Source organism: Camellia sinensis, chromosome 5 (genome assembly GCF_055761805.1).
Source record: "Camellia sinensis isolate YWXY chromosome 5, ASM5576180v1, whole genome shotgun sequence".
NCBI lineage: Eukaryota > Viridiplantae > Streptophyta > Magnoliopsida > Ericales > Theaceae > Camellia > Camellia sinensis.
Window position 1 is genome coordinate 217062835 of NC_138965.1, and position 60948 is coordinate 217123782.

The 60948-nt window shown below is 36.5% G+C and overlaps 4 protein-coding genes across 9 annotated transcripts; 2 read left to right on the forward strand and 2 right to left on the reverse strand.

The window, feature by feature from the left end:
* Positions 1-7241: 7241 nt before the first annotated feature.
* On the forward strand, positions 7242-9464 carry LOC114293961 (chlorophyll a-b binding protein, chloroplastic-like). 2 transcript variants are annotated; one of them, XM_082871473.1, is made up of 6 exons: positions 7242-7400; positions 7956-8144; positions 8269-8306; positions 8412-8702; positions 8781-9004; positions 9223-9464. In XM_082871473.1, exons 1-6 carry the CDS (start codon positions 7342-7344, stop codon positions 9238-9240), a joined length of 819 nt encoding a protein of 272 aa, XP_082727599.1. In that variant the 5' UTR covers positions 7242-7341; the 3' UTR covers positions 9241-9464. The 2 variants fall into 2 exon arrangements, with proteins under 2 accessions (XP_082727599.1, XP_082727600.1); XM_082871474.1 differs by having other exon boundaries at positions 8424-8702.
* A 28295-nt stretch (positions 9465-37759) lies between these two features.
* Positions 37760-40663, reverse strand: LOC114293512 (oxidoreductase, 2OG-Fe(II) oxygenase family protein). Its single transcript, XM_028237590.2, has 7 exons — positions 40308-40663; positions 40056-40207; positions 39182-39540; positions 38654-38792; positions 38398-38464; positions 38170-38291; positions 37760-37993 (listed from the first exon to the last, which is right to left on the reverse strand). Exons 1-7 carry the CDS (start codon positions 40415-40417, stop codon positions 37854-37856), a joined length of 1089 nt encoding a protein of 362 aa, XP_028093391.2. The 5' UTR covers positions 40418-40663; the 3' UTR covers positions 37760-37853.
* Positions 40664-43049: 2386 nt separating this feature from the next.
* Positions 43050-50974, forward strand: LOC114293942 (phosphoribosylformylglycinamidine synthase). 5 transcript variants are annotated; one of them, XR_014331073.1, is made up of 6 exons: positions 43136-43552; positions 44272-44372; positions 44660-44773; positions 45184-45327; positions 50149-50232; positions 50700-50974. XR_014331073.1 is itself a non-coding variant. In XM_028238063.2 (5 exons), exons 2-5 carry the CDS (start codon positions 44259-44261, stop codon positions 50754-50756), a joined length of 369 nt encoding a protein of 122 aa, XP_028093864.2. In that variant the 5' UTR covers positions 43050-43552; positions 44206-44258; the 3' UTR covers positions 50757-50974. The 5 variants fall into 5 exon arrangements, 3 of the variants coding, with proteins under 3 accessions (XP_028093864.2, XP_028093842.2, XP_028093853.2); XR_003640303.2 differs by having other exon boundaries at positions 43137-43552; positions 44269-44372; XM_028238063.2 differs by lacking the exon at positions 45184-45327 and having other exon boundaries at positions 43050-43552; positions 44206-44372.
* Positions 50975-53843: 2869 nt separating this feature from the next.
* LOC114293931 (non-specific lipid transfer protein GPI-anchored 1) lies at positions 53844-60673 on the reverse strand. Its single transcript, XM_028238023.2, has 2 exons — positions 60120-60673; positions 53844-54459 (listed from the first exon to the last, which is right to left on the reverse strand). The coding sequence occupies exons 1-2, from the start codon at positions 60466-60468 to the stop codon at positions 54230-54232; spliced, it is 579 nt and encodes a 192-aa protein (XP_028093824.1). The 5' UTR covers positions 60469-60673; the 3' UTR covers positions 53844-54229.
* Positions 60674-60948: the final 275 nt, after the last annotated feature.

The window sequence follows — 60948 nt, forward strand, 5'->3', positions numbered from 1 at the left end:
GTCGTTTTACTTCCTGAAAACACAAATGTAAGCTAGCCGGCGAGTGTGTGCCAGATACTTCTCCGATGCCTAAGTTAGCAAAATAGACAATAGATAGAATCTCTGTGTATTCAAGAATCAAAGTTGTGATACTTGTACAGAGGTCTGGTCATGAGCTTTTATGGATTCTATTTGGCACAGTCCTAGTAGGATTCCAACTCTCCTTATCGGAATTCTTCTAGGAATCACACACCCTACTCATTACCAACCAAGTGAAATGGTTTGCACAATCCTAGTAGGACTCTACTCTCCTTAGCAGAGCCCTCCTAGGAATCAGAAAGGTAAGGCTTATCTTGTTACACCATTCCCACTGCTTATCCAATGGAGATGGTCTTACCACGGTAGTACGATAAAATAATCGAGCTATCTCTGGCCTTTGGACACACTCAGCTCGGCACATTCATGATTAACACCTAGCTCGGTCCAAAATACTTAAACTGAGCTAACAGCAACCATTCTTGGCCGAGCTAATAGGGTCCGGCCTCGAAACCTATTTACCTCGGCCCACAGCTCGGCCCAATCTCTACCCGGTCATAGCTCGGCCCACACTCCACACAAATTACCCTCTCAGAAAGTATTGTTTCAAAACAAATAACTTATAAAATTGGCTTTTATTTACAAAATTATATGACCATAAATGAGTAGAGTAACGGGTTGCTTAAGATTGATGTGAAAAATTAACAATTTCAAAATATTTTCAAATTTGATTTGTTTACTTTTTAAAACTAATTTCAAATGAATTTTAATCAAACTGATTATAAACTAAAGTTGATTAGCTTGAATTTTTTATTGTATATGTAAGTTTATTGAATCGAGTTTAAGCGAAGCCAAAACTTTAATAAGTTTCTATTGCACCATAAATAAATAATTTTATTATTAGTTATTATCTATATAATTGGAGGATATATGGTAGTCTGCTACTCCTTTGGAGGTTATTAGAAGTTATGAATCATTAAACACATGTGAAAAGATGATGGAGGACAAAGTGGAGAACATGGAGCATAAATTGGAAGTTAAAAAAAGTTATGAAGACATAGAGATGAAGTGGAAGATCATAGAATGTGAAATATGGGAGATGGAAGGATATGATAGTTTTTTCTTACAAATGTTTGCCTATAAATAGCCATTCATAGCTACATTGTAAAGAACATTCAACTCAAATTAAAGACAATTGATTTCTATTTTATTTTTTTGTCATTTATATTTTCTTCACTTTACTTTCAACACTTCTTTTTCGAAGTACAGGAGTAGGGGTAATTTTATACACTTCTTTTTCAAAGCATAGGAGTAAACGTAATTAATTATTACTTTGATTGTTCACTCAATCACCCCGATTATTCACTCAATCATCTTTCTCCGTTTCCCTCCTTCTTCTTTTAATTTTTCTTTTCTCTATACTTGCCAATTTTGAAGTCTTTTTCATTGAGACAAAAGAATCATCAACACAATCACTTGATAATTTGCTTGAATTAAATCTGTAAGGATTTTTTAATTTTTATTAGTACGCTCGCATTTATGCTATTTTTTTTTCCGTAAGAAAAATAAACTAATAGTTTCAAAACATATTCAAACTTACTATGTTTAGTTTTTAAAAAGTTGAACCTAAGTGGAAATTAAATATTTTGGCTTGTTTTATAATCCTACTACCACATTATGTGCAAAGTGGGTGTGTATAAGGCCATGGCCGAATGGAAAGCTTTTGATTTTTATTTATTTTTTTCCAATTATGAAAAATATTAGATCAAATTTAATAATTAAAATCTAACCATAATTAATTTGTAAAAAGCCATCAATCGTGTAGTAAGCAAATGAATAAGTAAACTATGGGCCGTGAACGGAAACTACGCATAGCCAGTCCTTTTTAAATTCAACTTTTTCTTTCATTCATTCACAATAAGCCCAGTCCACTAAGCCTGTTTCGTTGGGCCTCAATTACAAATATTTATTTATTTATGGGGGTAAAATACGGAACTCACAAGCTTAGAAATGGTTGATCCTTAAAATAAAAAATAAAAAATGATATTTTATGTCTCTCAAAAAGATATTATTGAAATTTTCATTCTCCATTTTGAACATCCAAACATGGTCTTGTGTTTTGGAAACAAAATTAACAAATTTTGCAGACTAAAATGACTCAAAATACATATTTTAGAGGGATAAAGTATTTTTTAATATCATTATCTTAATGATTTAAGTGACCTATTTAAAATTTGACCAATCTAACTTAAATTAAAAGAATTTAAGAATAAAATTAATAAAATTAAAAATTAAAAATTAAATATAACTTAGTAGAGTTAAATATAAATAGAGTGACACGAAACGCATTGTATCCAAAACAAAAATAGTCGAAGCATATATATTAGATATTCCATAATTCGTCAAAAGACAAAACTCCACCTGTGAATGTAGTGCAACTACTTGTTCAAAGTAATAATAATAATAATAATAATAATAGTAATAATAATAATAATAATAATAATGTAGTGCAACTTACTCTCTCACATTGATCAAGAAAGAGTTTGAAGGTGACAGTAGAGAATATGCAGCAATAGAGGCATACAATTGTGAACCACCAGATTCTGATTTTTACAGTTGAGCAAGAGAAAGGTGGGAGGTGGAGGCTTGATAACAAGATTTTTGCATGCCACGTGGCAACTCAGAAGCCAATGTGACATCCAATCACCTATCCTTTCAGATAAGCCTTTTCATAGAGATTAACATGTTTGCCAATATTATCCTTACTTGTCACACTACTAAAAAAAGTACTTTTTGCGATCGCTACAAACTGTCACAAATAATAAAAAAATAATCGCAAAAGACTTTTTGCGACGGCCCATGCGACGGCAAATGAGGGTCGCGAATATGGGGGTGGCAAATACTTTTTGCGACCGCAAAATAGCAGTCGCAAACTATTTGCGACCGTCTAACCTGCTTATAGTGACTGATATTTTGCTGTCGCAAAAGAGTTTAAAAAAGGCCTACAATGTATTAGCGACCATCTTCTTACTGTCGCAAAAAAAAAAAAAAAAAAAAAAAAACCTACAATCATATATATATTCAAATATTATATACAATAAACGTAAAGATATATTTGCAAAAATCTCAACATTCATGCATTATTTTCCATTTCTTCCCTCAATAAAATTCTCTTCAAAAAAAAAAAAGTATGCAACAATAACAAGGAGTTTTTGAAAGAATCCTACAAAGGTTTTTCATCTCTTGCAATTACAAAGAACATTTGAGGTTACAGTAGTTCTGATTCTAAGAATCCTTCATAGTCTTGTTACAGAGTCGGAAGAAGAGCAGCAACTCTTGAGATTATAGACATCTTCTGATTTCGTCATCTGCTTTAAGAGAAATCTGCTTTAAGAGAGAGAGAGAGAGCAAAGTAGCTCAAGTATTAACCCGGGAAACAATGGAGCTCAAGAATTCTTTAAAATAGCAACAACAATCTATATAATATCTATAAATTCATTTTAAATTTTGACAGATGATAGTTAGGCTAAATAGTTAAAATTCACAAGCTCAAGAATACAAAGCAGATTCATTAGATTGAGATGATAGACAGTAAGAACAGATGTCTTAAGCAAATCACATCACTCAAGTTTGTAATATATGTGCAGTAGTAACTACTGGTTTTATTAGTACTTAACAGCCGGAAGAGAGCCAGGAAAATACTTGACTGACAAGAACAATCTGTTGATCACGGAGCTGCAAAACAATCATATTGCAAACTGTTGTTTTTCCAGATGCAGTCCCACCAGCAACACCTTTAATTTCAACAAATCACAAACATTCTCTTAGCATTATGCCTGTATTGAATGACAAAGGATAGAAAAACTAATACTAATTATTGGAACACCAGCATAAAGAAAATATCCTAGAAATTTAATAGTAGGAAGGTATTTAAATATTTTCCCTTTCCTATGGCAAAGGTCTAAGTTAATTTGGTGTTGCTTTCTAGTACAATTGTTAATACAACTTCCCAAAATTAGGTCACTCACTCTAAAGATAATCTGCATGGATATTAGCTTTCAAATAATAGCATCCACATTCATTTCTTAAACCTTCTAGCTAATTAACAAAACAATGAACATTAAAAAAATAAAAAATAAAATTTAAAAATTAATCTAAATTGGAAGGATCTGAAACAACTAACATATTTCATAATAGGCCACTTGTCTCTTTCCTCATGACATTAAAAAAACAACTCCAAGTTACCTTCCCCTTTTAAAAATTTGCATAAGTAAGAGTTTAAATGCATCACTTTGACTAGAAATCTGCATGGATATTAGCTCTCGAATAGGTTAAATATGGACAAACGATTAAAAGATCTTTTTACACATCATTTCCCCTTCTATATGACACAGTTCAATTTCTATTTGAATTATAAATATAAAAATGTGTGTCAGAGCATGTTCTTTAAAAAAATAAAGAGGCACAAACACATTTTGCACCTCATTTTCATAACTACAGAGGTATGATTAAATCCATCAAATAAAACTATCAAACATGTGAACAAAGTCAAATGAACAAAGGAGAGCTTTGAAGCACCCTGTTTTTTGGTACCTTCATCAACAACAGCATGTCTAGGAGTCCTTTTTTTAAAAAAAAGGTCTTTATTTAGTAATGCTCAGAACTGGTAAACATTTCAAAAATAGGCATTCACAGTACCAACACTAAGCAATATATTAGCAACATTCCATCTGGAGAAATTAGCAACGACTGAGGATGCTAACAGTTTTCTGGTATCCTTGTGTTCAATAAAATTAGATTGGCCATATCATGAACTTACCTCAAAAGCAAATGTACATATTATTGAAGCAGGGCTAGCAAGCACTCCAAATGAAAAAACTGTGACCCTAAAAGAGGACAGGAAGTGTGCTAAGGTAAACATGACTGCAACAATTTAATTAAGATTTACCAGACATTAAAATACATAACTTCATCATTTCACAGTAGCATTGAAAATTACATAGTTAAAAAAATTATATATCGAAAATTACATAAATTGTGTCCTAACAACTATTCAACATTTTTGCAGTCTTCATTACCTAGTAAACAACATACTAGAACAATCCCAACTAGATCATCTGACATTCCCATTGCAGTAGTTTTAACAATACAGTAGAAAGAATGAAAGACAAAAATACTACCACAAGGATGTCTACTAATATTGCCGATCAAAAAAAAAAAATGTCTACTCATATTGTATGGCTCTCTATCCATTTCAACTTTAGTAACAGGACACTAGGAAATAATATATACTACAATTGTTGGTCAGAAATTGTAGCAATACATACTGTTCTGATGATTACTAGAAGCTTGAACTGACTTTTTTGATAATGAAGATCAAATAAGAATGCTAATAATGATGGTCTTACACTGGTTGATCAGATGCCTTTGCTCCAGCCCTTGTAAGGCAGCAGCTGACTCCACCAGTTATTGATGAAAATAAACCAACCAATACAGCATAAATGTGATAGCTTCCATGAACATATGAATCACTTGTTTCTGCTGCTTTAGCTAGCCATCCTGCAGGAAGTCTCAATCACAAGGGATGCAGAATTTCAGAAACAGATCATGCAAAAAATAATAAATAAATAAAAATGGACTGCTATTTTCATTGAAGCACATGAAAAGGCTTTCTAGTTGTCGATCGTGTTCTCTCAAGTCTTAACACCTATCGTGTTCTATATTTCCTGTAATAATATCAGGTTATGTATTAAGGTTCATATTGCATACCACTTGGAATACATTTTAGTGATAAGTAGGACTTAACATTAAACTGCTTAGTAAATTATGTGACACTGATGACTATGCATTAATCTATAAATGTATGCATTAAACTACCTATCACCAATATTTGTAAGTTTCTACAAAAACTTAAACATGTATAGGTGTTTGAGCTGTTTTTCTTGATACTTGAGTTTTGCACATAAAGATTTGATATCAGTATACAAAAACTCCTCCATCTCTATTTTTCATCACAACTAGAGAGAGAGAGAGAGAGAGAGAGAGAAGGTGGGGAGCTGTTTTTCTTGATACTTGAGCTTTAGAACAGTGACTAATTTTCTAATTTAGCAAAGCTCTTACACTAGAAGAAGAATATGAACATATGCTGGTATTATGTCAAAATATTTTGCATTTGTTACACTACTAAATATCAAATTAAGCATCTAATTGATTGGGTGCAACATTCTTGACACATATCTAGCAACGCTATTTGTCTGTTGTGTTTTTGTCAGTAAATATGCTTGCAATGGTCCATCTGCAGTACTAGCCAGATAGCTCAATCCCTGTTCAGTTCAGTTCCCTATAGCAATGTCTAATAGTTTTATCTTTATGATCCAATTAAAAAACTGATGAACAAATTAAGTTTTTTTAGAAGATTTGTGTATTTGTTAGTAAAAGTGAGCATATATTTTTTAATTTATTCTTATTCTTCTCATATCTGTCTTATTTTATTTCAACACTAGGACATTTTATCTTCCAATTTCAAATTTACCAGTTCTTGCCTCAACAAATTCAAACTTGCTGATAATCAATGAAACAGCAAATTTGAAACAAATCTATGAATCAAAACTTCTCATTCAATCACAAATGCTATATATTGAACTCACAAAACAACAAAATTCACCAAATGCAGCAATAATTCACACTCAAACAAAAAAAACTACAAACAAATACATGAATCTTGTACATATATATATATATATATATATAGAGAGAGAGAGAGAGAGGGAAATACGAAGAAGTGATTGAATTACAACAAGTTTAGATGATAAGAATCAAGAGATCGAAGTACAGAGACGAAGAAGTTGAAATACGAATGAATGATTCGAAGAGAAACTGAGACGAGAGAGAGAGAGTTCATACCGTTGGAGGTCTCTTCTTCATACGACCATGGCGATCTATCAAGTAGGAAACAGAGAGCGAAATCGAGAGAGGGAAATCAGATTCTCTTGATTGAGCGAAATCAGATTCGGGAAATGAGAGTCTAGGGCAAGTTTTACGCAATCCTTGAGATGGTAGCTTTTTATCTTGGGTAAGGAATATCCTCTATCATAGGTTTAAGTAAAAAGGAAAATAAATAAAAGAAAATGGGAAACATAAATTGGGCAAAACAATTTTGCTATCCCTAATTTGCTTCAGTTGATTTGCCATTGCAAATAATTTTTTTTTGCGACGGCTAAGTAATCAGTCGCAAAAAAACAGACACAAAAAACAATTTTTCTAGTAGTGTCATACACGTTACACATACCAATCAAACTCACCACATTCAAAGTAAAATCTGCCAACATGGCCTCATCTGTTTGTGCTTCTTCAGCTTTTGCAGCTGTTGGCCTCTCTTCCACAAGGTATGTTCTCACAACATCCATTATGCATACATACATATATAGAGACATAGTCATACTATAATAATAATAATAATAATAATAATAATAATAATAATAATAATAATAATAATAATTACACAGCTTCTCTCCAATTAACTCATGTCAAGTTGTCAAAGGAGCCATGAGTTATGTTGTAAGAGGAGTCAAAATTTAGTTAACTAGAGAGAAGTCAAACCCTTTTACGAAATCTCGTCTTTAGTAACTATTAACATAATTGATAATTTAGCATTGTATCAGAATTCATGTTTTAAGAGATTTTGGATTCAAATCTTCTCAATCCTTTCTTGCGCTCATTGTACATTTGATTTTGCATGTCTTTGTACACCTTATTCCCTCAATCTATTTGTTGAGCTCATCTCTTTAACAACTTATAAACTTTTGACTAAAATTCAACATTATTTGGTAACTATGATTATTAGTGAAGTGGGATAAACATACATACATTGCACAATGCTTGTCAAATGTGCATATTTGGCAAGAAATCAAATAAATCAGGTTCAAATGTAATGATTACAGTTCCCAGAAGAGTGGATCAATTGTGGGAGCAACAAAGGCTTCTTTTACAGGAGGGAGGAAACTGAGACTCAGAAAGAATGCAGCACCGGCTGGAACACCATCAGGATCGGTTACCGTCTGTGTCGCAGCGGATCCTGATAGGCCACTCTGGTTCCCCGGCAACACCCCTCCTCCCTGGCTTGACGGCAGGTTCTCTCTCTCTCTCTCTCTCTCTCTCTCTCTCTCTCTCTCTCTCTCTCTCTGTATATGTATATGTATATATATGTAGGAAGTTGTTATGTTACTGAAGTTGTAGCTGAACCTTGTGATGCAGCCTCCCTGGAGACTTTGGATTTGATCCACTTGGTCTTGGTAAGTCTCTAAAGCTAAATTAATGGCTTTGAACCTTGAATTGTCAAAGGCTTAATTTTGATATTTAATATGAGATCTCTAAAAGCTTTGAGCCACTACTAACAGGATCTGATCCAGAGACATTGAGATGGAATGTACAAGCAGAGCTAGTGCACTGCAGATGGGCAATGCTGGGCGCTGCTGGCATCTTCATCCCAGAATTCCTCACAAAGCTCGGCATTCTAAACACCCCTTCATGGTACACTGTTGGCGAGCAAGAGTACTTCACTGACACCACCACTCTCTTCATCATCGAGCTCATTTTCATTGGCTGGGCGGAGGGAAGGCGGTGGGCTGACATCCTCAAGCCGGGCTGTGTAAACACCGATCCCATCTTCCCCAACAAGAAGCTTACAGGTATAGTTATCAAAATCCTGATCTGAATCGTAGGATTTTATGATTGTATGATCTAAGTTTGACCAAACGATTTTGCAGGTACTGATGTTGGATACCCGGGTGGGCTATGGTTTGACCCACTCGGGTGGGGAAGCAGTTCACCGGAAAAGATCAGGGAGTTGAGGACAAAAGAGATCAAGAATGGGAGGTTGGCTATGTTGGATGTGATGGGTGCTTGGTTCCAAGCCATTTACACAGGGACTGGACCTATTGACAACCTCTTTGCACACCTTGCTGATCCTGGTCATTCCACCATTTTTGCTGTAAGTCCATCCAGACCTCACTGTTCTACCAATTGCTATGACTGAACCTGAATTTCTCACCTATATATACTTGATTTCTTATACATGCACACAAGAGACGAGTAATTATTCAGTAATTGGGATTACCAACTCAGCATATTAACAAGACAAATACTATAATGAAAGCAGAACTAATCAATAGTGTGTGTTTTAACTTCTTTCATGGTTGTGTTTTTCAGGCCTTCACCCCCAAGTGATAGGAGCAAGTGAACAAGCATGCTAACTGTGATTTATGTGCTGGAGAAAACAGTACCGTGCAAACATGTTTGTGCAATGAAGGGGCTTTTTTTAAACTTAGAAGTGTGTTTTTCCCAGTGATGTTTGTCTGAGTAGAAAATTTCATTGCCTCCGTTCATGTCTGCTATAGAAAGATCATGCAGTGTACAAACACTTGAAAAATCATATACAGTATTGTTGATCAGGGCTTAATTTTCATATATATAATACATGGCTTTGAACTCCCAACCAAAAACGAAAAAAAAAAAAAAGATTTACAGTTTAGAAGGGAACTATATTGCATTCCATGTTCATGCAGTAAATACAATTGGTAAACATTACACTCTGGTTTTGAGGAAAAAGAAACAGCATCCAAGACCTATAGCTCACAACAGACTCACCATATATTATGAGTATCATATAGTAGAACATTTACAATTACCAAAATGTTGCAAACCAGCCCATTTTGATGAGCTTAAGCTCTCATGCTATCAGCTAACTGATTAACCTAACTTCATCGGTCAAGTGATATCTAGTTGGTTTCTCAACTTTGATGCCAAGAGCTCAAGTCTCCCTATTGTTTTGAAAACAAAAAATGGCAACTGGTTAAAATTTTGACAAGAAGCTTTCCTCTGGTAAATTGAAGCAAGCATTAGAAGGATAAGAACTACCAATATGGAGGATATAGAACTAGCTAGCATTTATCACTTGATTACACTATTTCTTTTGTCAAGGTGTGAGATTTTTTGTTGGCAAGTTTCAACTCGTAACCTAGTTTAAAATTCTACCCTTGCAATTCTTTTTCGTGTTACTTAGACAATGAAATGAGGATCACTATATATCTAGAGATTCCCACACGGCTTGGAATTCCCTCTTCAAACAAAGCATCACCACCCAATGTTATGGAAGTCAATTGAATTGACTTTCATAACATTGGCCATAATAGTTTTTTATTATTATTATTATTTGGGCAAATTACATATACCCCCTTCGAGATTTAGCAAAATTACAGATATTCTCTGAGGTTTGAAAAATTACTGATACTCCCTGAAGGTATTATTTGCCTAACAAATTAGGGGACAAATTGTTATGAAAATATAAACCTCAGGAGGTAATTTGTTATGAAAATATAAATCTCACGGAGTATCTGTAATTTTCGAAAGCTCAGGGATATGTGTAATTTAGCTAAACCTCGAGTGACGTATATGTAATTTGTCCTAATTATTTCTTGTCAAGTTAATAATGAGTATATATTAGTTTAAAACTGTAGCAATTTTTTTAAACAATTTGCAATCTTTGAAGTTATCAAACAGATGCAAATATTGGCATTGATAAATATTATGCCTCCTGGCCAATACTCGTGGTTTAGTGGCATTTGATTGGAAGTATTACTTTAAAAGTATCACTACGCCGGTGGTGAGGCATGGAGTTTGACTCTCTTAGGATTGGATGATGTTGATTTTCTTGACAAAGTTTCGACTTTATCAAATCGATTGATAACTAAGAAGTATGGAGACGGATACGTAATACGATACAGATACATCAACACGTTAATTTTTAAAAAATGCAGGACATGATACGTGAGGGACACGCATGAAATATATAATTTTATATATTTATTATATTATACATATATATCATTAAAAGATAATAAAGACATTTGTAATATGACTCTAATTGTTATAAATATGACTCTAATTGTACGGGAAAGAAATAAACCTTCTCGTATAATCTTGTTGATCAAGTCCGCGTTCCTCCAAACGTCGTCGCTTTACTCCCTGAAAACACAAATGTGAGCTAGCCGACGGGTGTGTACCGGAAACCCCTCCGATGCTTAAGTCAGCAAAATAGACAAGTAGACAAAAGCTCTGTGTATTCAGGAATCAAAGTTGTATGTTACCTCTCCATAGGTGATGTTGGTGAGCTTTTATAGGTTCCGTGTGGCACAATCCAAGTAGGACTCTTACTGTAACGCCCTCAAAATAACTACATTAAACCCATCAAATAAATATGCATTGATATATAAAAGTCCCACAACCTTACATTCATCAGAGTTTCATTACAAAAGTATTACATGTTAACAACAAAAGCAAAATGCCCTACGGGCTTACAGCTTTCCAAGTTAACACTTTACAACAAAAGAGTACTAACTCAATTACATATTTAGCCCTTGGCTTGAATTTAGATGTAATACATCCAAAATAAAACGACAAAAGTATGTCCGCCTCTAGCCTCCCAAGCTATGTCCTTGGAGGTGGCATGCTACCTGTACCTGAAAATGATATTCCCATATAGGGTGAGCCACAGCCCAGTAGAAATACACTAAACCAACCATGAACAATGACTAAAAGATTAGCAATTGATAGATGGCCAACACTGATACATTCACATAAATCATATATTTATGTCATACGACTTATAAGTCCAAGTTGCTTTTCATTTTTCCTAACATCCTCTCAACAGATATGTATAAAAACTATATCCCACATTCACAGATAAGCATATAAGCTATATCCACATTCTCAACAGATATGTATAACAACAATATCCCACATTCACAGATAAGCATATAAGCTATATCCACACTTCACAAAAATAAGCATATAAGCTCTATCTTCATTTCTCTAGACAAGCATATGAGTTGTATCTACGGAGTTCATCTACGGAGTTCATCCCCTATCTCCTCCCAACACTATCCGGTTTAGAGGTACATCCCCCATCTTCCCCTAAACCGCGGAGTACATCCCCCATCTCCTCCTCTACACATAACGTATACAAACACATTGGTTCTATATACAATCACTCAATACATACAGTTAATGTATTCTATCAACCGTCAAATCCCATGACACATTCCATTGATTAGTTTCCGTTTGCCTAATCATCATGCATTGTCTACAACAATCACGACTATCCTCCACCGGTAGCTCAAAGCAATTATTTCTAAACAGAAAATAAATACACAAATGGATATTCAATCAACATTTCAATTCGGTGAGTGATAAATAATTCAACTACACCCATTTTTCCCATACATTCCCAATCTCAACAATTCCATTTCATTTCCTCATTTCTCACAATTAATTATCTCAATTAATCAAACAATGTAATTAGGTCATTTTCCATAATTACCAACCCAACCCTTAGGTCCCATTTTCATCAATGATTCAACATTTATTCCATTTCTCTATACCAAACATGCTTCTAGGTTTATTATAAATAAAACCTCAACTTTTGTAAAATAACACAAAAGCCCCAAACTTTCACAAAATTACCAAACCAACCCCAACATCTCAAAATACCAAAATTTAAAGACAAAATCCATAGAGAGGAGTAGGATATCCCTACCTCAAAGTTTGAGCTCCAAAGGAGATGAAGACCAAAATCAAAATGCTCCAAAGACCAAGATTTTCGGATGAAAACAACGCCCTCGACGATCAACACGACTTTTACAAAGGCCGAAGGTGAGGAACTCACCCTAGCTAGATCAAAATCTAGAGAGAAGACAAGATTTTAGAGAGAGGAGCTCTCAAAATGGCTTTTAGAAAAAATAGGAGAGAGAAAGAAAAGCAAAAAGTGATTTGAAATCACCCAGCGGATGACTCATATACGCATGACCTGCTCGAGCGGAGAACACGACGCTCGAGCGCCAAGAACAAAAATCTGGACACGCTGGAGCGTAATAAGGCCCGCTCGAGCGCCAAGACACAAGAATAAAGCACTTCCGCTCGAGCGCAAAAACCAGTCCGCTCGAGCGTGGATTTTCCCCTCCCAGAACTTATACTCTGGAAGTACTACCCGCTCGAGCGCCCACCGACCCGCTCGAGCGCCACCGCTCGAGCGTAAACAAACCCGCTCGAGCGCAAAAATCTCATCTGCAGAAGTTTTGCAGAGACACGAAATACTGGAAGTGTGTAATCCCCGCTCGAGCGCAAGAAGACCCGCTCGAGCGGACAGGCAAAAATCTAGGCAACTAGTTTTGGTTTCTAAACTCAACCAACCCATAACAAACCTGCCCAACACATCCTATAACTCAAATACGAAGTAAAAAGGATGTAAACAAGATAATAATCAACTACCAACATCCACGGACACATGTCCGGATCACTGTTCAACAAGGGTAAACCCGGGATCGCTATACTTACTCCTCCATGTAGAGTCCTCCTAAGATTCATACTCCTGAAAGATAATGTTTATCCTTCAACACCCCCCTCACTGTTTAAACCAAGTGAGACGGTTTTACCATGGTCGGACTCCAATGTGGCTGAGGTACGCATGGCTATGCTTAGCCGTAGAACAGACCGAACTATCCTTAGTTCGGTTCGTCCTTTTACTGCCCTTACTTCAGTTCCTCCTGTACAAACCGTGGTAGGTCTAAACCGAGCTAACTTTTAGCAAGGTTTAGACCGAGCTAACCATACTGTGCCATAACCAGTATAAGTTTTAGTATGGTGACCGAGCTAACCTCCTTGGGACCGGAGTAACTTTACACCTCTCTTGGGCCGAAGTAACTTCATGGCCTTTTTACTCAGCCCTTCGCACTGTGGCCCATAACGGCCTATTACCCAGCTCGGCCCAATTTTCATATAAATTACCCTCTCAATTGCCCCTTAATTCCATCTGCACAGCATGATAGGGATTACCAGTACCCAGCCGAGCTAAAAAAGTTTCTGCCTTTTCAGCCGAACTAAACCCCTTTAGTCCTTCCAGCCAAGTTAAAAACTCTTAAGCTCTTCAGCCGAACTAAATTCCATACCGGGCTCAGCTTGTCCGGTCAAAACGTCCCTTCAATCACAACAACTGAATCGATTCTCATTTCAATGACACGTGGCACGCTCTAATTAGCTAAAGGCAGCTGTCACGCCGCCCTCGTACCTCGCGTAATTTGAACAATTCCCGCCTTTGTCCCATTGTATCAAAACAAAAACTCTTCATTTGGATCAAGCACTGCACTTATTCACTTCCTCTTCTCTCCATCTCATTCCTGAGCTTCTGAGCTTGCTGAGTTCTTCGATCTGTTTTCGAAGAAGCTTCATGGTGGTACTATCGTTTTTCTCATCTTTTCTTGTCCTGATAAGCTTACTCAAACCTACCTTGTTTTTGTTGTTTGTCGTATTTGCTTTCACAATACATGTATTTTGTGTGTTTTTTCAAAACCTATTCCCTTTTTTTGTGTAATAAAACTTCTGGCTTGTCAAGAATAAACTGAAAAATACTGATTTTGATCCAAAATCATAATATAACCGAACTAAAAAGTTGTTTGTAGTTGATATTAGTCTAGCCGGACCAACCGACCGAGCTAATTTGCTATACTTGTAGTTCTAACAAGTCAAGCCTTGAAAATCGTAACTACGCCCAAGCTGAATCTAGGGGTTAAACCAGCCTTCCAAGTTCAGACCGAACTGAGAAAGCTGCCCCTTGAGGCTCAACCGGGCTATCAAACACCTTCCTGGAACCAAGATAATAAATCCCCTTGAACACACCGAACTATTGAGTACCTTGCCTAAACCGGGATAACAAAGCACTTTGCACAAACCGAGCTAAGACATGTAGCGTTTCACATAGCCGGGCTACGACTTGATGTATTTTTGCCTTTATTTCTCTTTAGCACGGTGCAATGGTCTATGCTTAACACCTTTATTCTCTCTTTTTTCCACTTTTGCAGACTTAGGTTGCCCAGGCACTCCTTTAAGCGCTCAACCGAGCTACTCAGCACAAATCTTCGACCGATCTAACACTTGGTTTTAATTTATTTATAACTTAAGACATAAATGGGGAAGTATAGATTCTTAGTAGAGACATCTGGTGGTTTGGCCGAATTCCGAAGAGAGTACAATATCCTTGACGATGTCCACCTCACTTTAGCCAAGCAAGATATTACTCCATGGGGGAACCAAGGTTTTGTACCCTTCACCCTTCTGTCCATAGTAGAAACCGGACTAAGATTTCTTGTTCAACCCTTGCTTTGTGAATTCCTTAGGCAAACCAGAATTTGCTCAACCCAGCTTTCCACAAACTCATACCGTATAAAAATGGTATAGCCGAACTAAACCGCCGTGTTGGTATTAACCTCGGTCTAGCCGAGATCTTCCATCAGTACTCCATAGGCTCGAAAGAAGATGGCTGGGTTTATTATCTTAGAATACGTCGCTGCCGAGAGAAAATAAAAAAGGACGCACCGGATAAAGACTTAAACGACGACGACTTCTTCTGGGTATCTCGGAATTTTGAAGATCACCAAGCCCAGATCCCTGGCCGTAGTATAAATTGGAAGAAAGAAACCCCCGGTATAATTACCTCGGCTTCTTTGACTGCTTCTTTTTTATTTCGATTTTCTATTTCTGAACCGAGCTAACAGTTGTTTTCTTTATGCAGACTCAGCCCACCTCAAATCATTATACAGTTACCCTAACCTAGACACACTTCGCGCCGCACTACGATACCCTGAAAGAAGTTGTGCCAAGCTTCTAGATTTTGAGCTGACATACCGATATAGCAGCCGACGCAAAGCCAGAGTAACAGACTTTTTGCTAGAGGACGCCCCTGAATCGGACCCCACTTTGCCCCAGATCAATCTTGTCCGTTTGACTGCCGAACAAGAGATGGCCAAAGGGAACAGAGTAAGGGCCCTTCTTACCGAAACAAACAGAGCCGAGGTACCACCACCGAACCAAATTCAGGAAACCGTGGTGGCCCTCCCATCTCAACAACCCTCTTCATCACACCCCAGCAAGCGCGCCCGGACTACCCAAACCGAGCAACGCCTTGCTGATGAAGATGAAACCATCCTTCCACCAAGCCCTCCACCAAGTCTGCAACCGGAGTGTGGCGACCGAGCTAGCTCCTTCAAATGGTCTCCCAAAATCACTTTTCAAAACCGAGCTATTCAGGACACTGACTCGGTGGTCGCTGAAAAAGATCACATGATGGCATTCAACCTTGCCAGGAATGTTTGCCTCCCAGCAGATATGGAGCATCACAAAAATCTAACCAAACTAAAAGCCATTCGTTCGGCCACGAAATCCATGGTGCTTGTAAGTAGATTTTTCTGTTGACCTTTCTAATTTGCACTACTTTCATCTCGGTTTGATCACGAGTCTTTCCTTCTTTTGCAGGACATGCAGAAGAGCCACATTGCCCATAAGCGTGTGCTGGAGCTTCGCAAAACAGCAAGGCAAGCCATGGCCGAAGTTGAAGAGAAAACCACCGAGCTAAAAGAATCCAAACAGAAGACAGCCGAGCTAGAGGCCTAGGTAGCTCGTCTAACCGGACTAGTTACCTCGGCTAATGCTGATAAACAGAAGGCACTGACCGTGATGAAGGATAAGTACCTTCGCGAGCTAGTCAAGCTCGAAGGAAAGAAAAATGCAGAGATTGCTGAGCTATCGAAGAAGGTGAATGATGCAAATACTGAAGGCTTCAAGGAGGGAGAGGCCCTCTACATGCGACAATGTGAGGCCGCTAAAGATCTCTTCTTTAAATGCGGTTGGAGGGCAGCCGCAGTGCAGCTCGGTTGTGGACCTGAGACCGAGGTCTACAATCCTCCTCAGTACTTCATACCGAGCTCACTGGCAGAGTATGCTGCATCCGTCCAACAATAGTTTCTTGAGGGTTCAGATGATGATGAAGACACCGAGACCAATAATACCCCGGTCGTCAATGATCAGGCCAACGATCAATCAGCTCTGTTGGAGCCAATGGTTGAAGACCTGACGGCTGAAACCGTGCTTCCAATAGACACCGAGCTACCAACCGCGACCGATCTACCACCCGAAACCGGTCTTCGTGTTGACATTGATGCTGATCTTGATGATCTGTTCAACTGATTCTGTACTTTCTTTTCTTATTTGCTTGTTTTCAGTATTTTCTTCTTTCTTTTTGGTCTTGTAACCAGGCTGAGGCCCCTCCTTTGTATTTTGTTTTGAATTTGATCAATGAAAATCATCTTTTGTATTCAACACTTATTCCGGTTTTGATCTGTATGCTTGCACTTGTAATGAGTTTTTCAATGAATTCTTTTGCTCCAACTGTTATCTCGATTTACTTTCATGTTTGTGTTTGCTTTCTAACTGCAACTTGAACAAAACACAATATTTTTCGGCCGAGATACTTTATTCCGGTCTCAGCTGAGCAATCTGACTGAGCTTACTAGCCAACCACTCTTTAGCCGATATCCTTACTTCGGTTGAAGAGTAATAAAGGTTTAATCCAGCCAACCTCTAAGTTAGTTTTTTCCAGCCAACTACTCTTTAGCCGATGTCCTTACTTCGGCTAAAGAGTACTAAGAGTTAGTTTAATCCAGCCAACCACTCTTTAGCCGATGTCCTTACTTTGGCTAAAGAGTACATGGAGTTGGTTTAGTCCAGCCAACCACTCTTTAACCGAGGTCCTTTACTTCGGCTAAAGAGTACAAGAGTTAGTTTAATCCAGCCAACCACTCTTTAGCCGATGTCCTTACTTCGGCTAAAGAGTACTAAGAGTTGGTTTAATCCAGCCAACCACTCTTTAGGCGATGTCCTTACTTCGGCTAAAGAGTACAAGAGTTGGTTTAATCCAGCCAACCACTCTTTAGCTGATGTCCTTACTTCGGCTAAAGAGTACTAAGAGTTGGTTTAGTCCAGCCAACCTCTAAATTGGTTATTCCTGCCAAGTTAGAATAAAATGTTTGGTTATTCCGACCAAACGTCATGCGGCCTGGATCCTTATCCTGGGCTTAGGAGGGGTGTTGGTTTTTCCAGCCAACCTTTAGATTGGTTTTTCCAGCCAACCTAAAGTAAAGTGTTTGGTTTATTCCAACCAAACGTCCTGCAGCCTGGATCCTTATCCTAGGCTTAGGAGGGGTGTTGGTTTTTTCAGCCAACCTTTAGATTGGTTTTTCCAGCCAACCTAAAGTAAAGTGTTTGGTTATTCCGACCAAACGTCCTGCAGCCTGGATCCTTATCTTGGGCTTAGGAGGAGTGTTAGTTTTTCCAGCCAACTTTTAGATTGATTTTTCCAGCCAACCTAAAGTAAAGTGTTTGGTTATTCCGACCAAACGTCCTGCAGCCTGGATCCTTATTCTGGGCTTAGGAAGAGTGTTGGTTCTTCCAGCCAACCATGTTTTCAATATCCCTAACTTACTAAAATAATTTTTACAGAATAAAACTTCTTATGTTGAAAAGAAAACTACTTGTTTTATTGAGGAAAAAAAAGAAAATTACAAGTATTTTGAAGAAAAGCTAAAAATAAAATAGTTTGAGATTGGCAGTGTTCCATGGCCTAGGAATGGTTTTGTCGTCCTTGTCTTTCAGGTGGTATGCCCCTTTGCCAGCTAACCCGACCACTTTGTAAGGTCCTTCCCAATTAGGCCCTAACTTGCCATCTCCTGGTACTAAGGTGTTTTCCATCACTTTGCGCAGTACCCAATCTTCGATCTTGAATTGTCTTGGATGTACTGTTTTGTTGTATTTCCTAGATAACTCTTGTTGGTATGAGGCAATGTGAACCAGTGCTCGTTCTCTTCTTTCTTCGGAGAGGTCGAGCTCCAATGTTATGGCTTCTCCATTTAAATCTGGATCAAAATTTTCGCTACAAATTGTGGGGAGGCCAACTTCCAGTGGGATTACTGCTTCCATGCCGTAGGCTAAGGAGAATGGTGTTTCTCCTGTTGATCGTCGAGGTGTGGTGCAGTAAGCCCATAAAACATGAGGAAGTTCCTCTACCCATTTGCCTTTTGCCTTTTCTAACCTTTTCTTCAGTCCATCCAAGACAACCTTGTTTGATGCTTCTGCTTGGCCATTTGCTTGAGGATATGCTGGTGTAGAATTGTAGAACTCTATCTTGTATTCTTCACAAAAGCCTCTAAAGATTCTGCCATCAAACTGGGTGCCGTTGTCTGATATTAGGGCTTTAGGTATGCCGAATCGAGTAATGATATTCTGCCAGACGAACTTCTTCACATCTTTTTCCTTGATTGATGCCAATGCTTCTGCTTCCACCCACTTTGTGAAGTAGTCTGTTGCTGCGAGGAAGAACTTCCTGTTTTCGGGCGCTGTTGGAAGTGGTCCTACTATGTCCAAGCCCCACATTGCAAAGGGCCATGGGCTGGACAATGGTAGGAGTTCTCTGGCCAGCTGATGAATTTGGTGTGCGAACTTTTGACATTTCTCGCACTTCTTCACATACTTTTCCGAGTCTGCCTGCAAGTATGGCCACCAGTATCCTTGTGAAATGGTTCTGTAGGCTAACAATCTTCCTCCTTGGTGGCTTCCGCACACCCCTTCGTGTATTTCGAACAAGAATGCTTCTACTTTGCTGGGGTGGACACACTTTAGATAAGGTCCTGAGAATGACTTTTTGTATAATGCCATAGATGGGGAGAGCCAAAATTGCTGCGATTTTGCTCGAATTTTGTTGGCTTCTTTCTCGTCTTCCGGTAAGACGCCGTCTTTTAAGAACAGTATAATGGGATCCATCTATAAGGGGCCTAATTCGGCGCAACACACCTCTTCTACTTCAGGATCCTCAATGCTTGGTCTTGGTAAGTAGTCAATTAGTAGTGGGTGAGGGATGGATGTATCTGCCATTGACGCAAAGCCTACTAGTTCGTCTGCTCTGCTGTTTTCTTCCCTGCCAATCTGTTCTACCCTTATTACTTCAAATTTCTTGATCTCTGTTCTGACCAATTTTTGGTACTTGGTCATCCTGTCATCCTTTGTTTCATAGTCGCCAGAAATTTGGTTTACCACCAACTGTGAGTCGCTGTAGATCATTAGTTCGGTAGCCTTCATGTAGAATGCTGATTTGAGTCCTGCAAGAAGTGCTTCATACTCCGCTTCGTTGTTTGATGCTGGGAAGCCAAGGTTGATTGCTTGCTCCACAACCAGGCCATCTGGTGAAATGAGGACTATGCCAAGTCCTGCACCATGCCGGTTGGATGCTCCATCCACAAAGAGCTTCCACGTCTCTCCAACGAACAACTTCCAGCAAGTGGAGGGGTCAGATGATGTCGTGGGATCAAGAATGTTGCTGATATTTTCTTCAAGGTCCATGCTTGCTGTCTGCCCTTCGCTATCTGATTGTACCAAGTTTTTATTTGTTGGTGATTCTTGGCTTGGTATAGCATGGTTTTCTTCTTCCTTGCTGTCTTTACTCTGGTCTGCCATGGAGTCTGACTGAGTATACTGTATCAGGGGTTACGCTATTCCGGCGTCAACTTCTGTCCCCAGTTCGGTTGTGTCAGTCAAGTCGACTGGGCAGATATGATGACTTCCTGGGGTAAATTCTGCGACAAAGTCTGCCAAAGCTTGGGCCTTTATCGCGGTTCTGGGTTGGAACTTGATGTCAAATTGTCCTAACTCTACTGTCCACTTCAAGATTCTCCCAGAAAAGTTCGCTCTTTCAAACAGGGCTTTCAATGGGAAAGCTGTGAGGATAACTATGGTGTGGGCGTGAAAATAGTGCGACAACTTCCTTGATGCCATCATTAAGGCTAAGGACAGTTTTTCTAGTGGCAAATATCTTGTTTCGGCACCCAGTAATGTCTTGCTGACATAATAAATAGGCAGATGTTGGATTCCTTCCACACGGACCAACACTGTGCTAATCGCGTGCTGAGAGACCGCCAGGTACAGGAAGAGTTCTTCTCCAGGTATTGGGGTGACCAGTAGTGGTGGAGAAGACATGTATTCTTTCAAGCTTTCCAAAGCGCGGTCGCATTCTTCGTCCCACTCGAACTTGGCTTTTAACGCTTGAAAAAATGGTCGTAGTTTGTCTGACGATCGGCTAATGAATCGGTTGAGTGCAGCAGCCATGCCGGTGAGATATTGTACTTCTTTTACTGAGTTAGGTCTCTCCAGATCCTGAATAGCTTTGATCTGGGAGGGGTCTGCCTCAATACCCCGGTTGGTCACTAGGAAGCCCAGGAATTTGCCAGATCCTACACCGAACGCGCACTTGGATGCATTAAGGCGCAACTTGTGCTTCTTCAGAATCTAGAACATCTCACCTAAGTCCCTTAGATGGTCATTCTTATCCTTGCTCTTGACCACCATGTCGTCAATGTAAGCTTCCATTGTTTTGCCTAACAATGGCTCAAACATCTTGGTGACCATCCGTTGGAATGTTACCCCTGCATTTTTTAGGCCAAAGGGCATGACCTTCTAGCAATACAGTCCTCTTGGAGTTGTAAAGGACGTGACCTCCTGGTCTGGTTCGTACATGGCGATCTGATGGTAACCTCTGTACGCATCAAGAAAGCTAAGTCGGTTGTGCCCCGCCGTTAGGTCTACCAATTGATCTATCCGTGGTAGGGGAAAGTTGTCCTTTGGGCATGCTTTGTTGACTGTCTTCTAGTCGACACAGACACACCATTTACCATTCTTTTTTGGTACCACGACTGTGTTGGAAATCCATCTGGGGTAATGTACCTCTCTGATTGCTCCTGCCTCCAGCAGGTTTCCCACTTCTTCTGCCACTATTTCGAAGTGGTGGAGTGCTGACCTGCGAGTGCCCTGAATGATTGGTCTGGCGGATAGGTGGACATTGAGTTGGTGACAGATGAAGTTTGGATCGATGCCTGGCATGTCGTATGGTGTCCAGGCAAACACTTCGATGTTAGAGGTCAGGAATTCCAAGACCTATAATCTCTCAGTGCTGGACAACGACGAACCGAGCAAAAAGAACTTATCCGGGTTCTTATCATCTATCTCTACCTTTACCAAGTCTTCCACCGCTTTTTGGTCAGCTGCTTTGCCGACATTTGCGAACAGTTCATTACTTTCAAGTTCTTCCACCGAATGAACATATCCCTTGGCAGCGCGGGTGTCATTAACCGTGACGAAGCACTGTTTGGACATAATTTGGTCTCTAAAGACCTCTTCAATTACACCGACTTCGTTGGGGAACCGCATTACTTGATGGTAGGATGACGCTACAGATCGCATGGCATGCAGTGATGTTCTTCCCAAGATTATGTTGTAAGTGAAAGGGACTTTTAACACCCAAAACTCCACTTGTTTTGTCACGCTTCCTGCCCTGACTGGAAGAATGATTTTGCCGACTGGCCATTCTGGCATTGAGTTGAATCCGATCAGGGGGGATACAGCCGGTGCCAGGTCTTTGTCCTCCAATTTCAGTTGTTTGAAGGTGTCGTAGTACATTATCTCACACGAGCTACCTTGGTCTATCAGAATTCGCTTGACGTCATAGTCCTTGATGCGGAGGGTGACGACCAGTACATCGTTGTGAGGGCAATATATTCTCTCCAAGTCCTTGTCTGAAAAAGACATGACGTTTGTGGCCTCTGTTCTCCCCTTTTTGATGATAGGTTGGGTACTTAGTACCTCCCTTAAGTGCTCAGCCTTCTTGATCGATCCTCTGAGCTCGCATACACGCTCAGGTTCAAATACCCCATGTATCACATTGATCACACCTTGAGGTGGGGCGTCAATTGGCATTCCATTGGGGTTATTGTGGTCCTGGGGGGCTGGTTGCGTCCCTCCTTCAATGTATTTATCCAAGTGACCGGCTACCACCAACTCCTCCAGATGTTGTCTCAATGGCATACAATTTTCAGTGCGGTGCCCCTTTTCTTTGTGGAAGGTGCATCGCGACCTTTCGTCGTAGTCTTTCTGTGCGTCTCCTAGCTTAGCTGGCCATCTAACGAAAGGCTCATCGCGTATTTCACTCAGAATCCGGTAGATCAGTTTCCTAAATATCGTGGTTATGGCAGTGCGGACTCTCAACCATCTTTTATCCTAGTCCTCTCCGTTGTCTCGCCTGCCTCGTCCGTTTTTGTTCGGACGTTCTACCACGTTGATCTTTGTTGTGGTCTTCTTATCTGGTACTGTGGTCGTGCCAAATTTTATTTTAGCACGGGCGCCATCCTCTTCCACCCTGATGTGCTGATGCACTCTTTCCATCAAGGCTTCCATGGTGAGGGGTGGTGTCATGGTGATTAAGTCCCTCAGTCTGTTTCCGACTAGAAGGCCTCTTTTGTACTGTGCAATGGCGAGATTGGTGGGGCAGTCCCCAATCTGGTTGAATGTCTCCCAGTAGCGACCATTGTAGGACCTTAGTGTTTCCTTTTCACCCATGTCGATGGAGAGTAACTGGTCAATCTCCACCGGGATTTTGGTGTTTGTTCTGAACCTCGTGACGAACGCCTCCGCCAATTGTGCCCAGGAGGCTATGTTGCCTTCTGGAAGTTTTTCAAACCAAGTCAAGCCTAGGTCACCAAGGCTTGATGGGAAGAGGATGCACATCAAAGCCTCATTTCGCCGATATACCGCCGTAACCTGGCGGAAGTGGCTTAGGTGTATGTAGGGGTCCGTCTTCCCCTCGTACATGGTGAATTTGGGTTGAAGGAAACCTGAAGGAAGGGGCACGTTTTCAATTGCCGGAACGAACGGTGATGTCTGCAGCCTTGCTAATGCTTTGTCCGTTGGTTCGTAGGCAGGGCGTGGCAACGGCATTCCAACCTTGACGCTTCCATGCGCCCGAGGAGCCAACCGCTGAAGGGCAGATACCCTGCGAGGGTTGCGTGCCCTAGTATCCTCCTTCCATCGTGCCTTTTCTTCCAACATGTTCCGCAAATCGAATGATCTTGGTAACTCTGTTTGCCTGGATGATGTCTGGTGCGAGCGCGAGGGTCGATAGGTACTTCCCTCCATGTAAGACCTCGATGATCTCGTTCTCTCAGACCTGGAGAAACGAGTTCTTGAGGTTCTAGATTGAGTATCGCCTGTCCTGAGGCTTCTACTCTCTACTTGTGATGGTGTGGAATACCTTCCACGGTCTTCTGAACGGTGATGGGGCGTCTTGCTTTTGCGCCCCTCTCCTGTCGCCACTCCTTTTCCCTTCATCTGGCGCTTCATAGCCTCCATGCCCGCCGCCATCTTCCTTATTAATTCATCTTGCTCCTTAACGCGGTCCTCCAGAACTTGAGGATCAATCCTCCGCCTTTGTCTGTCAGGACTTCGTGAACGAGAGTGACGGGGGCTGTTAGTCCACCTCCTTCCCCTTGTATCCCTCCTGGGATTTTGTCACTGTGGCTCTAAGTCCGCCATGGGAGGGATAGAAGGTAGGCCTTCGCGTCTTGCACCCCCCTCTGGTGTTTGTCCGTTGATGGCGGACTACGGCAAATCTTCGTTGTGTGCCATTGCTTCTAAAGAGGAAAAGCTTGATCAAGAGGTTTTGTTCTTGTCTGAATTCCTACAGACGGCGCCAATTGTACGGGAAAGAAATAAACCTTCTCGTATAATCCTGTTGATCAAGTCCGCGTTCCTCCAAACGTCGTTGCTTTACTCCCTGAAAACACAAACGTGAGCTAGCCGGCAGGTGTGCACCGAAAACCCCTCCAATGCCTAAGTCAGCAAAATAGACAAGTAGACAAAAGCTCTGTGTATTCAGGAATCAAAGTTGTGTGTTACCTCTCCATAGGTGATGTTGGTGAGCTTTTATAGGTTCCGTGTGGCACAATCCAAGTAGAACTCTTACTCCTCCATGTAGAGTCCTCCTAAGATTCATACTCCTGAAAGATAATGCCTATCCTTCAACACCCCCTCACTGTTTAAACCAAGTGAGACGGTTTTACCATAGTCGGACTCCAATGTGGCCGAGGTACGCATGGCTATGCTTAGCCGTAGAACAGACCGAACTATCCTTAGTTCGGTTCGTCCTTTTACTGCCCTTACCTCAGTTCCTCCTGTACAAACCGTGGTAGGTCTAAACCGAGCTAACTTTTAGCAAGGTTTAGACCGAGCTAACCATACTGCGCCATAACCGGTATAAGTTTTAGTATGGTGACCGACCTAACCTCCTTGGGACCGGAGTAACTTTACACCTCTCTTGGGCCGGAGTAACTTCATGGCCTTTTTACTCAGCCTTTCGCACTGTGGCCCATACCGGCCCATTACCCAGCTGGGCCCAATTTTCATATAAATTACCCTCTCGATACATATATATATCATTAAAAGATAATAAAAAAATGTAATATGACTCTAATTTTTATAAATTTATATGAGTTTTGTTTTATTATTATATCGTAGGTTGTTTTATTCAAACTTATAATTAGTTTCACATGTATCTAATCGATAGACACGTGTGTTTAAGCAATTAACACATGTGTCTTCCAAATGTCCAAAGAGTGTTCGGGTTTTTAAAAAAAATTTAAAAATAGAACACGTTTTAAAGAGTGTCGGATATATGTTTTAAGAGTGTTCAAATAGTGTTGGTGCGATATCCGACACGGATAAGACACAGATATACCACCTTCTTAGATTTGTTCGTATTTCTTAGATTGATAAAGTCTCGTAATATTTATAAATTATTTTCTACCAATTCACCCCAAAAAATGATACCTCCTCCAATAGAATCTTTGATCATCTTTCCTCTCCCCTTCGATTCTGTAGTCACCACTTGACCTTCTCTAATTCAAATAAAAAATAAGTGACTTAACAAGCCGGTTTGATGCCAAGTGGCAACACGTAAAATCTAAAGAGTGCGTGCTTAAATTTTCATCTTAGCAAATGTGTTCCATGCCCAAATCGCTTTTATTTTGAATTCAAAATTTGATTAACTAGCTTCGATAATCAAGCTTCATCACTTTCACATCAAATTACAAAGTTTCTTTCTTTTTTGGTGAAATTGTAATTCCTACATTAGCCTAGCCTAAAGAGAATGGGAAGGGGATGCTGGGGATCAACCCCGCCACAGGACAACTCATCGTGAGTACTTTGTGAGCCTCTAAGCTCTAACTAACATAAATGAAAAATCAGCAACTAATTTAGCTACGGCCGAATTAAAATTAAGGGTCGACTAGACAACAGCATTATGTTTGAACAGAACCAGAGAATTTCATACAGCCAGCTAGTTTCCAAGTTAGACTAATCCAGAATGTGACATTCCGGTTCCAGAGCCACAAAAGGAAGACAGTCTCCTCTTTTTGGAGGAATATTATTCAAATATAACATCACTCTCATCTCCTACACTACATTAAACTAGTCTAAGACCGTGTTTGGTAGGGCTTATTTCCAGCTTATTTCAGCTTTTAACTTAATTTAAGCTATTTTGATGTGTTTGGTTCAGCTTAACAATACAGCTTATAGCTTTTTGTAAGTCAAAAATCAACTTATTTTTTGAGTGGAGAAGGAGAAGCTTAATTTATAAATTAAAAATCAATTTATATTCACAACTATAAGGTATAAGCCGTTAGGTTATAAGTTATAATCACTTTTCCACAACTCTACCAAATGAGGCCTAATGCCAATCAATAACCAGAACAGCTTAAGGTGATGTGCACCTCTAAGCATCAAAATTCAACACCAAATCTTTTGTATTTGCGTGCAAATTCATAACTAAAAAGCTCAACTGAGTTTCTAAATATGACCAGTGTCGGTGGACGGTAATTGTTCGGCGAGCAGAACCCAAAAACTCATTAGAACATGCAACAAGTATCAAGTTATAGACTAGCATAAAGCATGGTAAGAAGTTCTAAACCCAATTCATCTAAACAAATGGTAAAAAAATCAAAGAATAGAACACATATAGATTCTATGTTTCAATTGCATTATAAATCCAATATCAAATTGATAAAGTGAATGGAGTTCACGTTTGATACACGGTGAAAGTAACAAAAGTGTTTACATAAATCACCTAAATATATATATATATATATATATAAGAAGTGATTGGTAGCTCGAATTTGAGCTCCCAAATCCCCCCGAATTCAAAAATGACGTCGTTTTCGTCGTTTTTGATTTTTTTTTTTTTTTCAAAAGAAGAAAATCAGAAGAAGAGAAGGAAGAAGGAGAAAGAAGAGAAGGAGGAAGAAGAAGAAGAACTAGACTGGAGGGGCCATCAAAATCAGGCAGGAGGCGGAGGCGGGGCAGAGGCAGGGGCGGAGGCGGAAGCGACGGCGGGGCTGCGACGAGCTGCTGCGATGAGGCGACGGCGGGCGGAGGGACTGCCATCTCTTCCTCCTCTTCCCCTCTCTTCTCTTTCTCTCTTCTCTTCTATCTGATTCGGGGGATTCAAGGGCTCAAATTCACGGAAAAAAATATTTACCTATATATATATATATGTCATCTATGAATGAAAATCAGATGAATTGTAGAATAACTATCCTTACTGATTTTTCATTCTTGTTGAACTTCTTTCAAGAATTAAAAGTACGAGTTTGATTGAGAATTAATCGCTCACCATTTCGAGGAATCTGATTAGCATGTCGATGAGTAAACTCAAAAAACATTTTTTATCTAACTACATGAAAACATTGAATTTGATGCTGCTAAACTTTCCATATATACTCTCCAAAATTATGTGTATCCATAAATACCTTAAACACCGAACATCTAATTTCAAACATTTTAGAACACAAGTTTTAAACTTTCAGATAAGTTGGGAAAGAATGAATACTTCCTTAATGGAACAAGTAAGCGCTCAATCGAAGCGGATTAACATTTTTCTATACAAACATATATATACATACCTTGCACTATGAAAAACAAATAACAGTCTAATACTTAAGTATCGTTCCAAAAAAAAAAATCTAATAATTAAGAGTACTATATTATATATTACACATTTTCAATCATTGTTATTGCTTAACAGAACCAACTCAATCACTACTTCAATCCAACTAGTATTAATCTAATAATTTCATGTCATGAATAAATAAATAAAAATTCAAAAGAAAAAAAAATTTTAAAAAGAATTCCAGTTTACACGCAAAACAAATAATATAAAAATCAACAAAATATGATTTTAAGTTGTAGAGCCATTCCATTGTATGAAGTGATCAAATCGATCAATGTAATTGGTAATTACAATTAATAATATCTCATCTCTCTCTCTCTCTCTCTAAATATTAACATATATTACATAATTCAATAATAAAAACAAAAACCACATAAAATTCAAAGAGAGGTGAGCTGAAGAACCATCTAGAAGTATAGACCGGCTTCACGACGAACCGTTCGGAGGAGGAGGAGGACGAACCGAGATCTGAACCGGGATGGGCCGCCCTGTACCGGTTCCTCCGCAACTACCACAAGCTCTGCGACCCGACCCGGAACAAGTCCGGCAACCAACATCTCCATCGGACCATCGGTAACAGAGGCAAGCGACCCGGCCCGTGCCGTTGCAACTGGGGCACCGAGGGGATTGGGTTGGACCCATCATGGGGTTCTGGTCCATCACCGACTTAACGAGAGCCGCCCCGGCCAACACGCTCAGGCCCGTCGCCAGCTGAGTCAACACAATCGGACCCATCTTCGATTTCTCAAAATCAACAAACAGAGTTTTGCCTCAAGTTGAAAAGGATGATGAGAGAGAGAGAGAGAGAGAGAGATTTTGGGAGGGATTATTTTAATTGATTTTTGTTTGGGTAGTGAGAAAGTTTAATAAGGAAGAAGGAAAGGAAGTGGTGATGGGTCTGAACACGTAGATGCGTGTAGGATTGATGATTTTTTGTGGGGGGAAGAAAGAGAGTTTGGAGGGTAGTGAAGATGTTTTTGGACCAATTGCTGGGGTGTTGCCTTGTTTTCTTGTGTGGTGGGGTGGTGGACCGGTGCTGCTCTTGCGTTGTTGCTTCTCTCTCACTCTCTCATCCTCTTATTTTGGACTGTTTTGCATCTTGCTCTCTTCTCTGCTTTGCTTCCCTTGTACTCCTGGAAATCTCTGGATATTATTATTGTTATTATTATTTTATTTTGACTTGGTCGGCATCCATGACTAGACCGTCTATTTCGGACCGTGGTGATCGAAATTGATTATGTTATAATAATAATAAATTAAAATATTATTTATACTTTTACCTTGTTTAGGGTTGGTTGGGGATGTCCTAAAAAAAAATTTTAATTGGCTTAGCATAACCAGCCCTTAGTATAACCTGTTTTAGCCTCTGTTTAGGAAGTGGATTGACTTTTTAATTTTTTGATTTTTTTAGTTATTTTAGTCTAAGTTAAAAAGTTTTGTTTGGAAAAGAATTTTTTGACTTTTTTTGTGAGAGAATAGTGTAATAATTATGGGTTGAATACGATATTTTGTTTATTGTAGCTAAAATAGCTTATTTTGTCTTTTGTGGCTATTTTAACCACAAACCAACTTGCCAAACACCACTTGCTTTTTATCTTTTATCTTTTTTAGGTCACATCAATAAACATCTTCTCTCTACTTTTTTTTATATCTTTTTATAAAAATTTAAAATGTGCACTTATTTAGAAAATCTCAAACCACTTCTAAATCCCGATTTAACATTCATGTTGAAGCTAAATAATTAAAAAATAATAAAATTGACTATAAAAGTCGATAACACAAAATATTATTTTTTACTTGTAATCATTATACTTTTTTTCTCACAAAAATTAAAAAAAAAAAGTTTTAAAATAAAAATCAAACCAGGCTAAAAAAACTAAGCTAAAAAAATCTCAATACAAAAAAATTGACTATATTAACCAATGTCAAACGAGCTCTAAGTCTTCGTTTGGTATTGATTTTTTTAGTTGATTTTTTTGATTGAGTCTTTTTTAGCCTTGTTTAGTTTAAATTTTTTGTTTTTTTTTATTTTTGTGAGAGAAAAAGTATAATGATTATAGTTTGAATGTGACATTTTATGTTATTGACTTATGTAGCCAATTTTGTCTTTTTATGCTTTTTTTTAGCCAAAAATCTAAAACCAAACAAAGCTTAAAAATTAAATTGATTGAATTTTAATAAATATTTTATTGAATTATATTTGTCTAAAAAATAATTAACAAATAATATAATTTTAAAAATAATTCGGATTGTTTTGGGGAAATAGTTAAAAGTTGGCTTTTTAAATTTTTTTGACTTTTTTTTAAAAAACTTGTAAAAAATAGGAGAGATGATATGATAATGGATTTAAAGTTGAAAGATAACTTTTAATCATATTTCCAAAATGGATTCATCTATGTATGATGAAGTTAATTTTTAAAATAAATAATCTTTTTAAAAAGATTTTTATTTGAATCATCAAAATAGATAAAATATGAATCGAATTGGAGCAATAAACAAGTGAGACAATCCAATCCCATTAGATTAATGGTTTGATAAATTATGGATTATTCTCTTTCTTCTTTTCACCATATCATGGGTAAATACGGGCCTTAGCAAGCTAGTAAAAAGTTAGGTTGTGTGAGGTAGAATTTTGTAAATATGATTTGAGAGTATGAGTTGTATTTTAAATTTGTGAGTTGTGAAATTATGATTTGAGTGTAGAAAATTTGTTTAATTATGGTTTTTGAATGGAGTTTTGAATTGTATGTGGAATTGAGTTTTGAAAGTTTGATTTGACATATGAAGTAAGAAAATTTGTTTGGTTATGAGTTTTGGAAAGAGTTTTCAAAACTTAATTCAAATTATTATAACTCATAACAAAACACACTACTTTCACACTATTGAAAATTCTTATCAACAATCGTAACCAAACTCTTTTTAAAATTCAATTAAAAAAATTTATTATTAACAGAAAATAACATTAATCAATTTTTTAATTCAAAATACTATAAAGGAAATAATTTTTTTTCAAAATAAATATTCAAAAAATTTAAATCATAAATATTTAAATAATTTAAATAATGTAAAAAATTTAATAAGTAAAAAATTTAAATAATTTAAAATTTTAGTATTTTAAATTTAAAAACAACTCTACATTCAAATCGTAACCAAATACATAAAACAAAATTCAATTAAAAAATTATTTTTAAAACTCATAACCAAACACATAACTCGAAACTCCATACTACTTTCACAGCTCTACACTCAAATCATAACCAAATACATAACAAAAAAATTAAAATATTTAAAAATATTTTTATAAAATGGAGTTTGAATTTATTTTTATAAAATATTTTAAAATTTAAAAAATTAAAATTGTAATATTTAAAAATTAAAATATTCAAAAAATTTAAAAAAATTGTAACATATTTAAATATTAAAGTATTTAAAATCTTAACAAAATTAAAAAAAATTTAAAATATTTAATATTTAAAAAATTAAAATATTGATTTGAATTGAGTTTTGAATTATATGTTTGGTTATGAGTTTTGAAAAGTAATAATTATGTTTTGAATTGAGTTTTGAGAAATTGATGTAGAATTATAATTTGAAAGCTCAAAACAAACACCACACTCAAATCAATGGGTAAACTATAATTTGAGAGACTTACCAAACGGAGCCTTAATTTTTAGTTTTTTTAGTTAAAAAAATTAACTTTTTTACCCAAGTCACTACCTAAAACGTTAACTTTTTTAACTAAAAAAATCAAAAATTAACTTTTTACCAACTTTTCAAACATTCATTTATCAAAAGGTTAGATGTTAGTTATTGCTATATTCAATAATAAATTAGCAGGCGACATACGTGATACATGTGTAATTTAAATATTTAATGATAAAAATAAATAATAAATAATTTAATATTATAATATTTATATTACTTAAGTGATAAGTATGTTTTTAATGAAATCTAAAGTCTTGGATTCAAAACTTGCTTACGCAATTTAGACTTTCACTTAATAATAGTATAGATAGTATTAAAATGTTATATTTTGGTAATGCAATAACTTCAATGGAAGATAAGTCAGACTGATCTACGCTTCCAACGGGTCTACTGGCTTTGGTGTCCTCGAAGCATGCCTGCAAAAAGATCAAAGGGGGAGATAGACCTCCGACGAACACTCCAACGATCAAGTCAGGTCAGGATAGATTGATTTTGAGGAGAGAGAGAGAGAGAGAGAAAAGCAAGGGGGTGAAGACTTTACCTCTAACGTATCTCGAAAGTTTCCTTATATCCTTTGCTCATCATTTCCATATCTATTCTAAGTTGTCTTGTTGGCCGAAAGTCTATAGCCTAATTAACATCATTCATGGTGATTCTGCATACTCCGGCATGAGGGGTATTGTCGTATTTAATGCTATAGTGACCTCATTAAATAGATGATGTGTGGATACAACAACTTTACAAGATCTTTGTCTGTTTTACGTGGCTGATTCCCTGCTTGACAAGTGTTTGAATGCAATTGGTCTTGAGCCAGCATTGGTTTCTCAAAGTTATTGGGCATTAACACCTGGACTGTGAGCTAGGCCCTGAGCCGTAGGCTGGGCCCCCTTGGGTGCCCATCAGTATCAGTAGTCCCTCATTCTCAAGTGCAGCTTTAAACCAACGAAGACAATAAGAAATAAGAGAGGAATTCCCCAAGACGTTGAAAAGAGGACCAAAGGGGAAAGAATTGAGGGATGGCGGGCGATTGGGAGCAGTCACAGTCGGTGGACAATTGAGGATGTGACCGACCATCGAGGAGGGAGTCCGACCAGTGTGGTGGTCGACCAACCTATGTGTTGGCCGATCATGGAGGAAAACGGCCAACCGGCGTGGGGGTCGATCGCTGAAGGGATCGACCGTTGAGGGAGGTGATCGACCTACGTGGTAACTGACCTACATGGTGGTGGACCTTGAAAGAGATCGACCGTTGAGGAAGGCATTTATGGTGCACGAGGCTCGAGGGATAGAAAAGCGCGTGATGATGTGAAGTGGAATGGACGGGGGATCAAGGCTGTACACGTGGGGCAATCTAGGCCACTGGTTAAGGATATGAAGCGGTAGTAGGAAGTGAAAGGGTTGTATAGAAGTTGACGTAGGAAAGGCAAGGATTTTAACTTGCTGAAATTTTTCTAAATGGAAAATTTTAACCGTAATCCTTGGAACACAAGCAAACCCTGGGCATTCAGACTGGTGTGATTTACTTACCTTATTGCGAAAAATCATTGTATTCCAGACTTTAGCTCTTTCACTTTGGTGGATTCTCTCATTTTTCACATCGCAAACTTCCTCGCCCTCGTAACCGAAGTAATATACAAAAACACAAAGGAGATGGCACAAGACAAAGCACCAGCCATGACATCGGATGCATTAAGAAAGGATGACGGAGAGGCATTAACAGAACAATATAGAGTGGAAAGGCTTACGAAAAGGGGGCAAGGAGCGGCCCCTACTGGAGACAATCATCTCGGTGGCCCAGCCAATTAGCCAAGTGGCGCCTGATCACTAGCATACCAAGGCAGAGAAATGCATGCTAACAGCAGAGGATCTGGAGGAGTTGCGGAGTAGATACCAAATTCTGGCAGATGTAGAGTTGAGATTGCCAGCAGTGAAGGTGAGGGCGTTGGATGCACAGCCGATGAAGTTCTCATTGTACGTAGAAGAGCTGCGGAGGGGTCTGAAGCTACCCCTCCCCCAGCTAGTGGTCAACGTGCTGAATCGTTTGGAGGTGGCCCCAGGACAACTAATGCCGAACCCGTGGAAGATTATCTTTGCCTGTGCGATCGCGTGGCCACAGGCAACTGGAGAAGAAACGATGACGGTGGATGAATTTTTTTCATGCTACAAGGCTTCAGGGCAACAAAAGACATGGGTGACCTTGCAAGCAGTAGCTGGGAAGAGATTGGTGGTACCATCGAAGGTGTCAATCAATGGCATTTTGAATTTAGAGGGTAGAGCTTTATCTCTAATACAAGCGATAAGAGGGGAATTGGCGGTGGAAGAAAGTTTATGCTGCATATCCTGCAAGACCCCTTGTAACTGAAGCTTCATGGCCCGTAATTCTTCGTCCTAAACAGGAGCATTATCTCCACAGGCATGAGTTGAGGGTTGAACACTGCTTGCCTAGCCTTCATGGATGGTGGTGTAGTGCAGTGACGGGTGGTTATGAAACAACGGTGGCCCTTCCTGATGGAGCTGCGAGCCTGGAGAAGGGGCGCGTAGATCATCGAGGTTTGACGGTTGAAGCTGTGGAACAAAGGGAGGGAATATTCCTTGGGACACATGTGAAGGGAATTGGTGATGATTGTGGGTTTGTTCCGGGTTAGGGGGGACTATTTGCGGTGGTGGATAAGGGATAAGTAAGTGGTGCTGGAGCAAAGTGTTGATCATGGCTTGGTTTTGTTCGATCAACCAATTGATGCTATTAGTGAGTTCTGCGAAATATAGAGATGGGTAATTTGGGTTGGAGGACTCGGCTTCCAGGTTACCAGCATTATGTTGTAAAGCCATGGACCTGGTCGTGACCATCTACCCTAATGTAGGAAATGGGTGTTAACGGGGTTCCCACTGATGACAATGAACACAATTGTCGACCAGAGGAGATTTCTCACAAACGGCACCAATTGATAATGCAATAGCTTCAATGGAAGATGGGTTGGACTGATCCACGCTTCCAACGGGTATGCTGGCCTTGGTGTCCTCGAAGCGTGCCTGCAAAAAGGTTCAAAGGGGAAGATAGACCTTCGACGGACACTCTGACAATCAAGTTAGGTCAGGATAGATTGATTTTGAAAAGAGAGAGAAAGAGAAGCGAATGGGTGAAGACTTAACCTCTAACGCATCTCGAAAGTTTCCTTATATCCTTTACTCATCATTTCCTTGTCCATTTTAAGATGTCTTGTTGGCCGAAAGTCTATGGTCTAGTTTTTATCGTTCATGGTGATTCTACATACTTCGACGTGAGGGGTCTTGCCGCATTTAATGCTACAGTGACCTCATTAAATGACTGATGTGTGGGTGCAATAACTTTGCAGGATCTTTGTCTGCTTTACATGGTTGATTCCCTGTCTAACAAGTGTTTGGATGCTATTGGTCTTGAGTGAGCATTGATTTCTTAAACTTATTGGACGTTAACACCTAGGCCGTAAGCTGGGTCCTGAGCCAGCTGAGCCTTCTTGGGTGCCCATCAGTATCATATTTTAATAGTGTTGCTACAAATATTATTTTTTCTATTTTTCTCATATATTATCAAATAAAAATGCTATATGTGAGGGATCCCATCATGAGAATGTTTAAAAGAAAATTATCAAAATTTAGATATAGCTATGCTAAAATATAACTCATGATTTAGCTAACCATTAAAAAAGTTAAGGGTCTATTTGGTAACCATTTCGTTTTCAGTTTTCGATTTATATTTACAAAAATTTTAAAGCTGTTATAAAAACTTGTTTGATAATTTTTTTAGTTTATAAGTGATTGTCTCAATTTATAAATTTGAGAAAAAAATGTAAACTCAAGAAATGAGTTTACGTTTTCAATTTTCAATTTTTTTTTTAAATAATTTTTTTTCAATTAATTATTTTTTTTTCAAATAATTTTTTTTAATTAATTTTTTTTTCAAATAATTTTTTTTCCCAATTAATTTTTTTTCAATTATTTTTTTAATTAACTTTTTTTCCAATTAATTTTTTTAATTAACTTTTTTTCAATTATAATTTGTGTGATCCCATTGTCAAAAATAATAAAAATAAATATAAATATTTTAGGTCTGAACAAGCATATTTTTTAGTTTATGTTTTTAAAAAAATTTAAACATTTTATTCAAACTAAACGCGTTTATAATTTATGTTTTTCTAAAAATAAACAAAAACTAATTTATAAAATTTTTATAAACATAAATAAAAAAACGTAAACGTTACCGACCTAAAAAAGTAAGTTTATGTTTTTTGTTTTTGGTGTGCGTAGACAATAACAAGACTTTTACTGGACCATTGGAGAAGCTCTAGTACAGTAATTAGTACAATTTAGCATTGAACCCTTCTCAATAAATTGGAATTCTAAACCTTTGTTAAAAATTTGAGCAATGGTAGAGAGCCACAAAAACAGTGGCTTAAATGGCTTAAAACTGTCAAAACGACGTCGTTTTGTGATCAAAACCTGCCAAAACGACGTCGTTTTGACAATTTTGAGTCATTTAAGCCACTATTTTTATAACCCTCAAACATTTTTCTAAAAATTTAGAGGTGCAAGTACCCTTAAGTCACATTCAAGCTAGCAATTTTTACCCAACCTAGCAATTTTTTCCCAACTGTAATGATCACAATATAAAAATAGCATTTCTAACTTGATAATCATTTTTTAAAACTTATTTAAGTTATTTCACTTTAGAAAATATAAACACAAATTATACTAAATACTTTAACATAAATTTTTTTAAAAAAATATTTGTAAGAAACTTTGATGAGTTACAATTAAATTAAGGTGTCTAGGTTATTTGGGCATGAAATAAAAGCACTTATTTAGATCACATTATTTTTAAGATTTTTTATCTATTTTTTTATTTATAAAAAGTGAAAAAAATACTAAGGAGTTGTTTGGGATGATCTAAATAAGTATACTTTTTGACTTTTTATGAAATATGGGTTGGGTTTGAGTTGGGTTTGAAGTGATGTATTAGAGAGGTAATGTAACTTAAATAAGATGATGTGATTTAAATAGAATAGTGATTTTTTGACTTTTTATTTTTTTTTTAAGTATGTCACACTTGACCTAAATATGCAAATCCCAAACATTTAAGGTGAAAAATATGAGTTTTTAATGTGATTATTACAAAGTTGTTGTTTGTATGTTATGAGTGGTGATGATTGAGTTGAGAGAGGAAAAGGTGTTTGATCCAATGGTGAGAGATGAAGTGAAATTTGGGTTCTGATTCATATTTGAGCCCATCGAAATTTAGAAAATTCAAGTTGGGGCTAGAAAAGATGGTCTAAGAATTTGACTATTTTGCACAGCAAAAGCACGCGGATCGCCGCCCCAAACAAAGCCGCCTTTCAACTTCACCGACGACGACGGTCTAAATCTCTTAATATATCATATAAATACGAATTATAAAGAAAATAATATAATTTTATATTTTTTTAATTATAATTAAAAATATAAAAAACTTATAACTAAACATAAAAAAATTATAATTAAAATTTATAAAGAATATCATAATTAAAAAAAAAGTAGTCTTAACTAAATAAAAAATTTAACATAACTAAAGATACATATAATATAAGGCGTATATAATAAAATTCTTTTATAAATCCGGTTCAATTCGTTGTAATTTCACATTAAATTTTTTTTTTTAAAAAAAAAGAAAAAGCTACAAATAATTTTTTTTTATTAGAGTGAAATAATAGTGATATTTTAAAACAAATATTAAAAGGAATCATTAAAGTATTGTTTAAAAAAAAAAAAACTGTCTTGAAAATTTGTGAAAACATTAAAATGTGTATTAATTTCAATAAAAAATGCATTAATAGTGTTTTATGATCTACTTTTTTGTCATTTTCTTACACCAAATACACACAAATCTTTTACATAATTATGTTCAAATTTTTATATGTCTATTCCGTCACATGTTGGTCATTTAGAATGTGAATAAAATAGGGTACCCTGATGTTCAAAGTGAGTAGGAGTGGACTTTTCTCTGGTGTTTAGCAATTGTCTTATTGATTGGTCAAAAATTGAAGGAAAAAAAAGTGTTGAATATTACCCTACTATTTTTGGCATGTGAACAATACATTTAACAAGACAATATAGCACAAGGATTGAATTTCTCAACCTAATATAAAAAATATTCTGTAAGACTCCTTCTATGTTTAAAAAATAGTGGGACCCACCAGCCCTCTTGAAAAATAACAGCAACAGAAATTACAGTGAAGCCCAAGCAAGATATGTCCTGGAGTCTGGAGATAATAAGAATGAACATTATCTTTATTAACTTCTTATATTTTTTTTTTAAGAATACAAAATCAAATTTCAAAATTTGGATGAGAAAGAAATACAACTAAAAAACTTGTCTGACATTGATGTTAATCCTTGAAGTTCTAATGTATTCCAATAAACAAAGATCATTTTGCTGTGAGAATTGCAGCTCAAGAGGGTTGATTTCGGCTTTTTCTTCATCCGTGAAGATCCTGGGCACACCTGCAAAATTAACGAACCAAGCAGACGGATCAGTTGGTTTGGAAAGAATACTGGTCTGTACAAAATCATTGGATTCACTGAATGGCAAAATGTTGAAGGCATAGATCACAAAATAGATCATACATAAAAACTGTGACTTGCTTACACAAAACAGAGACTATGATTATAAAACTGACCATGAAAGCATTCCCTCGCTTCTCCAGCCATTAGCACAATATCACCACTTCGAAGGAACATTGCCACTGGCGGATCCTGCCTAGACTTCCCTCCAAGAAGGAAAACAGCTTTACAGCCCAAACTGAAAGAAAATAGAAATTTCAGAGCCCAATATAATGTCTTTAGCTCCGTCTATTGGAAGTGTGTGCATGTGTGTGAATGTGAGCGTATAATGAATAGCATGATACCTGATGCTAACAATAGGTTTAGTCCAATCTGCTTCCATGTCATCAAGGTGGCCCCCAAGTGTATCACCTGGCATGAGCAGTGCACAAACATTTTTTACTAAATAATTAGGCTTGTTGAGTTTATGAGCTATTTCCTTCTGACATCTCAATAACTAAATTCTCAGGAAAAAAAATTAACTACACACACACACAAATTCTCATAATCTACTTTAAAACCAAACACAACATTCAAACGATAGCTATGACTGAAGAGTACCTAACCCGAAGTAATTCACTATTGCAGCTTCTGGGCGAAATTCTTCCCCACCTGGCATTGCAGGTGCTGCCATCTTTTTAGCCAATTGGCAAAGAGCATCGGGGATCTTGTTGTGTGGAAGACATACATTGTAATTCCGCTGTACAAACATGTAAGAAAGTTACTTCAGATATTACTGACGAGTGTATCTCACAGAACTACAATGAAACAATGTTCAAAATAAATTGATGACCGTTGTTCAGGCCAATTAAACAAAGATGTGCAATATGACATATGTATTAGAATTGTAATTCAAGCCAATTGATGAAAAAACTTACACGGGACACAGGTCAAAACAGATAGTTGGTGCAAATATCTTATGAAAGTTCAATAGACATCAAACGATATAGAAATTCACAGTGGTGACCTCATAGCTTGAAGCAATACCAATCATGGTCCAAATGGGTTGCTAGTATTGAAAGAAATAAAGGCCATAGTACTCAATTTGAGATAAAAACTGAAAAAGAACAATATGAAATTAGCAATCACCTTGGACCAGTCAAATTGCAGTCCAAGAGTACTCCACCGTAACTTCTGCAGCAAACCAGATGCTGGTATCGATTTCAACATATTTCCTGTTGATGATACACCAGGTTCCTTACAAAATTTCCATCTAGGACCATCAACATGACTGACAAAAGAATTAAACTCAGAACCCTCATCTGTGTAGGAACTATCCTCCTCAACTAAAATTTTTCTTTCTCTAGCTGCAATAAATAAGTCATTTATAGGCCCGTAAATTGCATTATGGTTCGTTCTATTAGGAGGCTGTGGGAAACTTGTTAAGCTCTCCCGTATCCAGTGGCATTGCTCCTCAATACCAATTGCCCCAGGAATGAAATAAAACCCTGCATTGGATCAGAACAACATAACTAAGTTCGTAAAACCAAATTGAGAAGCTAGTTGTAAAAACAGTGAAATTTTTGGCAATGGAAAGGGAACTTCGTAAGATTGGACTCTGCTGAATAAATCTATCAAATTTAACTATTGGGTGCAAAGTTTGAAACCTAATTGACGTAATGTTAAAATCTGATAAACAACAAAGTAATGTTAAATTGTTCAACTAAAACCCGATGTATAAATTTCAAATTATGCAACACGAGTTCAGAGTTCCAGAAAAGCATAGCAAAATCAATCTACATTCCTAAAATCCCACTATATATGACAATAACATAACAACACTCCAATTTTTTTAATTCGATCACAGTTCCATTTAGCTCATACCAAGAGTGTACCAACAATCAACACAAAACAAATTGCTTTCGTTACATTCGCAACAGTTCATCTTCATGCATATGATTAAAATAAAAATATCAAACAAAACAAAATTGAAAATCAGCAAAACCATAAATGCACACAATACCTGGGCGACTTTGCAAGCAAAAAATGGGCCGATCAAAATCACATGGAAACAATAATGTTCCTGGAGGAAGGTCCTCCTTTCGATTGAATGAGTCTTCGATGGATTTGAAATCAACAACCTCAGATAAATCTACTGCTCTGGGTTGTTTTTTCCTAAATATAAACACAACAACACATACATGGATTATTTGCAATGTATATATGTAGAATCACACAAAATTAAGATGAAAAAAAAGGGGCTAAAAATCTTTACTTTTTTGAAGATTTGAAGTTGTGATCGTAATAGAGCTTGTATTTCTTCTCTGCCTTCCTGAAAGCGGTTCTCTCTGAATCATCGGCTGTGGCTACTTCAGATCCGTACATTTTCAAGAATTAATTGAGGATTTGAAGGGATGAGCTGACGATGATCAAATTAGGGTTTTTGCTAGGGTTTCGGTGTCGTCGTTCCATATGAGCAAAGTTTGCAGTGACGGTAATCAGGTGCTCGTCAGATCACCAAATATAGTAGTCTGACCATTGGAACGGTGTCGTATGGGTGAATTTCTGGAAGTTCTGGTTTCAAAATATGATCTGAATGGACTAGACTACCAATCTTTTATGACTGAAGTTGCAGCAGAACTACCCTGAGAAAGGTGTTATTGACCCTCCTCCCTTTCGCCCTGCCGATTTTCGTAAAGTTACAATATTACCCACGAGAGCTAGGTTTTTTTTTTTTTTAATATTCTAAAAAAAAATCAATTTAGAGAATTGACCATTTTTTCAAACTATTTAAGAAATTAACTTATTTTTTGAAATCCTATTTTGAAAATGCTTGTTTGTTTGTTTTTTTTTTCTTTTTTTTTAATTATGGAGAGAAATTAATGTCTTTCTAGCAAATCAAAATTTTATATTTTAGTAAGATTACCATCACACACTCTTTTATAATATTTCTTACTACCTACTTGCAATAAAAGTAAATCACATGTCAGGTGATGATGTGGGGTCTATATTTATTGTGAGTAAGAATAAAAAATGTGTATGGCTAACTATTTATATTTTGTGTTATATAAATTGCATATTCAGAGATTTTACAATTTTTTTAAGTTAAAACAAAATTATTGAAGAAATACTATTACTAGTTATATTCTTGATAATCTAATACTAATATCAAGTCCAAATTACGACATGTAACAATTATATTGATTCCAATTTCAAAAGAAAATCTAAAAAACTTATTTACTTTTTTTTTTCCATCAATTCTTATGGATGGAAAATACTTATATTGATAGATCTTCACAAATATCCTGTATAAGAATCAAATCACTACTTATCTTTAAAAAAAAAAAAAAAAAAAAAAAAAAAAAAAAAAAAAAAAAAAAAAAGGAATCAAATCAGTAGAGTCTACTCAGGAGATAAACATTGATGACTAAGTTAAAAGGAGCTCGAATGACCTGAATTTATTGGCAGGCTATCTCACCTTCGTGAGTCACGCCTATGGCCTTTTCTCTCTCCTCTCTATTTCTCTTTTTCTCTGACTCCAAAACCATTCATGTTTTGGCAAAGCAAAGAAAAATACAAAAGAAGTGCTCTATTAGTTTCAACAATGAGGCATTCATGTTTTGGCAAAGTAAAGGAAAATACAAAATAAGTGCTCTGTTGTGTTAGAAAAATGATTTGAAGACAAATAAGTTTCAACAATGAAGCATCAACAAAACAGTTAACAACAACAACGAAGCATCAACAACAATGAAGAATCAACCAAAAAAAAAGAAAAGAAAAGAAAAAAAATAGAGCAACCCAGTACAACAATAAAAAAACAGAGCAACGTAATCAGAAATCCTCCAAGAAGATTGTGAGATTCTAAGCAACCAACCGAAGAAAAGAATCAAGAAAAATAGAAATGGGTATCAAACATTTTTTTTGTGTTGATCTCTCTCTTTTCTTTTTCTGAAAAAAGCTTTGTCTTCTTTCTCTCTCTATTATCTTTCTCTATTCCGTTTCTTCATGACAGACCATCGTTGACAACCATCAAGTTCCCAAATTTTTAATCAAAACTATCTCATAAAAATCAACAATCCCAAATTCATAAATAAAAAAAGAAGAAGAAGAAGAAGAAGAAGAGGAAATCTATGTTCAGTCCCAAATCAAAATATTTACAACTGATTCAAGCAAAAAATTAAAATATTTTCAACTAATTCAAGCAAAATCTATCTTCTTGGTTCGTGTTTACTCTCGCCTGCGATCAGTGATTTGAGAAAGAGATCGTTTCTTTTCATCGGTGCGCGAGGGAGATCGTCGACGGTGAGTAAGAGAGAGAGAGAACATCAGCGGCGTTGAGTGAAAGATCGTCATCGGTTGGTTGTGCTGAGCGAGAGATTGTCAGCGGTCAGCGGTTTGAGAGAGAGAGAGAGAGAGCAGAACTGTGAGGTATTTCAAAAATATAGAAGAGAGATGAACGTGGTTTCACTCAAGTCTAGGCAATTGGGCAAAAATATTCGAGCCGCTCGGGGGCTTCCAATTCAAGTTACATAGCGCGATTACAAATAGTTTTACAACTGATCATCAAATAAGTGTTCATTGCTCCCTTTCTAGTGGGGATAGGCCACATGGCTTGTGAAGACATGGATCATCACTTGTGGGCTACTTGATAACGTCAAATCCTTTTGATTCACTTGAGAAAGACACTTGGCAATTGGTCAGTTAATTACACGATAGCATGACAAACACTTACTCGACTTCATAGTTTGAACTACAATTGTAGTGCGATGGTATTATCTTCTTATTACTTCCCTATTGCACTTTTCATATAAACGGAGAGATAAGACATTTCATAATCAACCCATTAATTTAACATTTTTGTATAAAAATCTTTATTATTATGAAAAAACTCATAATTAAGTTCAATTTTTAGAAATTGTGACTATTTTTTAGAATTGAAAACAGAAACAACAACGATCTCATTATAAGAAAAAACAAAACAAAAACAAAAACTATGATCTCATTATTGTTGCAAAATATGAAGGGTAACTTGGTCTTTACAAGCTATTGAGAACAGTATGCCCTTCTTGCTCATAGAAATAAGTGGTGTGCCCATATCACTGGAAATGTGAAAAAGAAAAACGGGCCAAAATTTTCCTCCTTTTTCCGGGGAAAAGTTTAATCCAAGAGATGGATGTGATTGTTATTTCATTTGTATGCAATATATGAGTTGAACACGAGTCAGAAAAATCAAAGGATCAGAAAGAATGGCGTGCAGGACTGTATTCAGAACGGTGTTCTTGACGGAGCCGTGGCGACCTTTGCCTTGTAATCGTCCATCCTTTTCTTGTATACCATTCATTACCCACAAATCCTCAATACCCACCTTGAATTGTGGTTGTAGAATTGGTAGGGTTCGAGATTTCCAATTTGCTCGACAAACCCAACGTCTCAATTGCTCTCACAACGAAACCCAATCGTCATCTCCAGAAGACCATGACCAAGGTCCCCCTCAAGAAGCTGTTCTCAAGGCCATTTCAGGTCTGTATTTCTAATTCTGTCCTTTGAATTTTCATGAATTCATGATATGCCTATGTAAACACTTGTGTAGCATCAAATTTTTGTATTCTGTTCCTAAATTATCTATGAAATTTAGTTTGGTATGTGTGTGTATGCAGTGCATGTATAATTTGCACAACTTGCAAAGATTAAAACAGCCAATTGTCCCAAAATGTTAGTGTTGAATGTTGGGTGGTTTGATGGCACTGCCGAATTCTCTGTATTTTTCTCTGATAGTATGTATGAAGGGTCCATTTGAATTACTCTCTGTGGAACTAGTGTTAAAGCAAATCTAATGAGTGCCCTTGGGGGTGTTGTTTAGTATTGGGATTAGGGTGAAAAATGTCTTGGAAATAGGCGAAAAAATGTTTTGCATTCTGTAAAAAGTATTTTGATATCAATAAAATGTGTCTCATAGGTATTTGTTAGCAAGGCCCAATTAAAATTGGCATAGGGGTTTGTAAATCCATTAAGTATTGATGAGCTGCCAGGGTTCAGGGAATTTAAGGCTTTTTCTAATCTTTCACAATTCGTCACAATTTTTTTTTGGTCTTTTGTCACCTGAAGAGCAGTGGACCATGATTTTTAGCTATATCACTTTAGTATTATGTGATTGTTAATTTTATTGATTATAGGTTGCTGTTTGTAGAACAAAGTATTTATTCATCAGTGTAGACTTACTATTGATATGGATTCAGAAGTATCAAAGACAGAGGGACGGGTTGGACAAACGACAAATGTTGTTATTGGAGGTACAGTGACTGATGATTCTACAAATGAATGGCTTGCACTGGATCAAAAGGTATAGTGTCGTGTAGTGTCATATGCTTTACTAATTTCCACTGCCTTATCAGAAATTGCTTATGTGCCTTTTTAGCATTGGAATTGCATTTTCTTCTTTGAAGATTACACCTTTGTGCCAGTCCGTACAATTTTATTTATTATGGTTTTGACCTATGGCACGTGCATCTAATTGCATCCAGGTGTTTGTAAATATCAAACCATAAATAGAAGTATATTTATCAGATATTGGGTTTGGACTACATGATATCAATAATGCCTGTTCAATGTCTAATTTTGACTATTCAGGTGAACTCTTACCCAACAGTGAGAGGGTTTACGGCGATTGGAACTGGAGGTGATGATTTTGTGCAAGCTATGGTTGTTGCTGTTGAATCTGTGCTTCAGCAGCCAATCCCACAGGTAAGTATCCCTTTTGTTTGCTGAAATCAATTCATAACTAGAGTTGTTTATGGGTTGACGGATTGATACATGAAAGGCAAATTAATTAAAGATTGGCTATGGAAATTTTGTGGCTCTCATAGTTTGGTTTTAGCTACACACTGTAATGTACTATTTTGTTTTTCATTCATAATTTTACTCTCAATGTTGGATTAGAAGTATCTTGTTGGCAGAGGCTGAAACCCATAAAAAATTGTAAGATGGACGGACGGATTAGAATATTAAATAGGATACCATTATTTGGGAGAGTGAATAGGATATAACACAGAATATTAAACAGGGACATATGAATGATAATTAACCTATATTTTTTTCTTTTAATTCCCCATCTCCTGAGAAAATTATTCAAACTGTGAATCTTCTGTATACAGTTTGACTTAAAGAAAGAGCAAAGGGTCACAAAGCTGCCTGTCTCAAATGAAGTACGATAACGCATACTAGCATTGTGATTTATGGTATATTGGATAGGACAGCATGGATTTCGCAAATTAAATTGGAGACCTTCATGTGTTTAGGTGAGTTTTGAACAATTAGCTAATTGGTGCCTGAAGTAGATATGATGTGATTTCATTAGCTTTCTAGACGTGAAACTCAGTGATGTAGCACCAACAAAGCAAAGAAGAGAAAATAGGGAACCAATCTCAATCCCAATCCCAATCCCAATACCAATCAATATCTCAATATCAGTTATTCAAAACTCATACCAAGTCTACCCTAGAACGTTTACATGAAGCCTATATATATATCTAATAAGGAAACCTAGGAATAGGAAATCAAGGAATTGGAAACTACTAATAAAGCAATAAAAATCCTATTAAACCATTATTTCTAATTATAGTAAAATTCATATAATTTTCTATTTATTAATGATGTCTTTTCAATCCCCATCACTCAGTGGGACAAGTTATGATATGTAAGAAATAATGTATAGAGAAAGAGAGAGAATAAATTGTATGTATTATTATTGATTGATATATTGATTTGTTACAATGATTCCTATATATAGAAGAGTAGGTGGTAGTAGGTGGTAGGTCGAGTAGGTGAAGTGGAGGTGATAGTGGTGTAGTGGGTTAGGTTTAGTGGAGTAGGTGAGGTGGTAGTGGTATAGTGGGTTAGGTTTAGTGGAGTAGGTGAAGTGGAGGTGATAGTGGTGTAGTGGGTTAGGTTTAGTGGAGTAGGTGAGGTGGTAGTGGTGTAGTGGGTGGATTTTAACAGCCCCCCGCAAACTCAAGGGGGATAGGAGCTAACCAACTTGAGTTTGGAGAGAGTAACAAAACAAGAAAATACATAAAAATAAAAAAGGATAGGAGACACTGTATGGTCGTGTCAGACCATTGGTGAAGACACTGGATGGTGGTGTCATAACGTTGTAGAGGACACTGTATGGGGGTGTCATAACGGTGTAGAGGACACTGGATGGCGGTGTCAGACCGATGTAGAAGACAGTTTATGGGGTCATGTCGGACCGTTGTAGCAGACAATGTTGTGACAGTTTACAGAGTCTTGCTGGACCCTTGTAGAAACTAACCGGAATCAATGTCGGGACAGTTTACAGAGTCTTGTCGGACCCTTGGAAAAGCTAACCGGAATCAAATGTCGGGACAGTTTACAGAGTCTTGTCGGACCCCTAAAAAGTCGCACCCTCAAAAGGTGTGCCCAATCTTTCAAAAGGCGTGCCATCAAAAGGCGTGCCCAATCCATAAAAAGGCGTGCCATCAAAAGGCGTGCCCAATCCATAAAAAGGCGTGCCATCAAAAGGCGTGCTAAGTTGTCGGCGAGCGCCGAGCGGCTCATGATGCGCGTGTCTGCCTCTTCGTCAAGGTCTTTATAAATCGAAGCGGAGGCTGAGGCTGAGGCTGAGGCAGAAAACCCGCTAAAAAACTCTGAAAAAAAACTCTTCGTGTTGCTGAGAGAGATAGTTCCTTTTGCTGAGAGAGTGTCTCTAAGAGCTGCAAATCTTGAAACACTCTGTAATACTCGGTTGCCCAGAAAATGGCCTCTTCGTCCCGTAGTCTGCTCACTCTCTTTCCAGACCTCAACGAGTCAACAAGAGAGATAACTGGTGCGGTGGCCCGTGAACCTCAACCAAACACCTCTGATTTTGCTCCGTTGAACTTTCCGATGCGGTCGGTGGAGCAAAAAATGGCGGTGCAAACTGATATTAAGGCCAATCAGTATACTCTCAAGTCATGTGTGGAGACCATGACGGCGGTCACAAACTTGTCGCACCGGCTGCAAAGTAGAACAAATGAGGTGCAGCAGCTAAACGCCCAACTGGCTCTGCTCCAACGCATGTATAAGGATGCGCGAGCAGAGATAAGTGTGCTAAAGGCAGAAAACAAGGAGCTGAAGCGGAAGGCCACCGTGATGTTCCGATTTGGAGGTCCACCATATGCTGCAGTGGAGGAGCAGGGAGGAGGCAACTTGCTTGGTGGTCGAGGAAGCACGGAGGCAACACCGTCAAGGACCGCCCAGGACGGAGGCAAGAAGAAAAGACCGGCGGAATAGGCGAGAAGAAAAATCCCACTGTTCCGGTTTGTGTTGGTTGTGTTTTGTTTTGTTTTGTGTTTTTTTTTTATTTTTTATTTTTTATTTTTATTTTTTTTATTTTTTTTTATGGTGTAAAATGCTGATCGGGGTTGATCCCCGGCATGAAGAAATGACAAGTTTGTAAAATGTTGTTTTTTTTTTTTGTTTTTTTTTTTTTTTGGGAGTGTTTTGTTGAAAAAATAAAAATAAAATGAAAGAAAACAAGGGAGAAAGAAAATAGATAAAAAATATTTATAGATGGATTATATGAAAAACATCAGTGCGATTGTTTCAAAATAAAGTGGGGTATTTAAAAAAGAGGAAAAGTGACTTGGAAAAAATAAATAAAAATAAGTGATTTTTGAAATCAAATGGAGGAGAGAGAGGGACAAACCCATGTGATAAAGTGGAGAGAGAGTCGGTGAGTGGGGTGCAAAAGGTGAAGGAGAAATGATGGATTGAAAATGGTTTGGGTCAAAAGTGGACACTGTTAGTGGGGAACATGAGTGCATTGATTATTTGATATAATAATAATAATAATAAAAATAAAAAGTTAGAACAGTTGGAGAGAATGAGTGGAGTATGGTAAGGGTTTCATCCAAAGCCAAAATTCCTGCAGCGAATCACTTCGCAAATCCTAGCATGAGCTTTTTCTCTTTCCAGGCTTATTCATGAATTTCCTGGTGATTTCAAGAGCCTCTGGTGGCATTGTGGCAGAGAACACCCCAACCTGGATTTTGGGTGGCAGCAACTGAGAACACCCCAACCTGGATTTTGGGTGGCAGCAACTGGAAAATATCATAGATCTGATTTTTAAAAACCTCGTGACAGCATTTCATCAGCTTCATCCAAGACAAACATTTTGATGTAAACAGGGCGAAGTGATTGTCTCCGCAACATGTCAAACACACGACCAGGAGTACCAACAACAACATGAACCCCACTGGAGAGAATGCGCTGATCTTCGCGCACACTAGTCCCTCCAACACAAGCATGAACCTTCACACTTTGTTGGGCAAGTTCAAGAGTGGGTGGAAGAACCAAAGCTTGGCACTCAACCAAGCTATAATCTAGCTGCTGCAGAATTCCAGAGCAGAATGTTGCAGTGTTTTCAGTTCCAGACTGTCTCGTCATATGAGGTGAAGAATTCTTCTCCATCAGCCTCACACATGACTACAGTTGCACAAATCTTTGTTGATTTTATCAGCGGAATAGGTTGAGGTCCGGCGGGCGGCTAAGGTGAGGTTGCCGCCCGCCGGGGAAGCGAAAATACTAGGTTTTAAACTAGCTCTGATACCATGTAAGAAATAATGTATAGAGAAAGAGAGAGAATAAATTGTATGTATTATTATTGATTGATATATTGATTTGTTACAATGATTCCTATATATAGAAGAGTAGGTGGTAGTAGGTGGTAGGTCGAGTAGGTGAAGTGGAGGTGGTAGTGGTGTAGTGGGTTAGGTTTAGTGGAGTAGGTGAGGTGGTAGTGGTATAGTGGGTTAGGTTTAGTGGAGTAGGTGAAGTGGAGGTGATAGTGGTGTAGTGGGTTAGGTTTAGTGGAGTAGGTGAGGTGGTAGTGGTGTAGTGGGTGGATTTTAACATGATATGTAAGAGTGATAAAGAAAAAAATTGAAGCAAGAAATTAGAATAGGAAAGAAATGTTGATGCCTTGGTTAATTGATTCCTCATAATACATTGTATCTCTTAACTAATGCTTTATGCTACTATATGGTATTGTTTCGGTATTAGAAGGACCCCATGTGAAACTAGAATCAGAACATGCTGCTTTGCACAACGTAAATATCGTTAGTCGAAAGACTCTAAACAAAATAAAAATTGTAGCATGGAGCACGTTTAGTGCATCATGCAATGAAGTTTCAGAATATTTTGAGTCTTTATTTGAGGTATTTTGGTAATTTTAGTAATTGTTGGACATGAGTAGTTAATCATATGTTGAACAGGAGTAGTTAATCATATAGTCCATGGACAATAAATTGAGAAATTTTGATGATGGACAGAAAATTATTTGAGGTATTTAGGCACAACCATTTTTAGGCTGGTAAACTATGATGGCCAGAAAATTTCTGATGTTCGTGAGCCGCTCATGGCAAAGCATTTTATAAATCTAACTTCGTAATGATCTTAAAGTGGCAGTAATCTTTTGCCAGTAGGCTTAAGTAGTATTCTTTGATAACTTTTTCCTACACTAGTAATTGCCAATGGCACTAAATCCTCAGGTTGTGTTTGGATCTTTAATTTGTGGAGAGATTTGGATTTTTTTTGGTGGGGGGGGGGGGGGGGGGGGGGGGAGAAAGAGTGATAAAAATTTTGTTTCTACTAAATTCACTTTTTCCTTCTCTTTTCTTTTCCCTTCACAAATCCAAAATCGAAACATAGCCTGAAGGGGTGGTGGTCAAGGTTGATATGAGAGCACAGATTATTGTTTTAATGTTTCCTTTGCAATGGTGCGCTCTAAATTGACTGCATAATGAAAACACTTGATGTTTGGAAGATTATATTTACCGCAGTGAATTGCTAATGGTGATTTAATATTATTTTGGGTTTGTAAATATTTTTGGAGGGGGGAGGATTTTCTGGAGTCTTATTTCCTTATCATTATATGAATAGAATGCTATGCAGTTATAAAAAAAAAATTCTTCTGTCGAAACTGTTTATTCATATATCTTGTTTTTCTGTCCAAACGGGCAGGGAATCAAAGCCTGACCACTAGGCTGGGCACTTGCTCATTGTAGCCAGTATTTTTGTATTGTAATCTAATGCACTATGCTTATTTTGTTTAATAACAGGGCCAGGTGAAGCATAAATTATCTTCAAGGGGAAAGTATGTATCGGTAAACATTGGGCCTGTTCGAGTCATTTCTAGTGAGCAGGTCTCTCTCTGTCTCACTGACACACACACACACATACACACACGATGCCATGCAATTCCATAATGAATGTATACGGTTTCCCAATTTCTTATCCATTATAATTTCTTCAAGTACTACAGTTTTTCAACAATTAGGGATTCATGTTGTGAACAGAGCTCTGTTTTGCCTATTCATGCATGGTGTCTAGATTTGCATATGAGTAGTACTATACAAATAAAAAATTTATACAAAATGATGTGCCAAGTTATGATTTTATCACTTTAAAGCAAAAAACCCATCAAGATGACTTGCATTTTCAATAATGTCATTGTCACATCATTCTTGTCACAAATTATGCCTAAAAATTCTGCAAGCATATTATTTATTTATTTATTTTGTGCATATAGTTGAAGACTTTTGGGATACTCATTTTTTATGTGCCAGACTCGAGAAGTATTGCTGACTAGGGTTTTATTGTGCATTTCCAGGTTCAAGAGGTATACAATGCCATGAGGAGAGATGACCGGATGAAATATTTTCTGTAGTGTAATTTTCGTCTGTATTCTGTATAGAGTTCTACTTATCTAGGCACTGTTTTTGCCCAATGTCGTTTGCTTTTTATTTCCCAATTCTCTAATCCTTTGTTCTTTATTAAAAGCAAAACCTTTGTAGGCTAAGAGAAAAATGATTTCGAAAGTAAACTGTTTTCAAATTAACCGGAGATGGTTTTGATATACAAAAATTACTCGTGATTCAGAGATTACTGTTTGAATCTTCCATTTAAAAGTTCGGCAGAATAAAGCTGGACCGAGGTGTCAGTATGAGTATGGAGGATGGATAATGGATTGTCAACAAATATGATTCCATTATAATGCAAGTTCATTTGGTAGTGTTTTCTAATTATGATTTGAGAGTAGGAGTTGTATTTTGTGTTTGTGAGTTTTGAAATTATGATTTGAGTGTAGAAAATTGTTTGGTAAAAGAGTTTTGAATTGAGTGAAAAAATTTTGATGTGACATATAATATTTGATACAAAAACTTATAACTCATAATTAAACATACAACTCAAAATTCTATTAAAGCACATAAAAAAATTTTAAAATATTTTTTTTGAATATATAAAAATTAACATATCAAAAAAAAAAATTGCACTGTTTTGGTCAATCGGCCGGACGTCCAGTGGGACGATCGGTTAGGCCAAATTTCAAAAAAAAAAATTTGAAAATTACCCTCTCAAACAGAGTTTTCTACAGAATTATGAAAAATTAATTTCAAATACCTATCCAAACGTCATATTGAAATGTGGGAATCAAGGTTTGGAAATCATTCCAAACGGAACCTATTATTGTTCAAAATGATTACTCTTTTTTGATTTGGAGTTTTTAAGGGCAGTTTTTTGAATTTTTAATTTGTATTTTTATATTTTTAGTGGTTTTTTAAAAATATTTTATTTATTTATTTTTTGGATTCATTTAATTTTGATGTACTTAAAAAATATAATTTTTGTATAATTTTTAAAAAAAATTCATTTAATACAATCAAATACGAAAACATATTGAATTTTTATGTTTTCATTTTTTATTTGGTGAATTTTTTAAAGTTATTTTCATAAATATTATATTTTTTAAGTATATTTAGGTTAGGAGTATCTAAAAAATAAAAAAGTGATGCACCAATAAATCCCAAATTAATAACTTATGCACTGTTTAGTCCTAAAAGTTTTCTTATAGACTGAAAGGTCCCATTACAATGTTAATAACATCAGATACAATGTTAATAACATCAGAGTCATGTTACAAACATTGGATTTTAAACATGAAACATCAGATCATTTACATCATTCACATCATGAAACATCAGATCAAATTTCAATAATGTTTGAAAATATAGGATGAAAAACATCTAATGTTCATCAAATTTCAATAAATTTTGAAATTATAAAATGAAACATCAGATCATTTACATCATTCACATCATGTTGATGTAAAAATTGGACTAAATGGAGCATAAGAAAACTTTTAGGACTAAATGGTTCAACGTTTCAAAAAGTAGGACTTATGGGTAAATTTTCCTAAAAAATTTTAAAAATTCAGTAAAACAAAAAAAAAATACAAAAAATGTATAAACCAAACAAGGTCTCTGCAATTTTCAATCTTGTTTTGTAGAAACCTATTTCTCTGCATGGATTCGGGTTTTGAAGCAAGAGGGCATGTATTGGGTAAAGGACAATCAGTTTTGACCGAGTAACTGCTTGTTTGTTTGATTGTGTTTTTGGTGTTTTCACAAACAAAAATAATGAAAGCACCATGGCTAAGGCGTTGTCACTGCCAGTCTAACGTCTTGCATGGGTAAAAACAAAGGCAAAATAACGAAACAGTGAAAATAATTTGTAAATAAATGGGTAGGTTTTGAAAATGACAACTGAAATGGACATCACAAAAAGATTTAAAATGAGGAGGAAATCACACCTTTTTCTTTCTTTTTTTTTCTTTCTATTTCACTGTTCTTCCTCTCCAACTTCCACCAAGATTCTCCATTGTGGGCTATAATTTCCCCGTTGTTCCTAGCCCCTCCCTTATCCTCTCTTGCCCTCTTTTACCACTCCGAACCCAACCCAACCCAACCCAACCCAACCCAACCCATTTCTCCATTCCTTTTCCGCTCCCTTCTGCCTCAGCTCCTCCCTTACCCTTTCCCACCCTCTTTTGCCACTCCAAACCTAGGGGTGTAAAAACAACTCGCGACCCGTGGACGGTCCGAAATCCGTCTGCGGTTCAAAATGGACCCGACCCATTTAAGCCCACTTGGGCCCAGGCCCAAGCTTAGCCCGAGCCCCTGGGCTAAGGCCTGAGCCATTGTTTTGAAGCTCAGCCCATGGGCTCGCTTAAGGCCCGGCCCGAAGCTCAGCCTGTCCAAAACCCAGTATATTTTTTAATGAAAAATAATAAAATTTTGGTAGAAAAAAAATAAAAAAACAAAAAAAAATGGTTAGGCCCCTCTGATCTCTTTCTGTCGAGAATCCACACCTCTTTTCTCCCTTCCACTATTGCAAAATTTTGTTATGTACAAGTCTTACTGTTGCTCAGTGCATGTGTGCAATGCAAGTGCAATTTTTGTAAGGTTGGAAGGCTTTGGGTGATTCCGGTAGCGAGAGTTAAGGTTGATTGGGTTGTTGGGTGGAGTGGAAAAGGAAGATTGGGGTGGAGGGTGGCAAGGTTTGGAGTGGTGAAAGCCGGCGGGAGAAGGGTTGTGGGGGAATTCATAGTCATAATCCCCTGATATGTAAAACGAGCTATCACTGGATATAGATTCATATAGTCATAAGAGTAATGCTAGAAATCTCAAATATTCTACCAAAAGTTTTACCAAATGTCTCACATGGGTGTGGGACCCACACAATGTGAGTCCCATGTGAGTCCCACACCCATGTGAGGCATTTGGTAAAACTTTTGGTAGAATTTTTGGGACCTCTAGCATTTTTGTAATCCTGCAATACATAAAAACTTCGAGCATAAAAGTAACCCCGCGTTACAGGTTAGAGTGGAAAAAGCATTACAGCTTACAGTGGAAAGAGTAAAACGAGCTAACACGGGATATGGATTCATAGTCATAATCCTGTGATGCATAAAAACTGAGAGCATAAAAATAACTTCGCATTAGTGGAAAGAGCATTACAGCTTGTTTTTACGAGCATAAAAATAACTCCACATTAGTGGAAAGTGCATTACAGCTGACAGTGGAAAGATCATAACGGTATTGAAGTCCTGAAGTCGAGAAAAATAAACCATCAAGATGAAAAGAAATAGAAGCTTCACTACTCAGTTTTGGGAGAAATTTCAAAGTCTAAGAACACAGAAACATATCATAGAACCAGACACAAAATGTATATAGATGAATAAGATTTTTTTAAATGTTAATCTCATTAACAAATTTTGTAAAATCTTGCTCATTCATATATACTCTATGTCCGATTCTATAATATGTTTCTGTGTTAATAGCAAAACTAGAAATTTCACCCTCACGTGCAAAATGTAGACACAACCTCAACTGGGGACAGCAACAAGAAGATGGCCATAGCGATTGTGACTAGCCCGATAAGTTGGGGAACGTGCTCAGTCCTGATAGTCCCACTAGAGTCATTAGCTGTTGATGGTGATGATGTCCCTGTCACTGTGCTAGGACTGGTTGTCGAAGAAGAATTTGTGAAGATCGCATAGTCAGGAGAGGTTGAAGGAATTTTTAGAAGCTCTGCTTGTTAAAATAATTAAAAAGAAAAAAACACTACACAAAGTTAGCAAAAAGTTAGTGCCCGAAGATCATTAAAGTAGATATGAAGAAAATGACAACAATGTCGACTGAGACCATCTCCAACGCTTCAGCAAACCTGATATCAAATTCAAAATTTGATGAAAAAGTCACTTTTTTGAGCTCCAACGGTTTCATCAAATCGATATCAAATCCAGAATTCAGCAAATCTTGTACCAAAATGAGAACAGGCGAAGCATTTTACCAATTCACTGTTCCTAACCGTTGGGAGAGACCAACCGGTCAACCAGCCGGTTGCCCGGCCGGTTGACCAACCGGTTGACCGCCTAAAGGTTCAAATGGTTCGAAGAAAAAGGTTCAAACATTAAAAAAAAAAAATTTTTGCCTAACCGGTCGACCAGCCGGTCGACCACTAAAAGGTTCAAAAAGTTCAAAAAGTTCAAAAAAAAATCAAAAAAAAAAAAAAAAAAAAATTCGCTTAACCGGTCGACCAACCGGTTGCCCCTGGTACAAATTTGATGAAAGTACACCGTTGGAGTGAGTGGTATCAAATTGGTAAAATGAGTCATTTTTGACTCAAATTTGGTGAAAAATCTGAGTAACCGTTGGAGATGCTCAGGCAGAAAACAAATTGCAGTTTCCTTATAAACTACAAATACATAACATCAAAAATTAGCTCGTTGGTTGTTGGCTATCATTTTTGCATTAAACACATGTCACTGTTCTGACTGGAGACTAATCACGTAATTTAGTTTTTTTGGTTCTTTGTAAAGAGGCCTTTCATGAATTAATGACTAGTTAATTCTAATCCTAGTTTCAAGAATGCCCAAACAAATAATGCATTTGCGTAAAGTAAAATCACATTCATAAACACTTTCTTGGCAATTTGGTATTTATTTTTGCACAAGTGGTGTTGGTATGTCACATATTCATGGGCATCAATCACTAACATTCCGCTTGGATCATAGGAAACTAATGGAGGAAGAAAAGACGAAAGAACCCATTTTACACTTCAAAAATTGCTTTTATCTTCTTCCCTATAATGGACTTTGGAAAAAGCAGTAAAAACCTAATATCCCAATGTCTCCATAACATTTCTTGAGTACTGTATTTACTTTAGAAAATAAGAAAGTAGTTTTAAAAAGAAACTCAGAGAAAACAAGAAAGTTCTCATTGCTATAGGGACGTTTTGAAGTAATTATTCTACTTACACATAAATCAATCACAAAATCAGACACAATTTTCTCACATAGACGTGCAACCCACAAAAGAAAAAAGAATCCACCACATATAAGATAGTTGTGTCTATTTCATATTCAATTTACGTATTTTTAGATTTTTTTTTCTGTTTTGAAATGCTTTTATCTAAAAGAAGAGAAGGAAACAAATAAGCCTATAGCATAAGCAAACAAAAAGCTTGCCTTGCCTAACATCACAGCCACTGGTTGTAATAAATACACATCACCCACAACCACCACAGCCTGCCCTTCATCATGGCCATAAATGATGCACAATACCATTGACACATCACGGTCGCCACTATGTCGGGTTGTTACACTTACGCTTTCTTCATATTTATTTCAATTATTCTTTCAAACCGGTTAGGTCAAAATTAATGCTTTCCTGGCCAATAAATAAAAATAATAATAATAATAAATAAAAAAAACTAAAAGATTAATTGTTTCCAACATTGTCAAGAAGATACTACATTAAGGCATCTTTTAAAAAAATTAAACCAAAAACATAAACATTCGATTAGAAGTTTAACAACATTAAATACTTGTCTTTTTAACAAATTATATACCATATTTCACCAAACATGAGAGATATATTACTAAATAATGAGCATTGTTAGGAATCAAAAAAAAAATATTATGAAATATTTTATGAAAGTTCTCCACTTTTGAATTACACATATAATAAAATACCACACATTGATTAAATGATGAAAAATTTTCATGATCCCTAACATTATTCTTAAATAATCCCCACAAGTGCCTGCAAAATACATGTTAGCAATAGTTTTAATCAAAAGTACTTGCAATACTAATTGTGTATCCTTTAATTCAACCCAAATTGTCTCATATTTGATTCATTGCCACATTCAGATGATGTTCGAATTCATTTGACGGTATGATGGTATTATTTAAATTTAAAAAAAAAATGATATAGGGATTCAAAATTCATTTGGATTTTTTATTTATTTTTTAACATTCAATTAAGGTTTCTTGAAGCATATATGAAATATGTATTATAACTCATTTTAAATTAGGCAATTGAGATGCCATTGTACTTACAACTATCTTTTCAAATGATACTAAAATTGCCCATACCAAAAAAATTAAAATATAAAAGTTGATTTTGGTACATAAAAAATTAATAAATACACAAAAATATGAAAAATATACTGAATTTTTATATATTTTTATATATTTTTGATATTTAGTGAATTTTTTGAAGTTTTTTTTACAAATATTATATTTTTCAAGTGTATTTATGTTAAGTGTCTAAAAATTAAAAAAATTGATTAAAATATTTAAAAAATTCAGTGAAAACAAAAAAGTAAAATTTGTTGAAAAGTGAATTCATAGAGTATTATCAGCTTGTTTGGTTCTAATTTTCAGAAAATAATTTTTTGAAAATTCTATTTTTTTTTATTTTTCATATTTTAATATTTTCAATGATTTTTTAATATTTTAAGCAATTTTTTTTTTTTAATTTTTAAACACATCTAACATAAATATACTTAAAAAGTATAATATTTGTGAAAAAAATATTTAAAGAATATACTAAATACCAAAAAATACAAAAAAAAATACAAAAATTCAGTAATTTTTTTATATTTTTGTGTATTTATTAATTTTTTAAAATATTTTTTCCCAAATATTTTGCTATTTAGATATATCTAAGTAAGATGCATCTAAAAAAATAAAAAAATTTGCTTAAAATTTAAAAAATATTCACTAAAAACAAAAAGCAAAAAAACTTAACTTTTAAAAAATTAAATTCAGAAAACTAAAACCAAATATTTTTTCACCAAATATTTTCACAAATATTTTTTCTTTTTTTTCTTTCTAATGAATCCTAAACATGCTTTTGGTAAAATTTAAAAAAAAAAAAAAAAAAAAAAAAAAAAAAAAAAAGAAGAAGAAGAAGAAAGATCTCTTAGCACTCGTTAATGATTAAAGAGATGAAAACATAAATCGTATAAAATTGAAGCTTTGTTTCTCACTAAAATGGCAGAAGTCAAGATCAATCATTATTTAAAATTTTTATAATACTTAAATCACCCCTTTAAATATAATTTTTGTTTCCCACTTTTTTTTTTTTTTTTATGGGCAAAAATCAATAATTAGTTATTAGATTAACATTTGAAAGAATTGAAATCACACCCATACCCCTTACACCTTACCCCTTACAAAAAAAATCTTACCTTCCCATTAAAAGAGACTTGATTTTGTTTCTCACATGGTAAATAAAATGAGATGTGTGTCTATTTTTATTTAGGGCAAATTACATATACACCCCTCCAGGTTTGGTTAAATTACAGATACCCCTGAAGTTTCGGAAATTACATCCCGCCCCCTGAGGTTTGTATTTTCATAACAATTTACCCCCTGAGGTTTATATTTCATAACAAATTACCCCCTAATTTCTTATGCAAATATAGCATTCAGGGGGGAATTCGTAATTTCTCAAACCTCAGGGGGATATCTGTAATTTTGTCAAACCTGGAGGGGTGTATATGTAATTTGCCCTTTTATTTATTATGGAAAAAGTTTCGGACCCCCAGTGGGACTACTGGGGTCGCATGTGATTGGTCTAAAAAAAAAAATTATTATTTTTTTTTTTTATGTTTTCCGCCAATCTCATGCTGCCACATCACTGGGGTGCGACCCCTGGGGTCGGAAGCACGGCTCATTTATTATTCAACCAACAATTTCTTTCTTCAATAATATTTAAGTGTTTTAATTTAAAAACTTCAATTTAATACAATGATGTAAATAGTATCCATGTAAAGGTAAAGCCCAAGCCCACGCTCCTTTCCTTACCTCTCTCTACTCTCCCTCTTCCATCTCATCTAAGGCCTATTTTGGCAACATGGTTTGTAGTCACTTTTTTTGGTTAGTAGCAAAAGTCAAAAGTTGGTTTTTTTGTCTTTTTTTTCATTTGGGAAGTTGGTTTTTAGCCAACGGTAAAATTACAATTTTACCCCTCATTGGTCAAAATATGTTACATAGGTGAAGTTGTAAATATTTTAAATAAACGGAGGTAGTTTAGTCATTTTATTATGATTTGACATCATAAACAAACATTAATCAAAAAGGTCAAAAGTCACTTTTTACCAACTTCTCAAATCATTTGTCTAAAAAAACCAAAAGCTTGGTTAAAAGCCAAAAAATCACTTTTTACCATATTCCCAAAACAACCCTAAGCCTCCGTTTGGGAAGTGAGTTGGTTTTTTAGCTTTTTGGATTTTTGACTATTTTAGCCTGGTTTGGGAAGGGCTTTTTGACTTTTTGGCTTTTTGGCTTTTTTTGACTTTTTTTGTGAGAGAGGGTTGTAATGATTATGGGTTAGATTTGATGTTTTATTTTTTGTGACTAAAATAGCCTATTTTATTTTTTATGACTATTTTAGCCAAAAAAACTTGGGCTTTTTCTTCCCAAACAGAGGCTAAGTATGTACCGTTACTCTTCTTTCTTTTCTACTTCACTGAAAGCAATATTTATTACAATCGTGTTTTATAATATCTTTATAATTAACATGATTTAAGTATTATAAATTTTTCTTTAACATCTTGCCTTCAAAGTATATATATATATATATATATATATATCTTTAAAAAAGGAGAAATTAAAAACAAAAGGCCTTTGACCTTGTAACAAAATAAATTTATTTTCGTTAAAGTAAAACAGGAAAAAAAAATTTAATCATTAAAATTAAAATCAAGTATCCATAAAATATTTAATACACTTTTTTTTATTAAATTTAATGACCGAAATACTCAATTTTATCTAACAAAAAATAGACAGATGATCAACATTGAAAACAAATAAAAAAAAATTAATATTTAAATTAATAAAATAAAAAAATTATAAGGATCAAACCCTGATTTTTTATGTTTAGAATCTTTCCTAGAAAAAATGGAGTATGTTCAACAATAAACCAAAAGTTAGATTTAATTTCCAAAATATGGTAGTAATATCTAAACCAACTTTCTCTCTCTTAATTTTTATAATTATAAACTAGTAATTTTTTTACAACGACTATGAAATGAATTTGTATATCATTTACAAAATAAAATAAAATAAAATAAAATAAATACATGACGTAAACAAATTCAAGAATCATTCGTCTTTGGTTAAATAAAAAACATGAGATTGTATAAATGTATATACAATCGCAAAAGACTATAATAAGAAGAAAATTCTATAAATTCATATTTTCTGAGTTATAATTAAAATAAAAAAAAATTAAAAATTAAAAAAAAATTAACAATTGTGTAACAAAGATCTTATCAGTTACAAGCAAAGAAGAAAATTGATCATTATAAAAAAAAGAATGGCATAATTATGGTGCATGCGGTACATGGAGTGTGTATAGCAGAACTTTCCATACAATCTTATTACTGTACTTACTTGGGCAGTCACTGACGCTGGCATTAGTGAGCTTGCAAGCAGAAGGAAGCAGAAGCAAGCGAGACTCCTGAATACCCAGACTCTTCACCGATTGACTCCCACTGTGAGTCTGCTGTATAAAATAACACAAGCATTCAGGATCGCTCTGCTTGATCTCTGTCACCGAAGTACAACACTCCTTCGTCGGCGTATCTGACTTCCCCGTCGCAAACGCCATGCACGTCGTCACCTTCGTAAAATCATCGCCACACTTCTTTTCGGTCGTCACCGCCTCCCCACACACTAATACCAGCAACGCAACAACAAAGAACAAGATCCAAACCCGAATCATCTTCTTCATCATCACCATTTTCTTTTAGATTTGTATAGTGAATGCGAATGCGATTTTCTCTGAATGTGTTAAAGAGACATTTATACAAACAGGTGGCGTGTGTGAGTGAAGGGGAGTGAGTGGGGGTTTTAATGGCGGAACAGAGCAGAGCTTGTGTGGGTGGTTGGAGCTGGAGTAAATTCGGGTGTGAATAGATTAGATATAGGGGGCTACTACCGGAGCCGGTGTGAATTTAATGAGTGTTGAGCTGTATATTGACCACGCGTCGTCGTTTCTTACACGTGGCACCATCTCAACAATTGCTTTTTCTTTTTTTTTTTAATTCTATTTCAGTGGGTTCACACCTGTTTACACGTACGGCTAAGGTTACACGGGGGTTTTCTCCTGTTATTAATTGGATCGGAGAGGTATTATTCGGTCTATTAAAGTTATTTTTAAGTCTGGTTTAAGAAAAAAAAGCTTGGGATCCGAATTTGAGGACGCATGGGTTCTCAATGT

Coding starts and splice junctions, on each gene's coding strand:
- LOC114293512 (XM_028237590.2), bottom strand. CDS start 40,417: ATGTACGGATCTGAAGTAGCCACAGCCGATGATTCAGAGAGAACCGCT. Junction 39,541..40,055: donor TTGCTTGCAAAGTCGCCCAG/GTATTGTGTGCA, acceptor GATCCAATGCAG/GGTTTTATTTCATTCCTGGG. Junction 38,793..39,181: donor TGCAATTTGACTGGTCCAAG/GTGATTGCTAAT, acceptor ATGTTTGTACAG/CGGAATTACAATGTATGTCT.
- LOC114293961 (XM_082871473.1), top strand. CDS start 7,342: ATGGCCTCATCTGTTTGTGCTTCTTCAGCTTTTGCAGCTGTTGGCCTC. Junction 7,401..7,955: donor GTTGGCCTCTCTTCCACAAG/GTATGTTCTCAC, acceptor TAATGATTACAG/TTCCCAGAAGAGTGGATCAA. Junction 8,703..8,780: donor CCCCAACAAGAAGCTTACAG/GTATAGTTATCA, acceptor ACGATTTTGCAG/GTACTGATGTTGGATACCCG.
- LOC114293931 (XM_028238023.2), bottom strand. CDS start 60,468: ATGGTGATGATGAAGAAGATGATTCGGGTTTGGATCTTGTTCTTTGTT. Junction 54,460..60,119: donor CAGCGTCAGTGACTGCCCAA/GTAAGTACAGTA, acceptor TTTAACAAGCAG/AGCTTCTAAAAATTCCTTCA.
- LOC114293942 (XM_028238041.2), top strand. CDS start 43,279: ATGGCGTGCAGGACTGTATTCAGAACGGTGTTCTTGACGGAGCCGTGG. Junction 44,373..44,659: donor GGCTTGCACTGGATCAAAAG/GTATAGTGTCGT, acceptor TTGACTATTCAG/GTGAACTCTTACCCAACAGT. Junction 50,233..50,699: donor GAGTCATTTCTAGTGAGCAG/GTCTCTCTCTGT, acceptor GTGCATTTCCAG/GTTCAAGAGGTATACAATGC.